The 72,089-nt window shown below is 35.9% G+C and overlaps 3 protein-coding genes across 7 annotated transcripts; 1 reads left to right on the top strand and 2 right to left on the bottom strand.

Moving 5' to 3' along the window:
* Nucleotides 1–17,846: 17,846 nt before the first annotated feature.
* Nucleotides 17,847–61,341, bottom strand: LOC149547595 (disease resistance protein RUN1-like). 5 transcript variants are annotated; one of them, XR_016353898.1, is made up of 6 exons: nt 60,544–61,338; nt 58,601–59,726; nt 58,252–58,518; nt 26,952–27,063; nt 19,805–19,903; nt 17,847–18,500 (listed from the first exon to the last, which is right to left on the bottom strand). XR_016353898.1 is itself a non-coding variant. In XM_089791713.1 (6 exons), exons 2-6 carry the CDS (start codon nt 59,609–59,611, stop codon nt 18,385–18,387), a joined length of 1,347 nt encoding a protein of 448 aa, XP_089647839.1. In that variant the 5' UTR covers nt 59,612–59,726; nt 60,544–61,336; the 3' UTR covers nt 17,963–18,384. The 5 variants fall into 5 exon arrangements, 3 of the variants coding, with proteins under 3 accessions (XP_089647839.1, XP_089647840.1, XP_089647838.1); XM_089791713.1 differs by lacking the exon at nt 19,805–19,903 and having other exon boundaries at nt 17,963–18,500; nt 58,601–59,346; nt 59,506–59,726; nt 60,544–61,336; XM_089791714.1 differs by lacking the exon at nt 19,805–19,903 and having other exon boundaries at nt 17,963–18,500; nt 58,601–59,160; nt 59,506–59,726; nt 60,544–61,335.
* On the bottom strand, nt 60,563–61,311 carry LOC149547596 (toll/interleukin-1 receptor-like protein). The gene is made up of 2 exons (XM_089794156.1): nt 61,253–61,311; nt 60,563–60,947 (listed from the first exon to the last, which is right to left on the bottom strand). The coding sequence occupies exons 1-2, from the start codon at nt 61,309–61,311 to the stop codon at nt 60,563–60,565; spliced, it is 444 nt and encodes a 147-aa protein (XP_089650282.1).
* A 954-nt stretch (nt 61,342–62,295) lies between the features above and the next one.
* LOC149547594 (uncharacterized) lies at nt 62,296–67,435 on the top strand. Its single transcript, XM_089791711.1, has 6 exons — nt 62,296–62,848; nt 63,079–64,171; nt 64,257–64,544; nt 64,631–66,106; nt 66,204–66,847; nt 66,990–67,435. Exons 1-6 carry the CDS (start codon nt 62,382–62,384, stop codon nt 67,039–67,041), a joined length of 4,020 nt encoding a protein of 1,339 aa, XP_089647837.1. The 5' UTR covers nt 62,296–62,381; the 3' UTR covers nt 67,042–67,435.
* The last annotated feature ends 4,654 nt before the right edge of the window (nt 67,436–72,089 follow it).

Genomic DNA, 72,089 nt, shown 5'->3' with positions numbered 1-72,089 from the left:
TATATATATATATATATATATATATATATATATATATATATATATATATATATATATATATATATATATATATATATATATAAAATTGTGTTTTTAGTATGTTATTTTTAGTTTTTGAGGCATGCTTTATTTTATATATATTAAAGCAACTAAAAACTAGGGGGGCTAGCCCTTAGTACAGAACAATGGTTTAATCATTCACAACAAAAGACCATAAACTAAAATACCAACACATTCACAACCATCGCCCTTAATATCAATAAACAAATTCCCCAAACCAATACTATCTATCATAAAGGTAGCTAACATAGTATCACAATTACTAGTAATCAAAGAAAAATTACTAGCAACCAACATGTGGTTCTTCCTTTTAAAATAATTATAAAAATACGTACCATATGTACTATAACTACTTAACAAAATAATAAAGTCTGTAAGGCCCATTGGCCAATCCAAATAGTTTAAAGTTGGAGTATACGAGCAACAACTCCAAAAATAGAACATAAAACATAACAAAACAAAGGCTTAAACTATAGCCTTTTCCTTTCCTTTTTTCACCAACAAAACTTTGACCTAACCATCAACAAGGAAACCATATAATTTCTTTGAACCCTTTGTGCCAAGACCTTCTTCACTTTCTTGGTGAACTAGGTGAAGTGTGGTGGCAACAACATGGGTCACCTTAAAAGAAGATTTAGAGTCCTAAAACTCTTGTCCAAAGTAGTGAATTGGGAATGGAGGGCCCTCATCTCACGTATAGTGTTTCCAAATGAATCACTCAACTCCTAGCAGCCAACATATTTTCCTATAGGCATCTCCAACCCCTATACCTGCATCTCATTAGGGTTAGTAGAAAATATTTCTTGATCTTTTTTCTTCATCCTCATATGGGAGGTAGCTATCATTGAAAAAGTGTCTTTGACATCTAGGTAAGAGGGGTGCCCACAAAAGTGAAGTCGACATTGTTCATTGCGAAATTGGTGGACACATGAGTGGTGCCTTAGCTGACCTTCTTCCTCTTCTTAATTTTATCATCATCTGAGTTAGAGGTATTTTCTTCTGTCTCCACCTCAGTGTCACAATTTTCTCTCCCAATATTCATCTTTTCACCCACCTCCTTCTCACTAGCCCCAAAACCTGACTCCTCTTTAGCATCCAAATTTATGTAAGCCTTCTATTTATGTCCAACCCTACCCTTAGCCAGCCTACCATACCTCCTACAACCACCATCATTTCCTTCATAATCAGCAAGGTCAATTTCTACCAATTTTTCCATTTTAGGTTTCTTAGTAATTTGGGACCCATCCAAAATCTTCTTGTGTTTTTTGGAATTACCCGAAGGGGTAGAAGAAGGGGTGCCTGAGGAGTGGGGGCTACAGAACATCACCCACCATCACTTCTAATAGGATTTTGTGGGCCCTAGTTGTCAATTAAGGCAATGCATAGAGATGGAGGATAAGACCTTGGTAAAGGATAGTGAATCTTTTACCTTTCTTCCTTCTATTCCTAACCTCCATTACAATGACTTCCAATCATGTAAAAAGAAAAATGAAATAGAGACTTTTTCATGATGCCTATAATGATTCAAAAGTGGGAATGGCTATATTAACACATACCAAATCTACCTTCAAGGGTAAGGTACTTCATAAGAACAAGACATACCTCTTAGGGCTTTGGGAGGTCTTCACGATTGAACCCACCCCTAAATCTCACAGGCTCTTCATCATTTTTTGAAAAATGTGTTTAGTCTCGTATCATCAGACAACTTCGTAACTTTCTGCCACTTTCTTTCTTCCATGGATAATCTTGATGCAATAGCAATAAATTCTTAATTCACTGAAAGTAGATACCATTGATTGTGACCCGTCTATTTGTCCAAGAATCAACAATCTAAGAAGAAACATTGTCTACATGACTTGCCATGGCTCCCATGAACAAAACCAAAGCCCCATCTCATACAAAGCAATCCAGATGTATAGTTTTCTATACAATCGTCAATCTTACATGGTTCAATTCACACCATATCACCACCCATGTTAGAATCCTGACTAAAGTTCTCTAAAAGCTTGAGATCGACAATGTTGGTCATACCCTTGCTCTTGCCTCTCTTCCATAGAAAAAAATTGCTCGTAGAAAGCTTATTAATGCAGTTAAAGAAATGATTAAAGATGCCATAATTATAACAAAGAGTGGTAATAAAAAATGTCCCTTCGGCAAAAGGTTAACATGTTTGTAAAACATGCATCCTGGTTGAGGTTGACATCTCCATGGGCTCCCTAGAAAGATTAAGTTGGACTCACTGCTTGGATCTTGGATCTAGCTTCTTGACTATGAGGGTATCCCCTTCTGATGCAGGATATGCCACAAGACCAGCCAGCTTATTGCACGATGCACTCCTCCAAAAAATCTCGACCGAAGAAGTCTCCTTCTTCGTGGAAGGGTGTTTCAGATGATCATTGCACTATTCATAAAGCCCCCTCTACTAGGGATGGTGACTCTTCGTAGGACACTTTGGTGGCGAGCACGACTGCTATCTCGGATGACACTTCTGCTGCCATGACTGCTGTCTCAGATGACACTTCTGCTGCCCCTACGTTGGTGACCTCCTCTGTTCACCCTCTTTTAGATTCTATCTCTAGCGCTACTGCCCATCCTGTAGCTCTGTTTCTAGATGTTACTGCCCCGTCTAAGGATGTTGCTGTCCCTACTTCTATCGTGATTCGTTCCTTGCCTACTAGTTGTGATGCTGGTTGTGGCGATGCTAGTTGTGGTGATGTTGTCATTGCACGACAGAAGGTTGCTGATTTGGTGGAGTATGGATGGACCACAATAAAAGGTAAAAAGGTCAAGCCCTCCACTCCTTTTGATATGGCATTATGTTCTCAAAAAAATGGGATCGAAAGGGAAAGTGTGAGTCCCTTTTGTGGCTGTCCCATTTTTATTTTTCCTGGCTCTTTTGGCCTGTTGTTCTTTGTTGTCTGTCATGGTATGTCTTACCATGGAGTTTCAAGAGCCCGTTATAAACCTATTTTTGGGCTGAAGAATAATGTGTTATTTGTGATGCCACCCTGGTCACATGTTCTTGGTTGTTGACCTGTTTCACCTTGGGGCTGTTGTTTTGATTGGTTTGGGCCTCTTTGAAGATTTTATGTTATGTATAGGGTTTCAAGGCCCTTCAATTCTTGTTTTCCTTAATCGAAAAACATTTTTGTAAAACCTTTCGTGTAATCAATCAAACAACTAGTAGATGTCCAAAGATTGTGCTTGTTATGACAAGTTGAAAGAATAATGAAAGGTAGTAAATGTAATTGTCAATTTATTTTTTTTGACAAGATCACTAATAATTTCCTCCATCATCCACTCATTAATTCTCATAATGACAATATAACATGGATTCCAATTCACCATATCATTATTTAAATTGCTCCAATCCTTCTTCATGTAATTTAAATTTGATTTCGAAGCCATATCCCGCTTAAAAATAAGCACTGCTAAAATTATCCAATAATAGAATTCCATTCTAAAGTTGTTCATCATTCCCTTTGTATGATAATTTGTTCCCCTTTGATAAGGTCTCAAACCTTTGCTGGTAGAGTGTCCATCTGTTGCCAACACCTTAATCCTTGGACATGCACCCCAAGCTTGTCACAAAATTGGCAACAACATTGCCTTCTCTATAGATGTGTTGCAGATCACAGCTTTTCAATTTGGCAAGGAGGTTCCATGTCTCCCATAATGCCATCTATTGACCAACTCGGGTCCCTACCACCTTTCACCATATTCACAATCGCCTTAGACGATCCTTCAATGATGATGTATTTCCATCCTAAGCTGACAGCTAGCTTTAATCCCCAAAAGAGCACCATGACCTCCACTACATTGTTAGAGGCATTACCCAAACTTCTCGCATAAGCCATCAACTGGTGACTAACTGAGTCCCTCACTATACCTTCTTCCACAACACATTTATTCCTCGTAGCTCCATCAAAGTTGAGTGGGAGGCATTCATTTAGTGTTCCTCCTTGCCAAGGACTTTGAACTATCATACATATGAAAGGACTCTAGGAGTTTCCAACTCATAACTATCTTATATTCACTAATTGACAAAGGCATCTAGGGTGTCTTCCACCTACTGTACTCTAAATTCTCCTTCAAAAAATTATATTTTGCACTGGCCACCACTTCCTCCAGGTTCTCAACTTCTCTAAAAATCCAAATTTTTTACTCCTAGATTCCCCAACAAACATGAGGGGGGTTCATTTTCCATAGCAGCTTGATCAATAGATGCTTAAAAGGGCAATTTGAATTTAAAATAAACTGTTATAAATTATTTTGGAAGACCCACTCCAAAGGAAACTTTTGAATGGTTAAGAGCCAGATTCTTAAACCAAAGGGGCATTGAAGGAAGATATATTGTATACTATCCTCCTATACCTTACAAAGATAGTATCTATTTGGAATTTGAAAGCATCTTCTCCTTAGATTATCAATTGTGAGTATTCTTCCATGTAATGAAGTCCACAAAAAAAAAAAAACTTTAGGGATAAGTTGGTTGTTCCAAACTTTCTTCTAGTAGGGGTCTTAATCTCTCTCAAACATGATGAGATAAGCAATCTTGATTGAGAAGTTTCCGCTAGTCATTTTGTTCCAAATAAACTTATCTTCCCCCAGGAACTTAATTCTATAGGAATCCAGGATCTCCACTGGTTCCCTAGCCAGAGCCTTAGGTAAATAGGGATTACCTCCTTCAAAATTCATTTCCTTTTCCTTTTCCTAGTGATATAATAACTAACCTTTTCCCCACAAGCTTGCCTAAAGATTTTCCTCTAGTTGGCCAAATTTACTTTAGGAAAAAGGTTTTCCTCCCAACCAGTTATCCTCCCAAAATCTTTTAGTAGTTCCTTTCTGAACCATCCAACACAACCGTTGTCTATGCTTTTTAAAAATTTATAATTAAGTTTTTCCATATTTTTGAACTTGTCGGCCAATTATTATCCTTAAGATAATAAATAAAGGGGGCATTGCTGAGGTACTTAGCTTTCATAATTCCACACCAACTCACTTGATTCTCAGCCAACCTCCACCCAACCTTAGTAAGAAGAGTTCTTTTGAGATCCAAGATTTTTTGAACTCTGAGCCCCCCCTTTTCCCTAAGTCTGCATACCACATCCTAGTTAACAAGGCTCTGTTCATTCCTCTCTTGATTCCAAGTCTACAAAAAGTTTGTTTGAAGCTTCCCCAGCTTGGGAGATTTTGAAGAGAGAGAGAAAGTACATTGGCACCCCTAAAGAGACAGTTAATAATTGAAGCTTCCCAATACTACATAGTAACTTACCCTTCCACCTTGCTGATATCTTATGCATTCTTTGTAAGACAGTCTTCCAAAATTGGTCGAAAAATTCCTTCACTCTCAAAGGGAGACCAATGTAGGTATATGGAAGACCAATTGACTGACAACCCAACATATTAGTTATATTGTTGGTGTAAATAAGTATTTACTATTTACACTTACTTAAGTTTACTTAGGTTAATGCATTATTTTTCATTTATTTATTAGTCACCTAGGAGATTGTGTACTCTTGTGAGTTGTCATATTGACAACACAGGAGTCCGCACCTCTTTTATGCACATGTTGTCTACAACAAAGGAGTTAGTACACTAATTAAGCACATGGTGTCTACAACCTTCTAATCTTATCCACTCATCTAGAATGTTGCATAAGGTGTGTACTTAGTTGTCAATGCTTGTCTTATCTCCTGGTTGTTTCTAGAGACATTCTAGGTGCTTCCTGAGAGGCCTTTATATATAGGAACTCCTAGTGTGTTTGTATACACTGAACATACTGAACAGAGCAATGTATTAGGACATACTCTGAGTAATTGATCATATCCATTTTTGGTCTACAATTGTGCTTGTGTTGAGTTCTACGATCTTTGGTGAATCTTGCCCTAAGGAAAATTCTTACACCTTTGAATATCTTGGTCTGTGTTGAAAAAATATATCCTACTCTTATTAAAGTCTATTTTTTGCCCTGAGTTAACCGCATAATCATCCAGAAGGTTGCGCCAAGCCTTTGCTTCAACCGTAGATGAGCAAGCATATAAGAATGTATCATCAACAATTGTTGAATAACTTTAGGAGATAAGGAGGTGGAATCTTTAATCCCTGATAAAGCCCTAGAATTGGCCAGTCTACAGAAGGATCTACCCATTACCTTAACAACCATAATATAAACATAAGAGAAGATAGGGTCCCCTTGCCTTAGACCTCTCCTAACCCCAAAGGAACCCTAAGGAGTACCATTTACCAGGTTCAAAAAATTGATAGTTTCAACTATGGTTTTGATCATCCTAATAACTTTGTTATTGAAACCAATCCTCTCATGGACTTCATAGAGGAAAGCCCAATCAACCTTATCATACGCTTCAAAAAATATCTAGCTTAAGGGCCATACTAGGATTTCTACTCTTGTCCATAGAGTGAATAACTTCATGGATGGTTATCACAACACCCAAATTTTGATGGCCCAACACATACCCCTTCTGGGCGAACTAGTGTAGTTTCCCAAGAAGAGTTTTATTCTATTCACAAGAATCTTAGAGAAAACTTTATAGACTGTTTTTGCACAAACTAATCAGTTTAAAATCAATTGGAGCCTTTAGGTCAGGGACCTTGGGCACAAGAACAATATATCCCACATAAAGTTGAGGAACCATAACACCTGCATCAATGGCAGCAATAGCTAGTACACATACCATCCCTGGTCACACCTATCACACAAAAACATCACTTCTTCGTGTTGCGTGCTCTTGCACAACTTGCATATCTGATCTGTCGCATTCTCAATACTGTAAGGCCATTTTCTTCCCTAGGATAGCTAGGATGCAAATAGCTTTTATCAAAATAATTAACATCCATGTGCTCTGATAAATTAGAGCATGCATTTTCAGTGACCAAAGAAACAAAATGAATGCCTTCATAGACACATGGATAAGTCTGCAATGAGGTATCTTTCTTCAAAGAGGTTCCTGTATACTCTATACTATTTCGGGGTGGTATTGATAAGCTTGATTTAATTGGTTTGACTGCAAAATACCAATTTCACTCTCCATGGTTCCTTTACAAAGTGATTCAATTACATTATAAATTTAATAAAACAAATTGGAACTGGTAATTTTGCACTGCTCTCTACAACCTTTGTAAGAGGGTGACTCCGATCATGTCCTTTGCAAAGCTCTCTTGCACAAGTCTCACTTCAGATTTTTTAATGACAAAGAAAAGTATTTACTCACAGGGCTCCATAACCTATGCTATGACCAATATAAGATGGACTACGGACAACATTCTCGGGAAGGATTACTTTGGAATACCTTCACATTCTAAGGCCGTCGCTCCACTGGTCTTTGTATTTCTGTTGGAGGCTTTGACACACCAACCCACTTGTGTTTAGCAGAAAGCGATATCGCTTACTGAATTGGTTGCACATACCGTAGATTCCATGCCTTCTACATATCTCCGTTGTAGACTTGGTTGCTTATAGGAGTTTCCAAACTTATCATCCTTTACTGACCCTTTGTTATCAAAAGCATGATACCTATATCCTCTACACTCTTTTCCCTATGTTTTCAGGATGTCATGAGTGAGATCATCATGGTGGATTGACAGAGCAATTACACATTGGCTACTCTGTCCAGCATGTTTTGAAAATAATACGCACTTCTCATCTGCTCTTCATATGTCATATTCTAGATATTTTGACATCTCCGACATTCCAAATTGGATCGAAGAGGAAACTAAATGGATTTGTTTTTAGAGGTAGATCCCATGCTCATAACAACATTCGATTCTTGTCCCAAAATTGTAGTCCGATCATGCTTTATGTTGAGATAATAGAATAATGCTCTTGATTAAAATGTCTGACCACTTTCGTCCATAGCCACGATACACGATAAAAAAATCATTTGTCTTTGAAGAACTCGAAGCATGATTCAATGAATCCACAGTATTTGAGCTTCATTCAAATTGATTGTAAGTCTAATTTCAGCGATCCCATATGTCTAAATTTTACAAAAACTACCTTTTCAAAGAACAGGAAGAACAATGCTCAAACTTGTTAAATTAAGACCGGAAGAAGCAAATGATACCTGGGCTTTCTGACGCAGGCTATGCAAGATTATAGGGGTGATTTTAACAAATCTTCATATTTTTCCATATATTTTGATCTGTCGTATGAGAGTGCTTGGTCTTAAAAATATCGGGCGGCTTAAACATCACACACTAAGCTTCATTCTAACACTAAAAGTGTTAAATAGTCAAAGTTGACTTATTTTTTCCAAGCTTAATTTTCTCCTTAATGTGTGATGTTTAAGGGTGGCCTTAAAATATGTAATCTGACTATCAAATCATTATAAATGAATGATTGAGAATTTATGCCAATCCAGCAATTCTCTAAGATTTTTTACTATATTTTATAACAATGTGAATGGCTCTTACAATATGAAATCTCCATAAGGATTGGGTACCTTCGATATAAACTAAAAAACCAGGAGTGACGCATGAATCATTCTTTCAAATTTCCTTCATTGACAAGCATGAACTAATGAATCCCCAAATTATTTTGTCCTATGGACCCTAATTCTGCACTTAGCTCCTAATTATTCCTCTAAAGTCCACTCCATGCCACTATAGCCGCTTTCAACAAAACTTAAATGTGGAATATATGGATTCTGCAATTCAAAAAGCTTTGAGGAATAGAAATTATTCAACAACTATCCAATAGTAAATACGAGAATTTGTTTCTACTTCAAACTTTAAAAATAATTAGTGTACTAGAGTGAATTCTGTGAAAGAAAAATTGAATCAATCACAAGTACCGATATATTTTGATGAAGAATTCTCTCTTGGCAAACTAAAATCTAGAACTTCGGCACTTACCCAAATCTAATGTTCCACTATTGTATGAAAACGGGGCAAATTGTGCACAAAAATCAAAACTAAATTTAAGCTACTACAAAAACTTTGAATTCCAAAGCACTTAAATGAAAAATCACCTTAGGGTCTTCCATAGATGTTTTCATTGAGCTCGTGTTTTGTGATTACAGTTTGGTAAGACATGAAAGACAAAAGTCTAGAGATCAAAGGATTAAACTATTAGAACACACAAAAAAGAAAGATTAATGGCATAATAGAAATATGTTTACATTTAAACGTGGGCATTGATTTTCTATTTTTCTGCATTTAAAGTCTTACGCCAACTGCACTGAATTTTTTAAGTCACTAATCCATTTTTCAAAACTTGCATCTAAAATTTAAGATACAAACAAAAGAGAAAGGAAAAAAATAGAAATTTGCTCCATAACGACCTCAGGAACAAGAAAGAAACGATGAGCGGAGTAGAGAGTTGAAAAAGGCATAGTTCTAGCAATGATTTAAGTCACTAATCCATTTTCCAAAATTTGCATCTAAAATTTAAGATACAAACAAAAGAAAAAGGAAAAAAAAAAAATCCGCTCCATAACGACCTCAAGAACAAAAAAGAAACGATGAGCGGAGAAGAGGGTTGAAAAAGACATACTTTTAGCAATGATATAATCGCTTCCCGTGTTGCTGTCGATTTCATAGGGAATGAATTTGAAGCAAATTATTTGAAAATACCCACTAAACAAAGACATTGAAAGACCCAGATTCAAATGCACTCAAACTCAACACTGATATATTTGATAACTTGCAAATAAACCCCCATGTTTAACTGGAAATTGTTACACCGATGCCAACAAATAGATTTCATCAAGATATTAAGGACAATAGGCTCATTCAACAATATTAAATGGTATTAATGATACAATTAAATGCAGTGACACGATGGCAAATTTTTTAATTTTCATGATAACAACGTATTTTTTTATTGTATTTTTAAGTTTAATAATATAAATTTGATACTTTTACCTATATTTTCACTAATGAAGCGATATTTTAAATTTCTATGAAACAATTAAGTTAAATTTAAAGAAAAATGTACAACGATTTGAAAATATGAGATTAGTGATTTTTTTTATATGACTGGATAAGTCTAATAACATGATTAAAATTTTGAATTATAAATAAATTGATAAATATTTGTAGATTTCAAAAGAAAATAATATTTATTATTATTTTTGATTTAATTATGTGATATATGAATAATACAAATAATAATCTATGAACTAAATTTCTAGTACGTAAATTCATATGAGTTCTTCATAAACTATCCTAAATAATAATGTGTTTAAAATAAGAAATATATTTAACTCTATATTTGATTAAAATATCTATATTTGAATAAGATTTTACAAATTACAAAAATAAACATCAATTAAAACTAATTGTCATTTTTAAAAAGTTTATCCACTTGTCACAAATGCGGAAAAGATAAAATTGAAATTAATGTCAAAGGGCCCTTGGTCTACTGGTGAAGTTGAATGGCTCACAAAGAGCCCGCTAGGGATCAAGTCTTGCTGAGTGCAAGGTCCAAAGACATCAAAAAGGGATGAGGTCGGGATCGTGCCTCGGGTGAATTTGGCAGTGTGGATGCTCTTTAGTCCTTGGCTCTTAGCTGAAGAAGTTTCAAGCACACATGGGCCCGTATTGGGTACCTAAAATGTCTTTGTGGATGACCTCCATAAATTTTTTTCTTTTGGAATTAATGCATTCATTAATAGAGGTGTTAGAAAAATGATTTAAAAAAAAAAAGTTTATCCACTTGTCACAAATGTGATTAAGATAAAGTTGCAATTAATGCATGCATTAATAAAGGTGTTGGAAAAAATAGTTGTATTTTTGTTGAAGAAAATTGAATTTTTTCATTGCCTTTTCATCATAAGCCAATACAATTTATTTTTCAATTCCAAAAAAACATGCAAATTAATAAACTTTTTGCAAACATTAATCTATCAATGAAATTTTTAGATTATGTGACTACTAGCAGTCGCATGCTTTTGTACATGCAACAGTGTTCCGATAGGAGAAAAAATCCATCAAAAAATTATTACGAAAAATTAATAAGACAAATAAAATAAAAAATATGAAAAATAGTGACATCTCTAACATTGACTAAATAAATTATAGAAACTTAAAAAACAATATTTAAAAGAAAAACTAAACTAATATAAAAATAATAATTTAAAGTAATTTTAAAACTAAAACCTAAATCAATTAAAAAAATTAAAAGTTTAATAAATAACAATAGTTAAAAGTGAACAAATTAGATTATTAATAATTATTAATTTAAATAACATAATATTTACTAAAATCTTTTAAATAGATTAATAAATATTATTTATTTAAATTAAATTTATCAAATATAAAAATAATAATCATTTAAAAAAATCCATAAAAAATTACTAAGAGACATATTAAAAAAGTAATGTGTAACAAATATTCTATTGACTAAATAAAGTATAAAAACTAAAAAATAATATTTAAAAAATAAATTAAACTAATATTGAAATAATTAAAATAATTGAAAAACTAAAATCTAAATCAATTTTAAAAATCAAAAGTTAAATGAATAGATCACAACATGAGTTTTGAGATCACAACTAATAAATAGAGATCACAATTACTAAAAAGAAAAAGAAAAACAAGAGTTAAAAGTGGAGGGAGATAAAAAAATGGCCGGTAAATAATTAACGTGAAGAATTTTCAATTTTCTGGCCAAACTGACAACTTTCTCGGCCAACTTGCAAATTTTTTGTCAAAAATTTAATTTCCGAGAACAAAATTTCCACAAATAGCCTATCGGCTGAAATATGGAACCTCATGATTCCATTAGTTTCTTGCCAAAGGCATGAACTAATAAATTAACATGCAGTGACTCCCTTCAAAAGACAAGGAAGACTCACAACTGAGGACGTTTTATCTCTTGTTCAAACGGATGGTAGCACATAGGACAAAATCACTATCCACGCCATGCACCCAAAAAAGAGTAAGATTGATACATACTAGCACTTGCACTGGAGGGAGGTGCAAGGGTGCAAGGGATACACTGATAGGTATTATTAGAAAGGTAAATTGAACATATTGTATAATTCAAAGAAATATTTATATTTGATAGCATAGGTTTAAATTTTTATTATTAAAAAGGTAAAATTGTAGAGATTGAGTTGAATAAGAATTACAATGCCATTTATATTAGAGCAAGACAGTCTTCAGTAGCATCGAGCATGTTTTATCACATTCCCTGACAACTCAAGCATAACTTAGAGTTTTATGACAGATACTTCTAACTTTGCAATTTTATGAAAACAATCTAAATTTACATAGAACTTCAAAAAATTAAAAACTGAACCGTTGTTCTATTCACTTAGCATTCAAACAAGCCTTTCTATTACTATAGTGTAAAAAAGTGTCACATTTCACTCTTTGATATTCATCCTATGGTCTAACACTTTTTTATAAATGGAACTCTCCATTGTTAAGACCTAGAAGATAACGATGCAGATGAATCAATCTCAACCAAAAAACTATGATTTAAAATTCAACTTATAGCTAGGATTCTCAATTATTAAAACAAGGTCTATCAGGATGTAGATAGGAAGGCAAAACAAAATAACCAGTAACTCTGTACTTCTAAACCTGGTAAGAAAAAATAAGCAACAAGTAGTTTTTTGGCTAAACTTAAATTACTACATCGAAATCTTCTCGTCAAAACCTGCTCAACAATGGTAACCTTTTAACATCTCAAGGCCATTGAATAGATAAGATATCTTATGTATAGCAAGCAAATTGAATGATCAAATACCAGGTATAGTCGAGCCTGCATATGCAATTCGATCAAAATTTACCATAATTCACTGCTTATAAGAGCCCTTAAAATATCAAAGCCATAGCAAAACAGATACTAGGTCGTTTAGGGTTCATTGATTTGCATCTGATGTTGTAGTTGTAAGCACACTAGAATACATGAATGTCTCCAAGAGCCAAACAGAGGGAGATGACAACTAAACAACCAAAGAAGCTGAAGCGGTGGATAGTTTAACAATTATGAAGTTGAATAACTATTAATTCCTCACCGATGGATGGGAAATTTCCATCTCTAAGAGTTCCCTACACTTTTCTCGAGCTCTACCCAATTCTCTCTCCATGTCGTTTGATTAGTCATCAAATGCAGAGTTGAAAAACGTTTTAAAACATTCCTTGGCATCTCTAGCTGCAGAATTTGTGTTTTCTTCATCTTCCTCAATGAGTGAAGAGAAGAATGGGAAACTGAAGAGGACACAGAGGAAGATGAAGAACACCCAATTACGTGGGTAGAAATGCAAGGGACGTTTAATATGTTTTTTTCCTGTCGTGCATTAGATCACTATTTGCAAGAGATGCAGAGCGAATTGTCAAAAGTTCAAAAAAAGTGTATAAAACTTGTTTTTCATTAGAGGAGCTTAGGAAAACTAGAAACAAGCTGCAGAGTTGGTCTACCACGTTGCAGGCAATAAAGGAGGAATATGATGAAGTTTGTGAAGGAGAAGCATCACAAGTTTTTAGAAAGAGAAGTATGTTAGTATGATTAGTAACAGGAAGAAGTGCCTTCTTTGCAAGAAACCATGGACTACATCTGGTAAGTTTTACATGAAAGGGAAAGATACTTTCATTCCATGTTAGTTTGATATAAAGAGTTCTCATATTCTACTTTGTGGAATCATAGTTCACTTTCATGTAGCCATTTCGTTGGAAAATCATGCATAACACTCTTAATTAAGAAAGATGAAAATTGCTGGGTAAGTTGAATTTATCTCTGATTCTTTTAACCTTTTTTCTTGATTGATTTAATTATATCTAGATATTAATGGTTCCAGTGTCCAAAATGCTCGAGAAAGGCAGCACTAAAAATATAAGAGATCATGACATATCTGAGATGGATGATGGCGAAGACAAGAATAAACCGGTTTTCAAAAAGGCCTAGCATAATAGGGCAGTCAGTAACCCTAAACGACGGGGCGTACCAATTTTGAGGTCAGGCCATGGATAACTTTGTCTATTCAATCCACCCACCATTCATCAACATATTTTCCTCATCTTGTCTTTGTTTCTTCATGTCCCTGCTGCTGCCTCTTCAGTATGTATTTCCAAGCTCGCCCATTCTTTTTTCTCTGAGAAATGCTGCCTTTTTGTCGCGTATCTTCCATGTGAGGATGGGCTTCTTCCATGACGATAAATATATTACAAAAGAATCGATGAAATGGATTTATTACCTAACCTGAATGTAACCAAAGTATGTTTTGCCACTTGTATTCCCCTTTTCTAACCTGAAGTTACTTTATAGAGAACTTTGATCCTTAAGCATGGTTGCAAAGTGGTATGAATGCTAAAATATCTCCCATCAGCTCCCACCAACTCAATCTCTCTTTGAACGGTGTATTCTAAAATGATGAAGTTTCATTAAAAAATCACCGCAAATCCTACCCATATTTATAGCACAATCAAATCAAGTTTTTTCTAACAACACAACTAAATAGCCCGTGGAGCCGTGAATTTAGGATTAGATACGATCTTCATAGACAAGATTTTGATGACATACAGATCAATCACCCCAAACTATGATCTGAAAACCATTTGCAGAAAGTTCATTAAAAAATCACCGCAAATCCTACCCATATTTATAGCACAATCAAATCAAGTTTTTTTTAACAACACAAATAAATAGCGCATGGAGCAATGAATTTAGGATCAGATACAATCTTCGTAGACAAGATTTTGATGACATACAGATCGATCACCCCAAACTATGATCTGAAAACCATTTGCAGAGAGTTGTTTACCGATGTGAGACAACTTCTAGTTACAAGTAACCTCACAAGGAAAGCCTATCAGCTAATAAAAATGAACAACTATTAATAGAAAACTCGATTAGTAGTAAAAATGTACACGACTCAGCTAAGGTAATGGTTCTACGTAGAACATAAAAAAATTGATTCCCCTTTGATACAAGACGCTAGTCCACATTTTGATCTGGAAAGGCCCACAAATGCCATAATAGTTGCATCTTTGCTAGATTTAACCCATCAAACAGATATTGCTTCTTTGAAAAAGCACAAAAAATGACAAGCTAAGAATTCAAACACGTCCAAAACATAAATAAATATAATATTAACAGAATTGAGACCACTATACTTTGAGCAGGAAAATAATCATAGAAGGTAAACATTCAACACTTTCATATTGCTGAAATCTAACTTGTTTCTAACATCATGTTAATGTTTTGCCTGGAAATAGAAAGATAAACAACAAAAGAAGAAGAAAAATGAGAACAAAAGATGCAAGACATTTATCTTGGGAAAACCCTTCTACTTGAAGGGAAAAACCCAACCACACCAAAAAAATCTCTCTTTTATTAATAGTTAAATGTTTGAATGCAATGCTTTCATTATATATATATATATATATGGAATTGAGAGACTCTTCATCTCACAATTATAGGTCTCTTCAATTTCTCAATCAAGTCTTCTCACATTTCCACATGCAACATGCATGCCTCTTTGCATGATACACATCTCTTCATTAAATGTCAAATATTAATATAAACATCTTCTTCAGCTGAAGATGACCTTAATGGTCATATTTCTATTTCATAAAACTAGAGAAAAGATCTCTATCGCAGCTACAATCTTCAACAGGTATAAGTATAATGTTCTGCAGAGTTTGCCTTCAAATGACATATTTAACAAAATTCAGAGGCATATGCATTATATAATAAACCAGATAATTACAAAGGTCCTATTTAGCCTAAACCTCAAATCCATGTAAGGGATAATTTTTATTGTGAGCTCTCAAATTAAGAAGAAAATAATCACTGGAACAACTGGCTTTAAATTCACTTATTTACTTTTTCTGGTTTGTACTATGCATCTTTATAAGATGAATAAATCCTATGGTGTGATTTAGCTTCAATAGCTAATTATTCTAAAGAGTGCGTATGTTTTCAACAGCAGAGTGTTTAGAGTGAATCATATGTAATGAAAATGCATGCGTAAGTAGCTCTCTCTGATCATGAATACCAATTGATCCCAATCCCTTATCTTTAAATGGTTTCTTCTTTAAGCCTAGCCTCAATCAAGAGGTCCTTTAAGTTGAGGATTCTTCACAATCCAAAGCCATTGACTTACTATTGGAGCCTAGATGGGTACAGCCAGGTGGGTAGGTACAAATAACTGGATCTGACGTTACTTTCATCATCTGCACACGTGATTTTTACTTCTAGCTATGCTCAAAGTAGCATGGAACTAATTTCAAGGCTACTAAATTTAGGGAAGTTTCACCAAAAATAACGATTTAGGAGATTGGCCGCCCTCAAAGATGGGAATAGCCTTAAGAAAAAAAGCTGAGATCAATTTTGTCCAATGAAATGTGTATGTTTAATTTATTGGCTAACACATACACAACACAAAAATCTAACGAAAGAAACTTTGTGTTCAGTGATTGAATAGCTTGCACAACAACCACAAGCTACATAGGACCTTTAAGGCATGGTTTGGGCAACTTGCACACAAAGCTTACTTTTGGATTGGAACAAAGAATAACATTGCAAGCAGAAACTAATCCCTACCACTTATTGAGCTCACTTTTGATGAAATACCAGTAAACAGGCAAGAGTCATGTTCATCAAATCACAATTGCAATCCAAACACATAGATTATAAACCTTTGCAATAGATGCAAGGCTTTAAGTTTATTAGCCTCTGCAATAGATTATGAATCCATGTTCAACTGTTGAAGAAACAGAAATGCCAAAGGAGCCTACTCTGCTTAGCATCCAATTTGTCTTTGTCGAATTTATTTTCCTTATTCTAATCTCTGCATGTTGACTTGAAAACATCTAATACCTGTTTGTTGGTAAACAGTTTTAGTATTATTTATGATCCTAGGACATATGATCAATATACACCTCAGAACATGGGAGAAGTTTAAAATTCCTATGTTTGTTAGCATGCTCTGTAATCTTTGTTTTTGATGAAATGATAGCTAAATTGTAGCTTTAATCTCAGAATTGTTAAAGAAATAGTAGCTACTCCACTTTTTTGAAAGTTTTCTTCAAGTATGGCATAGTAAAAAATGTTGTTAGAACTACTATACAAATGCAATAGTTTTCTATGAACATCTGCTGTGCGGATTGAAAAAAGAGTGAAATACAGGGCTATATACTTTGGCAGAAAAATGTGACTTTTGATGTAGTTCATTTTTTCCTCCATTGTCAGGAAAATAGAAGAAGAAAGAAAGAGCAGAAGGTTCTGTCAGTAGCTGTGAACCAAGGAGATGTACTCCTGGGACAGGGGAGCTTAATTCTGTGTGCATGATGTTGGGAGTAGGATATGGCCTAAATTGTAATGAGGATAAAAGACTGCGACTGTCAACAACAATTGAAATGGGGAGAAAATACTCTGTAATTAGAGCCCCTTATGTTTTAACTTGAATGTTCTGGAGTTAATCTTTGTTTGTTCTTACAATGACAAACAATTAAGGGCTTGAGTTGCTGCTTGGATTAGAGACCTGTTCACCTCAAGGACTTCTTACTCCATTGTCAGGAAAATAGAAGAAAGAAAGAGCAGAAGGTTCTGTCAGTAGCTGTGAACCAAGGAGATGTACTCCTGGGACAGGGGAACTTAATTCTGTGTGCATGATGTTGGGAGTAGGATATGGCATAAATTGTAATGAGGATAAAAGATTGCGACCGTCAACAGCAATTGTAATGGGGAGAAAATACAATGTAATTAGAGCCCCTTATGTCTTAATTTAAATGTTTTGGAGTTAATTTTTGTTTGTTCTTACAATGAAAAACAATAAGGGCTTGAGTTACTGGCTGCTTGGATTAGAGACCTCTTCATCTCAAGGACTTCTTACTCTATTATTATTCCATCTTTATTGTTGTAACAGCTGCAAAAGGGAAGACAACTGATGATTACAAATAGTACCACTAATTTCAGATGGGCAACATGAGCTGTAATTTGAATTTTATGTAAATTATATAAGAAGAAGAATGCAGTGTAGAGTGGGGTTGCCGTTGCACCAAAAGACCGATCTGTCAATGCCCGATACAACCACTCACCATATAGTACACAAGAGGTGGGTAAGCCCTTGTCACGAATCCTGAGGGGAGCGCTGAACAAATTTCCAGCAATCTCCCCCTCAGTGTTACCTGAGGGTCCGAGGATTCAAATCTATGACCAAGCTCTGATACCACTTGTTAGAGTGGGATTGCCGTTGCACCAAAAGACCAATCTGTCAATGTCCGATACATCCACTCAACTTATAGTACACAGGAGGCGGTTAAGCCCTTGTCACGAATCCCGTGGGGAGCGCTGGACAAATTTCCAACATACAGGTCAAAGAATATGTGCATGAAGCTTCTATCTGTTATCTATAAACAACAAATCTTGAGCTTCTCCACTATTATCTGTTCAAGTGTATGATCAGCTCTTCTGTGTGCAACGGCTTTGACAAGCTCCCCCATAAACTCTGCATAATCCCCCATCGCTGAGAAGCACAACATCATAACAAAAACAAAAAAGAAGATGAGAATTTCATGATGGAAGAAAATGTATTTAAGTCTGTGAGTAATAAAATAGGTAAGTGGAAATGTAAAAGTACAGCCAGATTGGAATAGATAAAAGGAACTCTGCAAGACTGCAATGAGAAATAAAACAGAAACAAAAGCAGATTGTTGAGATCAAAATTGATGAACATGGGAAAATTGCTTGCTACAAGATTATAATTCAATTTTAATCATTTAGAAGTATTGCCATAAGCATCAGATCATCAATACTAGGTCTAATGTTTATGATGATGAAAACTAATCTATAGCTCCTCTATATACCATACCACACTTGTTGCCTTGGATGTCACTTAGGTCGAATTAGATTCTTAAAGATATCTCTCAGAATGACCTGAATACATACATATGATTATGTAGGCTATTTAAGAGTTAAGGTGGCCATAAGATGACTACTCATAACACAATATATATTATATACTAGAAGTTTCAGAGCATTGGATATAATTCATTACCTGCATGGCTCGCCAATAGTATGGAAGAAAGGATACAACATATACTTGGTCTCTGTAATGTTTATCGTTTGTGTACTATATTGCTCCTCAAACTTCCAGTTCCATAATAGCATATTATATATTGGAAATTCCTATGATTCAGATTATCCAAGTCAAGGATAAAATGTATTTTGTTTTATTTTTTGTTTGGCAAGACATCATGGTACAAAGTCCAAGGTCTGGGATATTAACTGTCACTGTGTGTGCCAGAATTTTGAGGACTAAAAAAATAAAAATTCCTGGGATTTCTTCAGCACTGAGTACGGACATGGTTCACAGAGTTACATCTGTGCTTCAATTGTTTGGCAAGACACCATGCACAATGCCCGTGTTCTAGTACATAATAACTTTTATAATAGAAAACGTGTGTAAGAAAAGACAATTGAAATAGGAGGATAATTTAAATATACACGAAACAAATGTAAAAGAGTAATGTGTAACATTCCTGTGAAGAGTCAATTTATGCATTACAAATGCAATTAAACCATCATATTGTGAAACAAAGGAGAATTTATCAATGCAATGTTTTATACACATTCTTGTATTTATTGTTGGTTTACTTCTCTATAAAAATATTTATGGGAACAGGGAGTACAAAAAAATATGCTCAACAAAATGAACAAAAATATTCAATGCTTTCAGAAGTACTGGCTGTAAATGGAGTTCAAACCAAGATTTAAATTTAAACTGTCCTTGTCATATCAAGTCCTGAAACTCATGCAATACTCAAGCACCTTGAATCTACACAATCCTTTGAGCACTACTGTATACGTGTCTCTTCCACTTGGCTTCTCCATTCCTCGAGATGCATATAAAGCTCTAGCAGAAACTCCCTGTGATAGACGAGGTGAAGCATTTGAGTTGTAGCAATTTAAATATAATGGTTCCAAACTATTCATAGAATGTGCATTCCTTACTTGTCTTGATATACATAATTATTCTGTAGTGAATGTTCAAAATAATGTTAACATTAACAATAATGCTACAAAGATGACTTTCGAAGATGTTCATGGAGACCACAGGATAATCATTGATCCCAATAATATGTTTTTTGTGCAAAGATACAGGGGTTTGTTTCTTCTTCATTTTGCTTGATGAATTGTGCCTGGCTTCTTCTCATTAGACTTTTTCCTTTTGTTAAACTACTTTGATGCTCTTTATGCTTTCAGATTCTTCAAAAGTTGTTGTTTTGCAAACCTTCTAATGTTATAACTTGACTTTATATTTTGATTATTGCAGACCTATTTTGGTTGTTTTGTGACATTAATATACTCTTCTTTTTCTGGTTATTAAGCTTCCAGCTCTTGATGCTCAAGTTGGTGATATTCCAATAGCCCTATGTCAGGTGGTGTTGGCTGCAAGATGATGGGCTGTAACAGCAAAGTTTGAGGCCTGTGATGCCAAGTTTGATAGTCATGGTGGTACGGTGGATGCCTGTGATGCTCATAGGTAAAGCCCTTCTAGGGACCCTTGAGTTTGTGTGTTGGCTTTATTTTCTGTGTCATGATCTAGATATATTAAATGGTTGCCCATGTGTGGGTTTGTTGATGTTCATTTTAGTTAGGCATTTTTATGTTTGTTTTGGCTAAGGATCTGTAATCATTAAGCAGAGGGGGCTATAGAACCCCCTCTACTATTATCTTAGAAAACGTGCTCTCTTTTTTGTTTTTTAATGGAAGCTCCCCCATTAGATCAGAGGATGCACTCAAGTGCTGCTTTGCTCGCAGGAGATTGATAATTGTAGATAATAAGCCAGTGGACCAAGCCGACAGCTCAGACTAGAACAAGGTTAAGGAAGTCACTATGGATAATCACCTTCTGTCATGAACTCCAACTGTTGTCAAACATCTTCTGGCCATTCATTACAAAGGGAAATTAGAATGCCTATCACACTCCCCAGGTTACAGAGAGGGAAATTGATGATGACAGCTATGATATCTAAAATTTTGCATGGTATCTGTCAAGGGAATGCAAAATGCTATGGGCCATGGCTCTGTTGAACTCAAATCTGGGGTCTTTTAGCTGCTGGGAGATGATAAGGGTGTGCATCCAGGGGAATGTAGGGTGTGGTGTTGGATCTTGGCCCTCCCTAGATTTTTTTATTTTTGCTGGTTGTTAATGTCAGCTGTTGTTGTCTTGTTTCTTGGTGTTTTACCGCTATTAATTTCTTGGATTGGGGGCCCTTATTAGATCCTCATACTATTATCTTTATAAAACAAATAATTCAATTATTAGAAATGCTGCAATAAGTATATATCATATTCTTGTCCGGTAACACTTCATGTCTTGATAAGTAGGGGACATTTTTCCACAGCAAGTCAAGTTGTGATATTGCTATCAAGATTTAACTGTGTAGTATTTGAGTCAAACTCATTGACTCATGTTTCATGAATAGTGATTCACATGAATCCATCTCTCCTGACAATAAATGGAGCACTTAGCACTCATTGGATCAAGGTGATGCTCACAAGGGTGAAGCACCAGGACTTCCCGGGAGGTCACCCATCCCAGTACTACTCCAGCTTGAGCATGCTTAACTACAGAGTTTCCTCCATGGTTAAAGCCATTCAGCTTGCAACCCCATTTGCAAAACCTTCACCAAGTGTTGTACCTTATGAACCATTCATTAGAAAGCCCCTTAATGAGTGCTAAGTGAGCATCACCTAGATCCAATGAGTGCTAAGTGTTCCATTTAGTGTTATGAGAGATGGATTCATGTGAATCACTACTCATGAAACATGAGTCAATGAGCTTGACTCAAATACTACATAGTTAAATCCTAATAGCAATATCACAATTTGACTTGCTGTGGAAAAATGTCTCCTACTTATCAATTGATGAGCTTAAGGGGCTTTCTAATGAATGGTTCATAATGCACAACACTTGGTGAAGGGTTTGCAAATGGGGTTGTTAGATGAGTGGGTTTAACCATGGAGGAAATTCCATAGTTAAGCACACTCAAGCTGAAGTAGTACTGGGATGGGTGACCTCTCGGGAAGTCTTAGTGTTTCACCCCTGTGAGCATCACTTAGATCCAATGAGTGCTAAGTGTTCCATATATTGTCATGACAGATGGATTCATGTGAGTTACTACTCATGAAACACGAGTCAATGAGTTTGACTCAAATACTACACAGTTAAATCCTGATAGCAATATCACATCATGTCTTTTCATGGAGTCATTTTAAAGTAGGCACTTTGCATCATTATTATCAAATATACCTAGCTGTCTTGAAATAGGAGGTCAAAATATTGTTTTAGTTTTCTTCCTTGGGTTGTAGAAGATCAAGGGTCCCATAGAGGTTTGACTATGCATGTTTCAAGAACTTGGTGAGCTTACATATCCTTTCAAAGAACTACTTTCTCTTAGGAGGCAAGGTTGTTCGTTTTGCTTAAAAATGTAATCTTTACTCCCATGTCTTGGTTAGGTTTTTAGAATCACCAAGCTTTTTTAAAGAAAAATTCAATTATTGAAGCTAAAAAGTCTAAAACTAAATGTATCGAACAATTATTTTATCTACATAAAGATTATATGAATCAGATGCACATTCCATGCTGCCTACAAACTTTGGTTTCTGAAACAATGCAGTGTGTTCTCATTCCCCTATTTATTTGTCTCTTAGTAAACTTTCATTGCATCGAGTCAATCACATTTTAATAATGGTCCATTTCATTCACTAATTTACAGTGCATTGATCAATTAAACAATGATTGATCTTAGGCCTAGACTCTCAAACTAAACTTTTTAACTATTCTAATAGTAATTCATCTTACTTTAAAGTCGAATTTAACCATTGCAATGATTGGCAGACACCGATATAATTTGTTGTTTTCTTTCAATAAAGAATGTGAAACAAACCTCTTATGCCACTGAAGATGGTCTTATGGCGACTTATTACCATCAGACAAACTATTCAAATATCCTTTACTATTTCTCTCTCCCATATTTGTAATGTGACCTTAGTCATGGCACTACTATCAACATTATTGTTATCTCCAAAATCTGCACCCTAATTGCTTTAAGTCCTGAAACCCTTGGTGATTTTGGAAAAACACTGGATCAACCGGAGGTTGTGGGTAACCTATGCCCTGATTAAACCTCCAGATTCTAGGCCGGTTCTTATACGATATATCTGATATCTCACCTATGCTAATGAAGACGTAAAACTTGTATGGAAAAGGGTAAAGAGGTAAACTTGAAAATATAAAACCTAAATGATAAAAACTAAGGTGATATACTAGAATTGATAATGTGAAATACTGTTATAACACAATGAACGATTTCAACAGATAATCATGAAAACATAGCTTGAAAGCGCCGTTAATCCACATAAATATTTTAAGAGAAGGTCAAAATATGAACATATGAAAGGAAAAAAATCACAATCGAATATATCACCAAGGAAACACAACTCAAAATCTATGAATCACAGAGATCAAACATTGAAGATGCAAAATGAGATATTACCCAAAAGGTTTATCAATAAAAAACAACTAAATAACATTAATCACCATAAAGCATACAACCAAATCCTTTACTCCAAAAGCTGAATCCAATGCAAACTATATTACGATCAAAGGCCCAAATAACAATATCTCTATATAATAGCTCAGAAAAATCAAGAAAAAGATGCCAAGGACGAATATCACATGCACATCTGTCTCCTCTCAAAATTTGAACCCCTTCTCTATAAACAAGAGGGGTATATAACAATAACGAACTCAACACCACCTTTCCACAAAATCAAGAAGTAAGGGTCGAAATTATAAGTTAACCATTTATAAATATAGGCTAACAATTCCAAAAATATGCCTCATGCACTCCAAACTGTACCTTGACTACACACGCATGTAAACAAGTCCAAGAAGACTCTAAAAATGCCAAAAAATAGCTCCATAATTGACACCAAAGTCGTGAGTCTGATCTGTGAGTCCAAAAATAGCAACTCCTCGAATTTAGACATTAAACATGCAAATTCCCTCTTGACAACACTTAAGTCTAATTTTAACTCTGCCTTTTAACATCATTTATTATTTATTGCATTTTTAGTTATTATTATTAACTAGTTGATTAATAATCTATCAACTACTAATAATAATTTTACAATTTCTTCAAAATACAATAAGAATAAATACATTATTAACCAAAACAAATAATATGGATTTTCAAAATTAAATCCTATACCATTAGTCTTAATTAATAATTTACCATCTCCTTATAATGTTGCGGACCCGAAATTTTATAAAACATAAGAAAGGAATGTTAAAAAGTAACAAAATCATATTTTTGGCATTCGAATGCTCATTTGTAAGAATAGAGGAAACATAGGGTTAAAACCCTAGCCGAAAATGGAAAAGAACTAGTTTTTTCTTGCTATCCGTGGACTTCTTTGTTGTTGCAGCCGTCATTCTCCATGCCTAGTTCGACTGGTTATTCTCCTTTCTTGCCGTGAGTGTAGTTGCATTCTCTATTTCTTGTTGTGAGCTTCTCCTTTTTGTTGTTTGATGCGTGAGCCATTGGGTCTTTATTCTCCGCTATTATGGTCTTGGATGCCATTATATCTCCTGCTATTTTGTGGCTCCTTGTAGCTGTGAGTGTTGCTCGACTAGGTCTTCTCTTTCATACAGTGAGTGTAGTTACTATTGTTTATTGTGAGTCATGGTGGTAGACGTTTGTGCTGTGGCTGCTATATCTCCATTTCGTTTTGTGGCTTTGCTTCTTGTCTATGCCGGAGTAGCTTCTCCATTTCATGACTCTTTCTTTACCGTTTCTTGGTTCTGGTTATAGCCACGAGTGCTCTGGTTTTTGTGGAGTTTTGTTGGCTCATTTCCTTGTTGGTTTATTGTTTGTTGTGACTCTGGTTTCTCCTTTTCATGGCTTCTTCTTTGTCACTCCATTTCATGGCTCATGTACTTGCTGGGCTTTTGTTGTGAGACACTTATTACTTCAGATGCCGTGGCTTCTTCTGATTCCGTATCTCTCCTCTATGCCATGAATTATTCTTTTACCAAATTTTCTATGGTATTTGTTTGGATTTGCACATATCAAGAATCAAGAATCATTGTTTTGGTAGCTGTTTTATCCATACAACCCTTGGTAAAATACCGTTGTAGAAGTTCAGTTGAATTAGTTATGTGACATAACTTATGTCTTTCACAGCCATAAATCCCTATCTGTTGCTCATAACTAGTATTTGGATATGAGACTTCATGGCCTTGAGTGCTGTTATGATCTAGATCACATAGTGTTGTGTATGCAGTCTTTTACTCCATGCTAAGATTTTGTTGTAGCTATGCTTTTCTTCAGTATTTGCTGGAGTTACTCCATTTATGGGTCTTTGCTATCTCCTGCTGTTTGCCATCAGTATTTGCTAAATATGGGACTTGTAATTTCTGATAATTGTTGGTGCTAAGAAATTTATGGGTTATCTTAATTCTTGCCATCATAAAAGAATATTTTTGAAGTTTTTTCTGATGTAAATCCATTTGGGTTTTCTGCTATAACCGATCTTATTTTCCTAAGATCTATTTGTTGTATAAACCTCATTTGTGACTCTGAATTCATTCCTTCAGTGAGGCAATGTTCTATCTCAATTATATGGCAACTCTCTTTCATTTGTATGGATTTCCAGCATATAAATTTCCTCTATTGGATTTCTGGTAGGCCAAATAGCTATATGACATAACAACCACTTGAATGAAAAAACTAAATATAAAAAATAGGATTATCGTTCCTTCCGATTTCCTTCTCCTCAATACTATTTGCCACTGGTTTTTTTCTTTATAGTAATTGGTCTTGATTGGAAGGATTGTTCCCACCGCTGCACCTTTGGTATTTTGCATGTCTTCTTTAAATTCTTAGCTGGAATCTCCTTGTCTGCTATTTAATTTCAGCCCTTGATAATACATTGCTTTGTCCTAAATAGTGATTGTTGTTTATAGCTCCATTCTTTAAAACATATTGCGTAGGTTTTGAAGATAATGCTTCCAGCTGGCTGTAGCTTTCCCTCTTAGCACACTTGTATTGCTCTTTGCTGCAACTTGATATTTTCAGCCCTATTACTCCATCTGAAACAAAAGGTTTCAAGCCTATTCGATTCGTCCCTTTAATGTTTTGAATCTTTTTTTTTTTTATATTAAAAACAAAAGGTTTCAAATCAAATATGACTCGTCCCTTTAATGCTTTTGTCTATCTGCTATGAATCTGTCATCAATATTAATTCAATCTATTATGATCTGCTGTACAGGAAATGAATATGTTAATACTGAAGCATTTATTGTAAGTCATCTTTCTCTGCTGATGTATGTCTTTATTTTGTTGAGATGAGTAGCATGTTAGGACCATGAATGTGAGGTGAAGCGAGGTACTAGCATGCTTAGATCCATTGGATCTAACCTAATTTCTTCATGAATGCAAGGATCAGATGCATGGAAGGGACGCGGTTCGGGGCAGCGAACGGATGGATGCGGATGAATGCAACTCAACCAGTCATTACAGGCAATGATTGGTGCCCATGACCTTTCCTCTCTTTATACTTCTTTCATGTTATTTATTTCAGTAGAGTAGGAATATATATCAGTAGATAGAGACTACTCTTATGGTCAAATGTGTGAGAGAAATTCACTTTCTACATCTTTATTTCATGCTTGTTAATATCAATTGTACCATCATGGTGAATAATACAAAAAAAAATCTATTATTTCAGTATGAATGAAAAGATACTTCTTTTTTGCAATTTTGAATATAAATTGAAAGTGACAAACATGTATGCTTTACTCCATTTGAACATGTGTGAAAATTGAGTAACAATCATCAACAACAAAACTACCAAATTCAATACCATACCTACTCATACTAATACATAAAAATAAAGTATGTACCTGGTGATAAGGTAGGAAAAGTAGGGACACCCTTTGCAACCTGTGTATCTCTAACAAAAAGAATCCCGATCAAACCTTTCTCCTCCTTTGCCCACAATTCTTGCTCCACTAACTTCACAGTGCGATCAGAAAAACAACCAAAACACAAGCACAGGTAGAATTCAGTAAAAGATGTATAAGACCCTAATTATTCGCATTGAATAGGCAAATCAACCACCAAACGGAAATAGCCTCACTAAAACAGCATCAAATATGCCTAAGATACATTTTTTGAGTGCATGTGCCTAAACTTAAAAAAGAACGAATTTTACTTATCAATAGTAGAACGCAAAATCCGTAAACATGTAATTTCATGCCAATAAAGCTAAATATAACCTTTTCATCTAGATTAACTTGCAGTTGAAGTTTAGCGGATTCTAACAATGGCAATGGGCAGGAAAACCTTGTTCCATAATGGAAAAATTGCCAATTTGCTCAACAAATACCAATACCATCATTTTTCATAATTTTACAATTCTAATCCTAGACCCTGTATGCCAACAATCTACTGCATGATATTTGTTTAGCAATACAAACCAAACTGAAAATAACCCATCAAACAAATGTCATACAATATCAAAGTGTTCCATTCCATCCTCCACATTCTGAAAATGCAAGAAAACCACCAAACTGAGCTCTAACCAGCAAAAATGACAGGGAAAAAGAGACTGACCACAATAAGAAAAGGAAAATGGAATATGAAGAAGCTGTTCTTGACATTTGCCTTTTGGAAGTCTTGCTACTTGTTGAAGCTTTTCACCTATCATGATATGTTTCCAGCACCCCTCATATTTTTCTTGCAAGTTTTCTAAAAAGGAAAAGAAAAATACACCGGAAATAAAACACACAGCCAATGGAAGTTCACTTTAATAGGAAAATTTACTCATGATATAAGATAAACGGAGGATGCACAATGTCTTAGGAGCAAAGTAATGTAGAAATGCTATTGAAAACATTAGTATCCTGCATTAACAACAAGGATTACAAAGCATCTACTAGTAATGCTCATAAGATATAATAAATGTTTATGAGATTCAGCTTTGAAATTTTTCAAATATGACAGTACCTTAATGTTTTTAGAACATTATGGGCACTAACGAGCATAGTCTACTTTAATGCAAATTATTCATAGATTCATAGCTTTTTGAAATACTTTAAAACAGTGTTACTCAAGTGCGCACTTGAGGTAAAACCAGCTTGCACCTAGTATGCATATGTCCTGGGTGCAAGTACATTGTGCACCCGCGCTCCACAACCACCACCAAATCATAACCACACCAATCGATGCACCAGAGAGGATGAAGGTTCTTCTTGGGTGTGGGGGTGCGAGGGTGTGTCCAGGGTGCATCTAACACCATGGTCAAAAAGTAAAAAAAAAGAGAGTTTTTGGTGTTATTTTTTTATTTTTATTTTTAACATGGGAACCCTAATTGGGTGTGGGAACCATGAGGTCTCTTTTAAGGTTTAATTAAGGCCAATATTGTTGGCAATTTAGTAGGGTAAATGATATAAGGTTGTCATTTATGTCAACATATAGTCAAGATTGAGCGAGCAAATAATTGTTTAAGTATCACAAAGTTTATCTATTAGCATAGGCATAGTTTTGGTCAGCGTAGTTCACGAAAGTATTTCTGGCACATGGACACTAAGGTACAGACAGAACAAAGTATGAGGATACTACATATGAGAGTGTGAGGTTGTACAAACAATATGAACAAAGATATTCCAGTTTTACAGTGACAGTGTTGAACAAACATAATAGGGTAAAGATAAGAAAATAGATATTCTAAGTTAAGGAATTATGTTTTTTAACAAAATAATTACTTGACTAATTAGGGACAACATTCTAGATGTTATCCCTAAGTCAACAAGAGTTAATTTTGTATTTTGGAAAATGTATAAAGTAATGAAGGCTAACAGTATAAAGAACATAACTTGAAATGCGAAGTTGTGTGATGTCTATGACATTGAAATGCCATTCTTTTGATATGTGAATTCTGATGTTAGATTAGAGTGGTAAGGATATATGATCATTTTTTGTGAAAATTAAAAAAGGCAAATCAGTTATTGAAGACATCAGCAGCAGTAAGAGGTTTTGTACTTACCCCTTGTATTTAAGAACATTATTATTTATTGCATGTTTGGGCAGTGGGCTCATCTTCCATACTTTGTATATTGTAATAACAACTCCTAATAGGGTTGATGCTTCTAACAAAGCCTAATTGTCTAATAAGGACCGAGACACTATATGGATGTAATAAACTCTTAATAAGGTCAATATCTTTCTTTTGATTGTGGATCATTTTGTGGGTACCATCCCCACTAAGGTTTTCCCTAGGCCAGGTTTCCCTAGTTAACAAAATATGGTGTTATGTGTTGCATTACTTTATGGTTGTGTTTATTGTTTAGTATAATCAATTTACTTTCATATGCAAGTTATAAGATTGTTAACGATATCCATAATTGGAAAGAAGTTTGTGGAATACTGATCCACCCCCCTCTCAGTATTTCCTATTTCAAACAATTGGTATTAGAGAACAGTTACTCAGAGAAGTCCTAATAGCTTGAGTAAGATCTATATGGATATGGATAAGTTACAAAATAACCTAGAAAAAGCTCTTGAGCAATGTGATGTACTTACAGAAAAGAGAGATACTTTGAAAGACAAGTATGAAGATGCCAAAGACTACATTGTAAAATTGAAGGACAAGATTGAATATGTTAGATTTAAGAAAGAGTCTAAAGACTAGACCAAGGAATGCAATGAAGTTTCAAGGCTTAAGAAAGAGAATGAGATCCTAAAACATGAGCTAGAGATTACCAATCTAAAGTTGAGCTTCAAGGATGATGATAAGAAGATTGAATCAGATTTGAGACCTAAGAATGCAGATATGAGATCTAAACTTGTGAAGATGACATCTGAACTTGAATCATTGAAGTTGCAGTATGCAGAACTTGATAAGTATAATGCAATTGTGAAAGGAGAGTTAACACAGTTTAAGCTACATCTTGAGAAGTTATACTCCAACACTGAGAAGCTTGATGAGCAGATCTATATACAAAGACCTTATGACAAGACTGGTCTTGGATATTATGAAGGAGGATCATCTAAGAAAAATGGGGTTACAAAAGAATTAGATATTGTGATCCAAAAACTTGAGCATAAAAATCTGAACAAGGTTGAGTCAAATCAATCTGAAGATTTACCTAGGCAATCTGAACAAGTTGAATCACCTAAGTGTAATGACCCTCTCTATAAAGGCCACTGAAACCCTCAAACTGAACTTAGGAATTTTGTCAAACACTTGGCATGTAATGAATAATAACAGTAACAATATTCAGAATATGGCAATTTCAGATTTGATACTTTCAGAATATAATCGCAGAATTACAATATATATAAAGCCTTTGAACGATATTTCAATTACAATGCAATAAATTCTGAAATTATTTTATTACCAATTCTGGTCTGATTATTACAATGACTGTATGACAGCAAATTTACCCAAAAATTGACATATTTCAGAATGCAAGAACCTGGTTTGAAGAACTATGGAAGAACACCACGTTTTGCTGCAGATCGTTGATGAAGACCTCCAACCGCACCCCCAAACTATCCTTAATTTGCTGCTGCTGCCCAAACTAGCAGGGTCGTACCAGGCCGTACCTGTACGGCTGCTGAAATAAAATAATATTAGGGTTTTGGGACCCCCAAATGCAAGGAAAATGGGCGCCTAGGGTTAGGTAGTAACCCTGTAAAACCATAAAAAATAACTCCAAGGGGTTGAGGAGATATGAGCAATTATGTGGTTCCGAACCCTGCTTTGCCAATTCTGAAAATGCACTTATTCTGTCTTCAAACTCTTGTCAAATGCTTCTCCAATGATAGGGCAAATCTGAAATCCTTATTCCAACCAAAAACAAACCCTAACAACGAATTCTCAATAAGCTCCAATGAGATGGCTGAATACCAACTCCAATTATGCAACAATTCAGGTGATATTTCACACCCTCAAAGTCGCCAATCCAAGGGAGTGATTCGTTCCCAAAGATCGAATAATTTGCAGATCCAAAGTCCACAAATGTCTTCACAATGAAGAAGTAGAAGAGTTCTCCAATCCAAGCATGTCCAAATGAGAGGCCCAGCCCTCTATTTATTCACTTTTCTAAGAAGTTGCTAGAACTTCTAGAAACATCCTTTATAAATTCCCATTATAATGCACTTTTTTATAATAAAGTAATTTTATAAAATAAAAAGTGCAACTCAAATTAAAATTATAACATGTGGGCCCCAATATCACATAATGATAAAATATAACCTCTTAACACTTCTTCAAGAGCAAGATATGACTATCTGATCCGCAGAATTGACTCTCTTTCCACACCATTTGCCTACGAGAGTCTGGAATAGGCAAATCCATGATCAATGCCATGTCGAACTAAAGAGGGGACATTACAGTCCGCCCCTCCTGAAATTGCTTGGCCTCAAGCAATCTCAACGCCGGGTGCTGCAAAATAGCCTCCCCCTCCCAAGTAGCATCCTCAACAGGTAAATCTTTCCACTTAACCAAGTATTCTCTGATCACCCTTCTACGAAGCTGCTTTTCTCTGCTCTCCAGGATGGATTGTGGTACTAAAATCAATTTTCCCTCATCGTCTAAAGGAGGTAATACTGCAGAAGGCACCACATTCTGACCCAACGCCTTCTTGAGGCGTGACACATGAAACACATTGTGCACTCTGCTGTCTGCGGGAAGCTCCAACTCATAAGCCACTTCACCAACTCGCCTGATAATCCTGAATGGTCCATAATAGCGTGGCTTAAGTTTCTCTGCCCCACTCTTCTTAAGAGTAAATTGCCTGTATGGCTGCAACATGAGGTAAACCATATCATCTACCTCAAAACTACGCTCAGTTCTCTTCTGGTCTACATACTGCTTCTGCTGGTTCTGAGCTCTTGCAATATTGTCTTTGAGGGTAGCAACTATATCCTTACTCTCCTGTAATAATTCACCTGCACTGGGTACCCGGCTGTCGCTCAACAACAAATCCAAGAAACTAGGTGCTTCATAACCGTAAAGTGCCATGAAGGGTGTCATCTGTATAGTCATATGATATGTAGTATTGTAACAATACTCGCAGAGATATATCCATCTGACCCAAGCTCGCTGCTGAGCTGCCACATAATTCCTTAAATATCCTTCCACCCATTTGTTCACAATTTCTGTCTGACTATCGGTTTGTGGGTGATAGCTTGTGCTGGGTGTAAGCTCCGTGCCACATAACCGGAATACCTCCTGCCAAAAGTGACTCATGAAACGGCTATCCCTATCACTCACAATGTTCTGAGGCAAGCCGTGCAATCTGAAAACCTCCCGAAAGAAAACCTCTGCCACCTGAGCTGCTGAATGTGTAGTAGTGATAGGAAAGAAATGAGCATATTTCGTTAATCTATCTACCACCACATAAATACAATCTCGTCCTTGTACCTTGGGCAAACCTGTGATAAAGTCCATGGAGATGCATTCCCACTTCCTGTCGGGAATTGGAAGTGGCTGTAGGAGCCCTGCCGGATAGCTGTGTTCTTGTTTGTTTTGCTGGCAAACATGACACTCTCGAACATACTGCAAAACATCAGCTTTCAGCCCCTTCCAAGTGAACCGCTCTCGAACCGACTTGTAAGTCTTGAAGTACCCGGGATGGCCTGCTGTCGGTGAGTCGTGAAGTGCTCTCATAATCAGTTGCTTAACCTTCGATCCTGGGACTAGGTAAATCCGGTTCTTGTAAATGATCAAATCATCTACAAGTGTGTATCTGGTATCAATCACTGTTCCCTCTACTATATCGGAGGCCCATGTATCCCTGACATACTCTGCTATAATCAAGTGTCGCAAATCCTCTGATATCTGAACCATAAGAGTGAGGTGTGGCCTTCGAGATAGAGCATCTGCAACAACATTCTGAGTTCCCTTGACATATGAGATGTCAAAATCATATGCCTGCAACTTACTTACCCACTTTTGTTGGCGATCATTCAGGTCCTGCTGTCCCAAGAAATGCCTCAGACTGTTATGATCAGTTTTAATACAAAACTTGCTACCCACAAGATATTGTCTGAATTTGGCCAAAGCATGCATGATGGCCAACATCTCCTTATCATATATACTGAATGAATGCTCAGGGCCTCTGAGCTTCCTGCTCTCATAAGCTATGGGGTGCTTATTCTGCATAAGTACAGCACCTACTCCCTCTCCAGATGCATCACATTGAAGCTCAAATGGCTTCGTGAAATCAGGTAATGCTAGAACTGGGCACGTAGTCATTATCTCCTTAAATCTCATAAAACAGTCCTGTGCCTTCTGAGTCCACACAAATTCCCCTTTTTTCAGTAAATCTGTCATGGGAGCTGCATGTCGTGAGTAGCCACTGACAAACCTACGATAAAAACCACATAAACCAAGGAACCCCCTCAACTGTGTAAGGTTCTCTGGTGGAGGCCAATCAACAATAGCGCGAATCTTTTCAGGATCCATCCGCACTCCCTCTGCACTAATGATGTGTCCTAAATATAACAGCTTGGTCATCCCTAAGTCACATTTGGACTCCTTTGCATACAAGGACTCCTTCTGTAGAATGCTCAACACCGTCTCCAAATGCTCTAGATGCTCCTGCCATGATCGGCTATAGATCAGAATGTCATCAAAAAACACCAGCACGAATTTCCTCAACTGATGGTGGAAAACTCTGTTCATAGTGGACTGGAAAGTGGCAGGTGCATTGGTCAGGCCGAAAGGCATGACTACAAACTCAAAGTGCCCACAATGACATCTGAAAGTAGTTTTCTCAATATCCTGTTCACGGACTCTGATCTGGTGATATCCTGATCTCAAATCAATTTTCGTGAAATAACAGGCCCCATGCAATTCATCTATCAACTCATCAATGCGAGGAATAGGATACCTGTTCTTAATGGTTCTCTTATTTAATGCACTGTAATCAATACACATCCGAAGCGTTCCATCCTTCTTTTTTACCAAAACAACAGAAGATGCAAAAGGTGACTTACTGGGTCGGATGTGCCCCATCGCTAGCAACTCCTCAATGGTCCTTTCGATCTCGTCCTTGAGTCGCTTTGGATGTCGATATGGTGTGACCATGATATGTTTAGCACCTTCCTCCAGCTCAATAATATGCTCAATGCCTCTGTCCGGTGGCCTGCCTGGTGGAATCTCACTGAATACCTTTTCGTACTTAATCCTCAACTTCTGAATATCAGGATGATATTCCGCCTTATGTTGCTCCTCCTGTGTAGGTATCAAAGTACAAACTGCTGCCCACTCTATATCATTATGCCTAGTTAATCTCTCCAGCCGCCTAAATGAGATAGTCCTGATGTCTCCATTACGGATAGCCTTTAGCACATGAGTCCTACCATTCATTTCGAATTGTATCTCCATATCCTCTAATCTTAGGGTAACCACCTTCAATGAATGTAGCCACTGCATTCCAAGTACTATGTCCATGTCACCCATGTTGACCACATGATAGTCCGCCTTAAACTCATAGTTGTTCAAGCGCAAAGGTAAGTCTCGTACCATCCTGTCACAACGAAGAGTGTATCCATCAGCTACCTTGACTCTTAGTCCCTCGAATTCCTCAGTAATGAGTCCACGCTTCTCTACGAATCGTGCATCAATGAAATTATGCGTGGCACCTGTGTCCAACAATGTAATAACCTTCTGCCTAGCCAAGACCCCCCGAAGTCTGAAAGATCCCTCTCTCTGGATACTAGACAGTCGTGCTTCCTGTAAATGTAGCTCTGTTTCCTGCTTTTGCCCTGCACTGTCTATCTCCTGCTCTCCCTCTGCTTCATCAGGATCCTCATCATGATGTTCTGAACCATCTGAATCTGAGCCTTCGTAATAAGCCCACATTGCCCGGTTGGCCTTCCCTTTTGGCCTCATAGGACAGTCATGGCCGTACTCATACGGGCCTTTGCAATAGAAGCATAGCTTCTTCCTACGCAAGTCATTAAGTGTCTCCTTGTCCAGCCTCTTACTTTCTTCCTTAGGTAGCTGTGACTCTCTATGAAAGGGTTTCCTGTCCTTATCTTTTCCTGAAGGGAAACTCTTTGCCTGAAATTTGTTTTTTGAAGTTGAAGAGGAATCCATGTCACGAGCTTTCTTAATGGCTTCCTGCAAAGTGGGAGGGTTGAGAGCTTTAATCCACCCTCTCAACGGATCAACTAACCCATCCATAAATAAAACCAATAGCCTTCGTTCAGATACATCTGTTACTAACACTGCAAGTTTCTGAAATTCTGAAATGTATGTTTCCAATGATCCCCACTGTTTAAGCTGGGCTAATTCCTTGAAATGGAGTTCTGGATCTCTCTTATCAAAACGTTCAATCAGTCTCTCCGTAAACTCCACATATGAGGTAATGTGTGCATGACCCATAGTGATCATACCATGATGCCACCATTCGTGTGCTAACCCATCCAGGTGAATTGCTGCATACTTAATAGCTTCTTCCTCAGACATAGGGTTCAATTGAAAGTATGTGTCAAGCTTTTGAACCCAAGCTCTTGCTGTAGACTTTCCCGAGCCATCATAATATGGTAACTGTAGTTTGCCTACTTTCTTTCGTAGCTCATAGTTCTGAGTCCTGTCTTGTCCACGGGGCATATGCTTCATCCGCACATCCATTTACTCTCTAAAGGTGATTGCAGCTGTAAAATCTGGACCCCCTGCTTCCCAATCTCTCCTTAGCTGATCCTGTATGTCAGTGATCTGGGGTTCTGGTACCGGCTGCTCTGGAGCTCTAGGAAGGAACGTAGGAATCATAGGCCTCGAACTCACTGTCCTAGCTTGCTGGGGGGCATGACCGAAATTGTTCCCAATTTGTTCGCCTCCATTATGTATCTCATCCTGATTATTCCCATTCTGATTGTGACCATTCTGATTATTTCCTCCACCTATGTTAGCGTTCAACCCCATTTGTCGAGCCATCATCTGCATCATAAGCTCCATTCTCTGGTTCTGTTCCTGTGCTCTCTGTTCTGCTAATCGCTGTCCCTGTGCCAAAGTGTCTAATAACTGTAAAAATCTCTCCTCTCGCTGATCTGGACCAATATTCCCACCTCTATCCATATTGTAGTCGTAGTCTTGATCAAAAAATACCTCCCCTGTGTCTGTATGACTGGATTCTATGTCCACCTGGATAGATGAGCTAGACTGTTCGCTCTGCAGGTCAAAAATCCTATCTTGTCTTGCTTTGGTATTGCGGAAATTATAAGGCCTTTGTCGCATGCTCTGATTTTAGTATTTTGACATTTCATCAAACACTTTCCCTCCTATCCAGCTGTTCCAAATTCCCTATAAGACCTCCACAGGATGGCAGGACTTATAGCTCTGATACCACTGTAATGACCCTCTCTATAAAGGCCACTGAAACCCTCAAACTGAACTTAGGAATTTTGTCAAACACTTGGCATGTAATGAATAATAACAGTAACAATATTCAGAATATGGCAATTTCAGATTTGATACTTTCAGAATATAATCGTAGAATTACAATATATATAAAGCCTTTGAACGATATTTCAATTACAATGCAATAAATTCTGAAATTATTTTATTACCAATTCTGGTCTGATTATTACAATGACTGTATGACAGCAAATTTACCCACAAATTGACATATATTTCAGAATGCAAGAACCTGGTTTGAAGAACTATGGAAGAACACCACGTTTTGCTGCAGATCGTTGATGAAGACCTCCAACCGCACCCCCAAACTATCCTTAATTTGCTGCTGCTGCCCAAACTAGCAGGGTCGTACCAGGCCGTACCTATACGGCTGCTGAAATAAAATAATATTAGGGTTTTGGGACCCCCAAATGCAAGGAAAATGGGCGCCTAGGGTTAGGTAGTAACCGTGTAAAACCATAAAAAATAACTCCAAGGGGTTGAGGAGATATGAGCAATTATGTGGTTCCGAACCCTGCTTTGCCAATTCTGAAAATGCACTTATTTTGTCTTCAAACTCTTGTCAAATGCTTCTCCAATGATAGGGCAAATCTGAAATCCTTATTCCAACCAAAAACAAACCCTAACAATGAATTCTCAATAAGCTCCAATGAGATGGCTGAATACCAACTCCAATTATGCAACAATTCAGGTGATATTTCACACCCTCAAAGTCGCCAATCCAAGGGAGTGATTCGTTCCCAAAGATCGAATAATTTGCAGATCCAAAGTCCACAAATGTCTTCACAATGAAGAAGTAGAAGAGTTCTCCAATCCAAGCATGTCCAAATGAGAGGCCCAGCCCTCTATTTATTCACTTTTCTAAGAAGTTGCTAGAACTTCTAGAAACATCCTTTATAAATTCCCATTATAATGCACTTTTTTATAATAAAGTAATTTTATAAAATAAAAAGTGCAACTCAAATTAAAATTATAACATGTGGGCCCCAATATCACATAATGATAAAATATAACCTCTTAACACTTCTTCAAGAGCAAGATATGACTATCTGATCCGCAGAATTGACTCTCTTTCCACACCATTTGCCTACGAGAGTCTGGAATAGGCAAATCCATGATCAATGCCATGTCGAACTAAAGAGGGGACATTACACTAAGGAAGTAAGGAACCAATTCAGAGGAAGATGCTATGCATGCAATGAATTGGGTCACATGAAGAAGGACTATACAGGTAGTCATTTAATATCTTTTTGGTTATTGTTATAATTGTCATGGTTTTGGTCATAGAATTATTGAATGTAAGAAACCTAAATTCAATTATAATAATAGTAGAATGTTTAGAGGTACTAACCCTGCAGCTAATAGACATATTGGAGATACCAATTTTATAAGGAATGGCATTGTGTGTTATAAGTGCAACAACTTTGGGCATATAGCTAGAGATAGAAGAGAATAGATCAATCGGTCAAGACTTAGATATGGGAAAAATGTTATAGTTTGTCATATTTGTAACAACTTGGGTCATACAACAAGATTCTGTAGGATGAACAATATGAGAATGCCTAACAATACGAGGAGTAACATGAGAAACCCAAATCCTAGAAGGAATATGAACAAAAATAGAAGGAATGAAAATAACATCAACAGTCAAAAAGAGAATGTGAAAGATCTTGTAGGAAATCTTGATGAATCATTAGTTAAAGCTAAAGAACCAACAAGTCCAAGTGTTGTGTTGGAAATTCAGTCAAGTGAAGTACCTGGGGAAAGATTAAAGTCAGTGATAGTCATCAACCAATCACAATTTGATTGAGTAGTTCATTTCATCAATTAATATAGCTGAATTAGCATCAAAACAATATAGAAAACCTTACGGAAGGAGTTGAGACTTGCAAAGTTAGTATGAGGTAGAGAAGGATGTAAGGAAGCTATGGTTAGAGCGCATGAGATTAAGAGCTTATATGTAAGGGCACAAAGTAAGAGAAGTTCACTGGTAAACAAAAACAACTTTTTGTTACCTACGTACTTGCACAATTAATGCAAAGGTTAATAGAAAGTGATTTAAGGATCAGAATTGAATTTTTGAGTACCATTTGATTGTGCAAGAAATTAAGGAGTCCTTGGAGTGAATTTAAGAGCAAAATTGAAGTGTTTTGAAGCATAATTGAAAGCGAATTCAGCAAGCTCTAAGTTTCACAAATTAAATGTATTTATTGCTTGCACAGTCGTAATTTGAAGTTTAATTTGAAAATAATGGCAACCCAACTGTTTTTGATGTGAGTGAGAGACCTAGAAACAAGTTGAAGGAGCACCCATACATTTCATTAGAAGATGACCAATTAGGAGCATTTTCACAGGTGCTTAATAGGGTTTTGCAGGTAGAAGACATCCGTGCCTACATTCACTACAAATTCGAGTCGATAGGAGAAAGTGACATTCATAAAGACATGAACTTAGTGTACAAAAACGACCTAACAGTGGAACAAGGGTTTGAACATTTGGAAAACCTAAACATCACAAGGCATGTGTTCTTTACAAAATTTGATAACCATGAGTGGACAAGGATTATTCTGAGCCGTGTGCATGAAGATTTTTTTTGGGTAGGAGACATACGTGTTATGATTGACAATGACATGATTCAAAAGTTAACTGGATTGAGCAATGAGGGCAGTAATCCTGCAAATGTTAAGAATGTTAAGAAGTTAGTGGAAACTAACCTGAAAACAATATCAGATAGGAGGAACATGAAACTAGATATGATCAAGGAAGTTGATGTTAGACTTGTAAGAAAAATAATTGGATACAAGATGAATTATAGTTCGAGACTCAACTCTATACTTGCAAGATTTATCCAAGCAACATACATGATAGTTGAAAAAGAAAAAGTCATTATGTGTGAGATCTCGAAGCAACAAATACTACACAAAAATGATAGAATAAAGAAGACCAAGAGTACAGTATTCAGATTTGAATCCTTATTGACACATTTGTTTTTCCAAGTAATAGGGAAGTTCCCTGGTATGCCAAGTTTTCAATGAAATTCTAACAGATTAAGAATGGAGCTGATCACACATTATTACAAAAAGAAACTAGAGGATAGAATGACAGAAGATATCACCAGGATGATGAAGAATTTTCAAGCATAAATGAGACAAAGATTTAGAACACCACCATCCCTAGTTGAGAAGTATAAAGATGATTTTTTTTATGGTTGAAACTGATGTTAGTTGCATGAAAGCAGGAGAATCAAGAGTGAAGTTCATTGATCCTATGGGATATGTGACGACAGAGGAATTAATTTAGATTTATGCGAAGATCATTCTAGAACTAGAGAAGGATAAGGAGTGTCTTAGATGGGGCACCTATGAAGAAAAGGTCAAAGAAGTTGACATTGAACTATATAGTAAGGACATAAAGAAGAGAGTTGACAAGAAAATTGATAACATCTTGAAGAAATCAGGTATGAACAAAGAAGAATTTAGAGAAGCCAGGGGAATTGCGATGGAGATGAAAGCAAGTGGGCAATCAAACATTCTTATTGCCAAGCCATTGGCTATTGATAATGGTTTTATAGAAGGAGTAACAATGGCACTACCACCTGTGCAAACACCTATAGCACCCTACGCAGCACTAACCAGTTGAATTACCTAAGCACAAGAGAGTAAAAGAAATTTCCAGTGGTCCAAGGAAGAGAGAAAGACATTAGTCACATACATGGGTAAGAAAAGAAAAGGTGCACTAAACAAGAGACAGAGAGTGCTAAAGAACCTAAGAGAGAAACAAAGAAAGGTAAATCAGAAATAACTACTAGAGAAAGGAAGAAGGGGAAACCAAAAGCTGAAAGACTAAATTCTATGATAATTAATGATGGAGATTTTGCACAATTGAACATTATGACTTATACAGCAATTTGAGAAGTTTGATTTAGAGAATGTGGTTATTAGACATATGATATTGTCTAACAAGAAATTTGGAGACATACAAGGACAAATCCCGAAAGATCTATATGAGAGGTTAGTTAACATAAAGAAGAGAGTTGTTGAGGAGGATAAGACAATAAGGGAAAAATTAATAAGGAAATTATGCGAAGTAGAAGATGATGAGCATCTTGCAAGAATAATGAAGAGCATTGAACCTTTACTGAGAAATAAGACAAGAGCCATATTAATAATGGGAGGAAACTATGAAGAGATTAACAAAGAAACAAAAGAGGCTATTGTGAAAGTTATGACTTCTATGGAGCCAAGCACAAGAAAGGAAAGCAAAATGATAGGGGGAGCAATCCCTACAACAGAGGAACAAGATGAATCAGTACCCATACCAGCAGCAATAAAAAAGATTAAAAAATGAAGGAGGCAATAGAGACATTAGAAATGCCACAAGTCACAACTGGCACATATACAATGCATGTGGATAGCACAAGTATTACATTGGACACAGTTGAAGATCCTTTTAAGGATTATGGCCCTGCTATTGGTGACAATTTGGTGGGGTATAGAAGTTCACAGAATGAAGAGGAGGAGAAAGGAGAGGAAGAAAAAGAAAGAAAGGATGAGGAAGGTGAGAAGTAAAAGGACAAGAAAGATGAAGAAAAGAAAGATGAGGCAGAGGAAAGGAAGGATGAGGCAACAAAAGATAACGAAGATGAAAAACAAAACGAGGAAGGCCAAACAGAGGCAGAAGAAGAAAGTCAGACAAAGGAAAATGAAGAGAGTCAAAATTAGCAAATTCAATTGGTCGCACCTGTTCAGCCACAAAGTTCTGAGATTGCAGGCACAAGCACACCTAAGACCCCTATGGAGGTACTATTTGCAAGCATGTCAGCAAGCACACCATTAGCATCTACTAGTGACCCAGAGATTGACACATTCAATCAGATCATAGCATTAGCCACCAGCAAAATAGTGGAAAGGACAAAGAGCATTAAGAGGACGCAAGACGTCCTTGGCAGAGTAGCCAGTAAACTGGAAGATATTGGACAGATAAAGGTTATAGAAGCTGAACTAGAGTTGAAAGCAGAAGAAGTAACGAAAGTGTTTGATAACAAGTTCAAAACTTTAAAAGAAGTTGCAACCACTAATGCACAAGTGAAGCATGATGCACAGTTATTTGACATCGTGTGCAAGAACATTAGGAATGATTTAGTAAGTCTTGACTCTCGTATCAAAGAGTTAAGAAGATGTCTAGTGGTCGGAAGAAGTTTGAATGGACAATGCACTTTGTCATACAATCTTATCAAGGGCATCAATGAGGAGCTGAAAGAGAAACATGCAGAGCTACAGAACCTGGTAAATGAATTGCAGCTACCTAATATGAAGATTGAAAACTTAGTGAGAAGAATTGTGAAGACTTATGATGACTTATGTTTGATAGAGTTGAAAAGGAGAAAGAGAAATAAGAAGATTCTCACTATTGAGAGAGCACCTAACTTTGAAAATCAGTAATGTTCAGAAGCAGTTAGATGACTCCCTTAAGGCTAAGTAATCATATGAAAAGTTTGTGTACTCAGATTTGAATGCAGTAGAATTAGCATCATATGGACTATGCGCTATCATCAATATATCTGAAGCAGTCAAAGACACTTGGAAGAAAGATTTTAAGAATCTGAAGACAAGTTTTTCTGATTGTATTTCACGAATGTCAATCAGCAGCATAAAGAATGGCGGTAACAATGTTTTTGACTTGTATATAGTTTTTGACACCACCTTTATCATCGATGTCAAAGGGGAAGTATAGTATGAAAAAATATATAAGGGAGTTACAAGTAAGAGCATAGTCAAAGGGGGAGTATCCTTATGTAAAGATGGTAACAATAAGATAATGATCCACAAGTTTTTTGCAAATTTTGTAATGGCCATGTGAAGATTCACAAATTTTGTAATTTTGTTTTTGGGACTTAGCCAATTTTCCCATATGCTGTCATCAATGACAAAGGGGGAGATTGTTGGCAATTTGGTAGGATAGATGATATAAGGTTATCATTATGGCAACATATAGTCAACATTGAGTGAGCAAATCATGGAGATAAAGATTTAATAGAAGTACTTAAAAAATTAAATAAGTATCACATAGCTTATCTGCCAACACAGGCACGATTTTGGTCAGCACAATCCACAAAAGTATTTCTAGCACGTGCGTACTAAGGTACGAACATAACAGAGAATGAGGATACTATGTTTGAGAGCACGAGGTTGTATGAACAATACGGACAAAGATATTCCAATTTTATAGTGATAGTGTTGAACATATGGAACATGGTAAAGATAAGGAAATGGATATTTTAAGTTAAGGAATTATTTTGTTTATCAAAATAATTACTTGACTGATTAGGGACGACATCCTAGATGTTAACCCTAAGTCAACAAGAGTTAATTTTGTATTTTGGCAAACGTGTAAAGTAATGAAGACCGACAGTACAACGAACATAACTTGAAATGCGAAGTTGTGTGATGTCTATGACATTGAAATGCTATTGTTTTGATATGCGAATTCTAATGTTAGATCAGAGCAGTACAGATATATGATCAGTTTTTGTGAAGAGCTAAAAAGCCAAATTAGATTTTGAAGGTATCAGCAGCAATAAGAGGTTTTGTACTTTTCTCTTTTATTGAAGAACATTATTGTATATTGCATGTTTGGCCAGTGGGCTCATCTTGCATACTTTGTATAATTGTAATAACAACTCCTAATAGGGTTGAGGCTTTTAACAAGGCCTAGTCCTCTAACAAGGACCGAGACACTATACAAATGTAATAGACTCCTAATAGGGTTAATATCTTTCATCAGATACTTTTGATTAGTGAATCATTTTGTGAGTACCATCCCCACCCGAGTTTTCCCTTGGCCAAGGTTTCCCTAGTTAATAAAATATGGTGTTATGTGTTGCATTATTTTATGGTTGCATTTACTGTTTAGTTTAATTAGTTTACTTTCATATGCAAGTTATAAGATTGTGAATGATATCCATAATTGGGCAAAAGTTTGTGGAATACTGATTACCCCTCTCAGTATTTCCTATTTCTAATAAATACACTTCTTTTTCATTTCACATTTCCATTTCATTGTTTTGAAGCCACAAGGTGCAAAGTGAGAAAAAGAAATTGGAGGAGTTCATGACAATTTAGTGAGTGATTTTGCAAGGGATTGCAATATCAAGAAGAGAAAGACGATTTGATTTCGCAAGTGATTCATCAAGTTCAATGCGGGTTTTTTTAATTTTACTATTTTTTGTTTTAGAAATAAATTTATATTTAGTATTTACTTTCAGCTTTGCATTTAAAAATTATTTGAGAATGTTTCACTGTTGAATCTTGTTGATACTAGATAATTCTAAATTTCAATGTTATTATTATTATTATTTTTTATTAAAAATATTGTTCTATGATTTTTATTTTTATTTCTTCTTATTAAAATAGGCTGTAACTTATTTAGCTTACTATTTTTTTAATTTATGAAGTTTTCAGTAGTCTGAAATTAGTTTGTTTAATGTTTTTAAAAATAATTATTAATTACTTAGGCTGAAATGGATCATTATTCATAATCATTTTTATTTTGTGAAACACAGTTTTCTAAATGACATCTAGTCAAAGTGTAGAAGACATGGAAATTAATGAGGAAAGTGCATCAGAATACGAGCCTAAGCTTGAGGGAAGTGATCATGGGGCTGATGTAAAGCCTCATTATGTTGCACTAGGGGTGCCTTCTATTGATTGCCCTTCACATATTTTGGCCGAGTTTTCTAGGGGTCCTTATGATCCAAAGTCCCCTCTAAAACAATTTGCTATAAGAATTACATGCCCTATAGCTACAGGTGGTGGCACATGGAAATGGATGTGTAATATGTGTGGTGCAGAATGGTTTGGCAACATTACAAGAGTTAATGCACACCATTTTTGGATTGGTTGTGGTGTGAGCTAATGCCTATTCTTCGCAAATTCTGAGAATGTGAAATACAAAATTGAAGTGAACAAATTATGCGGTATTCCTAATGATACTGCAGTCTCAGTGTCTAAATCTTTGGCTACTAGGCAATATGTACAAAATATACAATAGTTACAGGGGTGGTGAGATACATCTACATGTATCTTGCATCAGAGAGCAGGGACTATCTCACCTGCACCATCCTTTTCTTCACCTACATACAGTTAGTAGGGGATAGCAATAGGGGGAAACGGAAAGCAAGTGGTAGTAATCCCATTGCTCAGTTATTTAACATGCACACAAGGGAGTAATTAGATGATGTTGTTGGTGATTTCTTCTTTGCCAATGACATCCCAACACATGTGGCTCGATCTCCCTATTTTATGAGGATGATATGCATGGTAGCGAAAGAGGGAGGGTAATCATATTTGCCACTAGGTGACCACAAGTTGAGGACCACGGTGTTGGATAGGGCCGATGACAAGGTTGGGATCTTGATCGAGAAAATGAAGGCACGTTGGATGGAGTCAGGCTGCAACATTATTATGGATGAGTGGATGGACATTAGTCATCGTCCACTCATCAACATTATGGTCACATGCACTGAGGGCCCATACTTTTTGACAACAGTTGATTATTTAGAGCATTGTAAAGATGCTGATTTCAATTTCATGTGCTTAGAGATGTTATTAAGGAGGTTGGGCCACAAAATGTGGTCCAAGTTGTGGCAGATGCAACACATGTGTGCAGAGCTGCAGGGAGGCTTGTTGAGGCAGCCTAAAGGAATATATGGTGGACTTCATGTTGTGTGCTTGCCATGAACAATGCACTCAAAGACATGGGAAAAATTGACTAGATTAGATGGGTGGTTAATGTCTGGGAGAGACGTGCAGATGTTTATCTGCAGTCACCATATATCACATGCACTTTTCAGGGGCTTTGTAAAGAAGCAGTTTCTGAAAGCAGTTGAGACCAGATACGCCTCATATTATATTCTCTTGGAGAGAATGATTGAATTGCAAGAGCCATTGCAACTCATGGTTATGACACAAGAATGAAATTGATGGCCTAAGTCAAGAACAAAGCATGGGAAGAGGGTGGAGGAGACAATGAAGAGTGATCAATTTTGGAGTGATGCAAAATACATAGTCTCCATCATTACTCCAGTGTTCTAGGCGATTAGATATAGAGATACAAATTCACATAGCCTCGAAAAGGTTTATGAGTGAATTGATTCCATACTTGGGCAGATGAGGGCCGCTGTGCATGAGAGACCCACTCTAGCATTCTATACAGAGCACATTCAACCTATCATTAATCTTAGGTGGGAGAAGCTGAACACTCCTTTGCATATGGGTGCCTATGCATTAAACCCGAAGTGGTACATGCCTAAGCCTAGTAGAGTCACACCACTTCAGGATGATGAGGTGAAGAATGGGTTCTTCCAATGCATTGCCAAGATGTATGATATTGGGACTGCTAGTGAGATACGCACCGAGCAGTCAGAACTTTCCAGTCTTACAAGTAATCCTTAATTCTTGATTCAGTGTTCTAAGTTCTTTATAACTATAACTTCTTTTAATTATTACTTATAAATTATAACTTATTTTAATATTATGTTGTAAACTTGTAACTTGTAGGATACTCAGATATTGCAAAGGTGGATCTCAAAACTATGGCACAAAAGAATCCCACATTGTGGCGGAAATGTCATGGATCAAAGAAGTCAAAGATCATCTCACTAGTCATCTGATTTCTTTCTGAGGTTTGTAGTTCCACCCCTTTATAATCTTAACTTTAAAAGTTTTACTTTATTAGTTTATGATTCATTGATTTATCACTTATCATTTGTCACAAATTGTATGAACGTTCGTTTGTAAGTTGTAACTTTATACTTTGTTATCTTAGGTTTCTAGCTCCTCTGCTGCCAAGAGGAACTGGTCCACCTATAACTTCATCCACTCTGTTAAGTGTTAAGAGGTACATAATTACCACTATGAGAGTAGAGAAGTTTGTTGCTATATGTAAAGTTTCTACAAATTTTGTAATAAATTAGACTTAGTTTATACCTTCTTCTTGTAATTGCAAAGTATAATCTTCAATGTTCCAACTGGAGTTAAATAATAAGTATAATTCTGGAGATGTTTTATTATCTGCGAATTGTTTTGAGGGCAGTGTTGATCAAGGAGCAGACTTCTAATAATTGTGCTCTTAACCTTCAACCACACCCTACATAAATATAGAACCAAGGAGCATGTCCTTACAAAGGACATGTCCCTTCCAAAGTCGTCTTTGACTCATCTCCTGAAATCGTCGACTTTCCAAGCAATAAAATAGTTTAGTACTTAAACTAACCAAGGAGATTAGTTAGTTCTAAAACTAGTTTGTTCAAGATAGGTGCCAATACCTATTAAGAGGATAAGACAATTTAAATAATGACTTCAAAAAGGATTAATGCAAGAATAGGTTAGTACGATCTGTAATAAGATCAATATGATTTAAATTTATGGAATTAATACTCCCTTTTAACTTGATAATCATACTAAGAGATATCATATCTAGCATCATCAATTGAGATAAACAAGCAAGAATTGATACTCTATATCTATCTAAATCTTCTTAGCACTCCCTCTTAACTTGATAATCATACTGAGAGATATCATATCTAGCAACATCAATTAAGATGAACAAGCAAGAATTGATACTCTATATATCTATTTGAATCTTCTTAGCATGTGGTATCATTAAACACATGATACAATGTCATATTACTAAACTTGTGATATGACATATCATTGATACTAGTGATAACAATATTGCAAAGAATACAATATACAGGATAAATCCTAAGAATAATTAAATTCTTCATTTATCCAAGTTGTGACACATAGGTACTGGTATTCCTATATCACAACATGATCCGGAGTTAAGATCTAACAAAGCAAAGGATAAACTCTGGAGAATAATAAAATTCTTCCTTTATCCACATTGTGACTTATAGGCATAACAATGTTTATATTACAATGTGATCTTGAACTCGTCTAAATCTTAGAGTAGATCTCTACTATTTAGCACATTATTTAAGAGATCGTTATCTCTCATAATGTCTTTTATACAAGTGTTCATTATCTCAGAGATCATCACCTCTAAAATAATGAATACAAATGGTAGAGCCCATAACAGTCAATAGCTTGACAATAAAATTATTTTATTAATAATTTAAAGAATACAAATGAACTACAATTCAACCATACCAAGTTTTTTCCTAAAGTGATCTATCTTCACTCGAGAGAGGGGTTTGGTGAGAATATTTGTTGTTTGATCTGCAATGCAAATGTATTCTTGTCTACCATATCTCTTACATAATGGTAAGGAATTTCGATATGTTTAGACCTATCATGAAAAATTGGACTCATAGAAAGCTTGATTGAACTTTGATTATCACAATGAATAATCGTAGGATTTGTGGCTTGACCAAATAACCCCACAAGTAACTTTCTAAGCCAAACTGCTTCCCGAGAGGTCATTGTTACTACAATGTATTCGGCTTCTGTAGAACTTTGTGCTACTAAAGACTACTTTCTGCATATCCATGATATCATCGTTGAGCCTAAACTGAAACAACATCTTGAAGTGCTTTTCCTGTGAGTAACACTTCCAACCCAATCTAAGTTTGTTTATCCATGTAGATCCAATTCAACCTTCTCCTACTTGAGCCCAAGGTTAAGAGTGCCTTGTAAGTATCTCAAGACGTGTTTGACTGCAACTAGGTGAATCTCCTTTGCCTCACACATAAATTGACTTAATGCATTAACAACATAACAAATGTCAAGTCTTGTATTTACCAAGTACATAAGGGACCATCATCTAATTGTTGAGAGTAGAACTATGGAAGGTGATTTTGCTACTGCTTCCTTAAGTTTATGTAAATTAGTCTCCATGGGAGAAGACATAGGTCTGTAGTTCCACATTCCAAATCTCTTCAAGATGTCTAATGTATACCTTGATGAGTATGATGTCAAAATTTTTCCATACTTCCAGTCCTAGGAAGTAATGAAGGAGTCCTAAATCTTTCATCTCATATTCTCTGATTAGATCTTTCTTGCATTGATCTATGAGATGATCATCACTTGTTATTAGTAAATCATCAACATATAGTATCAAAATTACCATATCATCTTTATCCCTTTTATAATATAGATTTAGATCAGCTTCATTCTTAGAGAATCCTAAGATGGTGAGATACTTATCAATTCATTCATACCATGCCCTTGGAGCTTGTTTAAGCCCATAGAGAGCTTTCTTGAGCCTACAAACAAAATTTTTAAGGTTATGAGTTTCAAATCCTTCAGCTGCTCCAAATATAGCTCTTCTGTAATCTTTCCACTTAGAAATGTTGTTTTTCCATCCATCTGATGTACTTTCCATCCCTTCGATGTTGCAATAACTAGTACTGCTCTTATAGAGGTGTATCTAGCAACAAGAGCAAAGGTTTCTTCATAATCAATCCGCTCTTTCTAAGAGGATCCCTAGGCTACAAATCTGGCTTTATATTTTTCACTGCTACCATTAGCAACACGCTTGATTTTAAATATCCACTTGGAAGAAACAATAGATTTTCCTTCAGGTCTTCGAACAATTTCCCAAACATCATTCTTCATAATGGATTGGTATTCTTCTGTCATGGCATCCTTCCAAGATGTGCGTTTAATAGCATCTGAAACATTGGTTGGTTTTGATTTAGATAAATCATTCATGTTCGCTGCATAACTAGAAAATCTTTTGGGTCTTTTGCTTTCTTTGAATGTTCTAGATGGTGCAGCAAAGTCTTGTGCTTCCTCTACTGTCTTTGTTGGCCCAAAGTGGTATTTTCTTAGAATTTTTGGTTTTTCCAAGATAGAGGTTTTGAATTTAATCTTCAATTTCTTCAATGATCTCACTTTGAGACTCAAATTTAGCATTTCCTTCAGAACTAGGTAAGGGAGAGGGTTCTTTAGAACTTAGAGCTCTTTTTAATGCTAAATATTCTTCAAAAATTACATCCCTACTAAATTCAATATTTTTCTGACTAAGTATGAAAATCCTATATGTTTTAGATGTTTCACTATACCCAACAAAAATATGTTTCCTTCCGAAGGTTTCTAACTTAGTTCTCTTTTCTTTTGGAATATGTGTATATACTGGACACCCAAAAATCCTAAGATGACCTATATTAGGTTTAACCTTTGTAAAGTTTTCTTCAAGAGTTTTATCTCTAAGGTAGGAGTGAAGACTTCTATTTTGAATATAGACAACAGTACAAGAGGCTTCTGCTCAAAGATAATATTCTAGATTTTGATCAAAAATCATAATTCTTGTAATCTCTATAATTGTCCTATTCTTCCTTTTTGCTACCCCATTTTGTTGTGAGTTATAAGGAACGATATACTCCCTCTTAATTCCTGTTTCTTTACAAAACTCTTTAAACAAATCTGAGGTATATTCACCTCCATTATCATTCCTAAGAGTTTTAATTTTTTTATTTGATTAGTTTTCAGTTAAGGTTCTAAGTTCTTTAAATCTCTTAAGGATTTCTTTTGATTCTTTACATTTTAAGAAGTAAAACCAAGTTTTCCTAGAGAAGTCCTCTATAAAAAGTATATACTACCAAAATCCTTCAAGAGAAGGAACAAACATAGGTCCACAAAAATCTGAGTGGATTAATTCCAAAACATTGTTAGTTTTTCTAGTGCTATCATGAAATGGACTTTTGGTGTTCTTACCCAGACCGCATCCTTTGCATATGCTTGTATGATCTTTATTTAACTTAGGTAAACCAGTAACCATCTTCTCCATAATAGATAAGGTTTTGAAAATAAGATGTCCTAATCTTTTGTGCCATATTTCATTTATATCAATAGCTTCATGAATTAAGGCTTGAATGGGTTGACTAAGCTCTGAATTTAATTCATACAAGTACCCCTTTCTTTGACCAATCAATTTTTCTTTCTTAAATGAGGAGTTCTTAGCCCAAGTCATTACTTTACCGTCCATGAATGCAATATTATGTCCATCATCTTCAAGTGTTATAACCAAGATTAGATTCCTTTTTATTCTTGGTTGACGCAGTGCAAGGCAGGAGTATCCCCAAAGGAGATGTCCCAGCTCCCAGTTATGTAACCACACACCGAAAACATAACAACAAGAAACAATAATGCAAGACCTGATACCAACTCACAATAATTTGTTCATAAATATAACTGATTACATGCAATATGCTCGGTTGTAAGGCCTTCATGGTTAGAGCCAAATACAAACAGCAAATACAAAATCATTTCTGCAAGATCCAACAAAATCCAACTTACAACCAATCTCAGCTAGTCCAGATACACAACTGGATAAGAACATTAAGAAGAATCCACACTTGTACCCTCAGGTCCATCAACAGATCCTCTAGTTCCTAAGCCGTAGCTCTAGCTCTTCAAATTCTCATTTATCCTTCATTCCATCTCCAATTCAATCCCTCCAATCTCTATGCAATCATGAGGAAAGATTCCTCAATATGTCTCCAACACATCCCTAACCATGAAAAGCATAACTCTACCAGAATCTAAGCTCGATGCTCTTGCATCAGACTCCCCAGGTAAATAGAAAAGTATGTCCTATACTTTGATGCCCAAAGAAAGATCTGCAACCAACTTCATCTTTACCAAAGGCTTCCACTTCATCAAAGTCAAAAGAACAAATTTGAAAATCAACCATCTATGCTTCATCCACTAAAACATCAGAATCAAATCAATCTCAACAACCAAATTAGCATGCTCATACTTAACAAAAAAACTATAAATAATGCTTCAACAACAATCCCTTATTTACATTAGCAACTAGTGAATCCACACCAGCAACAACAAATCCCACATCAGCAGCAACAAACTCCACATCAGTAGCAATATGTAGATCTTTATGAACACATGCCAAACTCACAACACCAGTAATCTCATTTCTCACAACAAGATGCTCTGCAACACACAACTCATCACCAACAGCAAGCGGATCATCCATGACCTAGTGCTCTGTAATTTCCATGTCAGACCCAACCAACTGATGAAAACCAATCTCCATCCTAGATCTGAAATCTGCTTTAACCTTCTCTGAGATCCGTTCTTCTACAACATCACTAAAATCACCAATTGCCCAAAGGTCCAATCTTCTTGGAGGCATCTTCCAAAATTTAGCAAACCCTAAGCAACAAATCCACCAATCCAGAAGATCAATTAGCCACAAGATCAACCTTCTTTGCAAATGCTGGTATAAACTGCCTTAGCTTTGGCGATCTGTCAACACACTCAAGAACAACCTTTATTCTGATACCATCTGACACAGTGCAAGGTAGGAGTATCCCCAAAGGAGATGTCCTAGCCCCCAGCTATATAACTGTACAACGGAAACACAACAACAAGAAACAATAATGCAAGATTTGATACCAACTCACAATAATTTGCTCATAAATATAACTGATTACATGCAATATACCCGGCTATAAGGCCTTCTAATTTAGAGCCAAATACAAACAACAAATACAAAATCAGTTCTGCAAGATCCAACAAGATCCATCTTACAACCAATCTCAACTAGTCTAGATACAAAACTGGATAAGAACATCAAGAAGAATCCACACTTGTACCCTCAGGTCCATCAAGAGATCCTCTGGTTCCTATGTTGCAGCTCTAGCTCTTAAAATTTGCATCTATCCTTCATTCCATCTCCAACTCAATCCCTCCAATCTCTATGCAATCATGAGGAAAGGTTCCCCAATGTGTCTCCAACATCTCTAACCATGAAAAACATAACTCCACCAAAATCCAAGCTCGATGTGCTCTTGCATCACTGGTACATAGAGTACTCCTTTGAGAAGAAGAGAACTACCTAACTTTAGTTTCAAGGAGCAATTTTCAATTCTTTTGACGGAATGTGTTGAATTATCACCGATGGTGACTTCGCCATTAATTTTTTCTAATATAGAGCCTAGTGCTTCTCTGTATCCTGTAATATGTCGAGATGATCCACTATCAATCACCATGCCTTACTTGAGACTTCATTTGATAGTGTCGAATAAAATACATGATTCTTAGCATCATAGTTATCTTCTTCCCTAGTAATGTTTGTACAGTTCACTTGCTATTTAGAATTCTAAGGGCAATTAGATATGTAGTGTCCAAACTTTTCACATCTGAAGCATTTTATTTTGGATAGATCTTTCTTAGGTTTGTCATTCTTTTGATTACCCTTTTTCTTCTTGAAGTTCTTCTTCTTGCCTTTATAGGAATTTGTGTTAAGAACATAAAGTTCTTCATCTTCAGTTTTCAACTTTCGCCCTTTCTTAAGTTTTTTGGATTCTTCCTTAAGACAATCTCCCTTAAGTCTATTAAAGTCAGGAAGATTGTCTCTGGCACTTACTCCTTGTGCGAATGTTTCCCATGAATCTAATAATCCATCTATACCCATCAGTGTTAGTTCCGTGTCATTAATGATGGTTCCTATACTCACAAGTTCATATCTTAGACTAGCAACCCTTAGGAAGTAAGAATTCATCAATTCTCCTTTCTTTATTTGTATATGATTTAGTTGTCTTTTTTAGTGCGAGAACTCTAGTTGCATTGTTAACCTCATATGCATTCATCATATCAAATGTTGTTTGATGTTTTGTTATCATGGGTACTATTTCATTTTTCACTCCATCTAATATTATTTGTATGGCTTTCCTATTTCCTTTACTCCAGATAGTTTTATGAGGTTCAACAACAGGTTGTCTAGATGCTGAATCAACAAATTGTTTTACATAATTTTCTTCAAGAATCATCATGATTCTGAATTTTCAAGCATCAAAGTATTCTTTCCCATCAAGTCTGTCCTTGGGTTTGATTGTGTATGCCATTGAAGATACGAAAATGATGCTAGATATATATCACGTCTGATTATTTAATGTGCAGAGCCTAGGTTCGACTACCAGAGCTTTGATACCATGTAAAGTTTCTACAAATTCTGTAATAAATCAGACTTAGTTTATACCTTCTTATACTTGCAATGTATAATCTTCAATGTTCAGACTTGAGTGAATTAATAAGTATAATTTTGGAGATGTTTAATTATCTGCGAATTATCTTGAGGGCAGTATTGATCAAGCAGCAAACTTCCACTAATTGTGTGTCCTTAACCTTCAACCACACCTTACATAAATATAGAAAAAAGGGGCATGTCCTTACAAAGGACATGTCCCTTCCAAAGTCAGCTTTGATTCATCTCCTAAAATCGGTGACTTTTCCAAGCAATAAAATAGTTTAGTACCCAAACTAACCAAGGATATAGTTAGTTCTAAAACTAGTTTGTTCAAGATATGCACTACTACCTATTAAGAGGATAAGACAATTTAAATAATGACTTCAAAAATGATTAATGCAAGAACAGATCAGTATGATTTTAAGTTATGGAATTAACACTATACATGGTTTCTTGTGGCTCAAAGATTGTAAGACACGCGAGTACAAGGAGAGCCCAACAACACGATGGGATGTAGAGCTAGAGGATCCGGCTCACATTGATGAGGATGAAGATGCAACAGAAGTCGATGTAGGGCAAGTTGGTGTTCCTTTCGAGGATTAGGATCTTCTTACCCATGAGGAGTCTAGATAGGGGACGATTAAAGAGCTCCCACCCTTACATTCTCATTATTGCAATTTTGTTGATTGTACTCACTTTGATATGGCCATGATACATTATTTCATGTCACTGTTTCATGCTACTCTGCTCATTGTCATCATGTGTTACATCCCAATTTTTAACCTAATTTTAAATTTGCTCATAGCCATTAGATTGAATGGATTTTTCTTTCATGATCATGTGGAGTAGGTAGTTATTTATATTCATTGTATTAACTGTTAATGAAGATGGTTGTTATCTATTTCTGTTATATGATGTTTTAGCAGTTGCTTGATCTTGGGATTTATGGTTAATAATCAAATTCTTTAAATGTTTATATGAAAATTATTATGGAATTTGTTATTATGGTGGAAGTGTTTCATGGGTGATTCCAGGGGAAGATGAAGGGGGGAAGTATTGCTAAACGAGATCAACAGAACCGGATACTAGCTTGGTCCAATCAACAGGATTGACAAGTATGACCTTAAACTTCTTTGGTGAGGACCTAGCGACTTGAACTTCAGGATACATTTGTAGGACCGCATGAGCTATTAAATAAATAATTTAAGAAACATAAAATAAATAAATTAAAATATAAGTACGTACATCAAAGTATTTTAAATGATCTTTCACCATATTATTATAATATATACTTATGTACGTACACATAGACATAAAAATGAAGTGACACCATAATATTATTTTCTTATAATAAAATGATGCCACCTCACCAATATATCTACGTGTACGTAGATAAATATAAACCATAATATTTTTTGAATCATAACCTTCAAATCTTCTTCCACCCTTTTAATTCTTCTTTTGTTTAAAAACCAATTGAACACTTGGCATTTAGTTGGCGTTCAAAGAGCCAAGATAATTCTTTAAGTTACGGAGGCCAAAGAGTCCTATTTAGTCCTTTTTATATCATGGGTCGGGAGAGACGAAAATACTCAAGAGAACACATTCCCAATTTCCTTATCTATTATTGCATTTTCCTTGCTCATTCCGACTCCCTTTATCATCTTCGACTTCATTATTTTCGTCTTCCTTTGCTCATATTTTGGGCTACCATTTACCATTCGAACCCCTACTAACTCCAAGCAAGATCTTTGCAGATTATAGCGCTGCCATTCTTGTTACTGTTGGAGTTGATGAAATCCAACTCCGAAGATGCCCAAGATCACCTGCATGCGAAAACCTGTCGAAGAGAAGCCAAGGAAGGAAGAGCGTGGAGCTAGGGAAAAACCCTAAACGGACATGAGAGAGAAAATATGCAAACACAAGAAAATATGTATTTACAATATGCAAGAATGAGAGATTTTAATACAATGAGCGAGCCTGAATATAAAGAGCTCCAGGAATCTTCCAGAACAAGCTAGAAGATGCTAGGAGATAAGTGTGACAACTAAGCATACATCCACATTAGGTGGAAAGTCCTCGAACAATGTGAGAGGATAAGTATGACTTAGGAGAGAACAAACTCCCGTATTGTCAACAACTTATAACTAACTCCTAGACTACAACTAATAAATGAAATGCATTTACCTAAGTAAGCTTAAGTAAATAGAATAAATAATTAGTAAATTAATTATTTACTCTAACAGTTACAAGTTGTCGTATATTATTCCACCTTGCTGAAGTTGAGGTTGCCTTTACATATTGCGGTTACACCAAGTAATGAATTTGAAGAAGAACAAATATACAAGCATCTAGCAAGGCTCAGGCATTTCCAAAATTTATACCAGGTCATGTGGTTGAATCATTCTCCAAATATTGCTATATTTCCTTTAATAACCATTAATGCATTTCAATTTTCATAGCAATAAATTGCAGATTATACTCATTCATACTTGGATAACCTTAGGAAGTTGTTACTATAAAGCATAGCAAAGTATCCAAGATATGGAATCATAAATTATTTTTACCATTGGAAGTCAGAATACAATGATTTTATTTCTGCAAGTCTTAAAGAGTATAATCTCTCAAATCACAAAATGTGAAATGTTGGAAGCATCTGATTGTCATGAATTAATAAAAGAGGGCCAATTCTCTGAGAATCCAAACACCTAGGACTCCCCAGCTGTATAGCCATGGAAAGGTGAAGAGGTGAGATGAAATCTGCAAGAACACAGAAATGGAATCAGAAATGATTAAATAAATTAAATAATCTTACCTATTAATGTTACCTATTCTCAAGTTGAGCGGTGGTGATCGAGTTGTTGAAACCATTAGAAAACCTTGGCCAAGGTAGTTTAAAGGCATGTTTGCCATCTATTGATCACTTGATGTCCATGGTGTCAGTTATGTAGACATGTCTGTCCATAATTGTGAGGACATTCTAAACACCAAAATGCTCAGGTGGCTGGACTAATAGTATCCCAAGCCCGATCCCAGGGTAGGGAGCGTCTTTCTAATTCAATAGATTGTGTGGGGATAAGTATGGTCCGAAGTTGGGAGGTTAAGCTTAAGTCAATGTTTATCCTCTTACCGAAAGCCGAGGCTTGCACAACCAACTAAAAACCCACCGGTTGATACTTGTATGTTTCTTTTCTTCTTTCCATGATAAGCATTTACTTACTTGTATGTAGAAAAGATAGATAATCGTTAATCTAGTTATTCCAGTTGATCATTGATATAGTTATCTTCAATTAATCATTAACCTAGTTATTTTAGTTAATTATGGATACAATTATTTTCAATTAATCGTTAATCTAGTTATTTCAGTTAATTATGGATACAGTTATTTTCAATTAATCGTTAATCTAGTTATTTCAGTTGATCATGGATATAGTTATTTTGGGTTAATCGATAATCTAGGTTCTTCAATTGAACATTAATATGGTTATCTCAATTGAACATGGTTATTTCAGTTTATAGTTGATAGTTAAAACAGTTAATGTCATATGAAAAGGAATTCAGTTATCTATTCAATGAATGTTGGGAAAAACTCTTTATAAACTGTCTTTGTTTTTGTTATGAAAAACCGTTTGTTACAATGTGCATCTTTATGATATATTATATTTGAACAATGAATTTTGAATCTTTCATCTTTGTCATTTGATAGTCAATGTTTGCTTACATGGTACTATGTATAATTTATCATTTATCATTATCATTATTATGTATAATAGTTTTATTATGAGTATGTTACTAAGTTCAATGGTCATTGGTAATGGTTATGAAGTTTCAGGTTTGAATTTATGGTTCGTGAATCGCATTTCAATTTTCTATATTCAACTATATTTGGTATGTTATATTGAAGTATCATTTCATAATTAGCATTCCCATTCATATATGTATACTATGCAACCTCTCCACTCTCCCCCCAACCCTCTGCAACCCTACTGCAGCACCCCCACCATCCCCCGCCGTCCCCAAATTGAGAGGCCTTTTTCTTCCTGCACCTGAAACTCATTCCGAGATCCCCCCGCACCGCTGCACCCCCACGACAGTGTAACACTGCTTTATAATATGCACCCTGAATTGCTGAATCTATTGCTTCGGAATTTTTTTAAAATCACACACTTATAAAAGAATGTGTGAGAAGTGCTAAGTTGCCAACACCACTACTTCAGCTATGTTTTATTATCCTCCCATTAAGAAAATGTGTCAGAAATGCCATCTACTAAAAGTTAGTGTTCTCATACATATATGACAAAGAGAATTATATAAAAAGACTAGATAGACAGATGTGAACTGACCTAACAAATAAATAGAATTCTGCCATGTAATATAATACTCTACAAGCATAAATAAGAAGAAAGAAGTATTGAAATATTACCTTCAGCTTATGAATGTGATTTTGTGTAGCGCATTGCCACAATAACAACTTGATAACTAAGGACTTAATAATAGTCCCCTATATAGTGTCATTGAAGTTAGCTCCTCTTTTAATTCATAAAGATCCTAATGAAGATCAAATATCCTTTTGTGTATCCTCAAGGTGTCAACTATCTCTTCCATTTTATCATTACTTCTTCCACATTATTTATTTTTAGCTCTTCCACAAATGTTTGATGAAGGTGCAATTCTTTCAAATGAGAGGGTGCTTGATTACAAAAGAAACTTATTTGATTCCTTGATTGTACCCAAAAGTCAAGAAACTACCATAACTAATACAAATCTATGTATACCATTAATGAAGTCTCACTTTTTGATGGAGAAGAACACATTACCTGAACATCGCTCTGCCACAACCTTTGGAAACACCCATGTCTGATTGTTAAACACTGCAAGTTTTGAATAGGAATCCATGAAGGAATGCTTGGCTGTTTGGTGGAATTACCCTCAAGCTCGAGCCATAGTACGGATCCCGATGATTCAAAATGATAATTTGACTGGCCTAAAAAGAATGTAACTTGAAAAGCTATGGATTCATTGAAGATGGAACGAAAACACCTGATATTGGTTTTGGCCAGTATATTTCTGAAACCCCTCAATTCCTGCATGGACAGAAGCAGCTTAGGTATCTATCTAAGCAATATTATGACACTAAGAATAAATCTTAAGGTGTAACAAGAATACCACAAATTTCAGATCTTGTGAACGCCATAAATGATGAGGAGGGCTGAGCTCAAGTGCCATATCTCTTCCCAAGTCCCTTAGATGGTCATGCATTCTTAATACAGGTTCCTTGTCATCTGGATTGAGTGTTTCTTCCCTTTCTAGAAGACATTTATTTTTGAGTCTTTCCACTGCATGGTGAGCATTCCATCCAGATCCCTCCAATACTCTTTTGGCTACAGTGATGGGCTTGCCCACAAAAAAACAAGCAACATCCATGAAGACCTGTTTTTCTTCATCATCCAATGACTCAAAACTTACTTTTAGTCTTTCCTTTACATCCCAATGCAGCATTTTTGCAACTTTAATCAATTCTGCCTCCCAAAAACTGTAATATCTACTATAGAGGTGACTACCAAGAACCTGAAGAGACAGAGGTAAGCCTCCACACATGTCTACAAAGGATTCAACCAGCACTTCATACCTGCTACATGGATGGGCTTGGTGGAAGGCATGCCGACAGAAAAGCTCTCTCCCAAAATTTCTATTCCTTCCTTTCAAATGATAACCAAAGGTTATCCCTGCTTTTATAAGCACACCAACATCACAGGTTGTGACAATAACCAGACTATAGTCAGATTTTTCTAATAAATCTTTGACAAGTAGAGCATTTGACTGGTCCACATTATCAACGTCATCTAAAACAATTAGAAAGTTTAAAAGGGGGCTTCTTTGTAGACGATCTTTGAGAAAGTGCGTTCCTTCCTCTGCACTTGTAAAGTTGCGATCACCATCGCCAAAGAGATCTTTGAGAATTTTATTTAATTGGCTTCTCACAGATTTTTCTTGCACATGAAACAAAAAACTTGATCTAGAGTAATTCCATCGCTCTTGTTTAAACAATTCTTTGGCTAGAGTTGTTTTACCTGATCCACCAATGCTGAAAATGCCCACTACCTCAGCCTCATGCGCCCCTTCTTCCCAGCTACAATAATTCTTAAAATCTTTTACAAGTTCATCGAGACAACGCATCTCAAACTCTTCCACGAGATTGTTAAGCTCCACTCCATATTCAGCAACATCTAAAGATGTTTTCTTCTTAACTTCTTTTTGCACGGTCGCCACTATTTTTTGAAAATCCCATGCACTGAAACATTGCATAGTAAATGGAGGATATTGTGAGAAAAAAAGAATTTTGAAGAACAAGTACGGTTTCTGAAATTAATTGTGTAAATTTTTTTCATCAACATTTCATGATGGATCATGGAGCGCGACTTACAATTTTGATGAAAAAAATCTAACACAAAATGATGGATCATAGAATGCAATTCAGTGAACATTGATGTACAAAAATCTCACATAAAATAATAGATCATAGAGTGTGATCTGAACGGCTGATAAAAAAAAGACAATGCCATGGAAAACAGTGATACAAAACAATCTCAGATAAGAAACTGAAACATTTATGTACAATTTTGAAGCAAGATGATGGATCATTGAATGTGATCTGAAACATTAATGTAAAAAATATCACACAAGATGATGGGTTGTGGAATGTGATACGGAATATTTATATAAAAAACTTTCACCAAGATGATGGATCATGGAGCGTGGTTTAAAACATTAATGCAAAAGTTCTCACATAAGATGATAGATCATGGAGTGTGATATGAAACTTTGAAAAAAATATCTCACATAAATAATAGATTATGAAGTGCAATTGAAATATTGATGTAAAAAAATCTCACTCAAAATCTGATAGATCATAGAGAGTGAGTGTGTGATCAGAAACATTGATTTAAAAAAATCTCATACAAAGTTATAGATTATAATTCATAATATTAATTAAAAAAATATCACACAAAAAACCATATTTATTCAATATAGACTGTAAGAAATTGATGTTTTGATCGAATCCAAATGAACTTTAACGTACATGACCTACCAAAATTCAAAATTATTACCTGTTAAATTCTTCCCCTGCTACAAGAGAAAGAGACCGAAGGGCTTCCTTCCACTCATTAAGCTTGTGCAAGTATCTGCCATCTCTTTATGTTTAATGAATGCTTCAGCGTATGCTCCCGTTTCTATGAAGCGGAGATCAGAAGGTTTCACCTGATAAAACACGGGGATGATTTTGACCTGACTTTGTAACATGAGAACCAGCTCGTCTAAACACCAAGCTGACTCTGCATATCTTTTGGAAACGATGGCTATGTGTACCTTAGCAAAGCGGATGACCCTCTGGATGGTTGAAGGAAACGAATTTCCTAGTTCCTTCTCTTTGCAGTCAAGAAACACCCGTATTCCCAACTGCGGGAGAGACTCGTAAACCTGAGCAGCAAGAGTTTGTTTGACGTCGGGACCTCTGTGGTTGATGAAAACATCAAACAAAGTGGAAGGTTCACAATCATTAAATTCCTAAATTTTTTGGTGAGATAGAGAGGTAGATGCCATGAATTCCAATTAAGACACCAAAAACTCCTCAACAAAGGCAAGAAAGGAGAAACGAGTAGGATTCGATTGCAGACCGTTTAAGGCAAGAAGAAACCATAAGAAAATATTAACGAAAGATGGGGAGTAATGACCTAGAAATTTGGGTTCAACATTTGCATTGAAACATTCACGGCAAAAGATGAGGAATTCTGTGAGTAGACAAATGCGTACAATTACGGGAATGACATTGCACTTGATTTGGCCGAATTTGCTGCAGGAGCAAGTGCTGGGCACATAATAAATTTTTTGTTTGCGATTGTGATGGTGTTTAGATGTTTTTTGGTTATTATTAAATTTTAGGGTTTGCATTGCATTCGAGTGGTGTTTAGTTTTTAATTTAATATTTTGTTATAATTTTAGTAAAAGTTTAAACAAAACTTTTACGGGTCTGGTGGTTGCCAAAACCAGTTTTTAATTGTTTGGCTTTGTTTATAAATTCTCTCCGAAATCTTTTAGGAGAGTATGATTTGAGATTTTTTTTTTTTATGTGAAGACGGACTCAATGAACAGATGAAATAAATAAAATTGTAGTGCTTTCTTGCTATTAGAGTTTTGATTTTATTTTATTCACACTGCAAATTGATTAGGGATGCATATCATATCTGTTGTTTTCTGAATAAAATAGTAGTAGTAGCATTGTTTTCTTTTTGTAGAAGTTATCATTGCAGGAAGCCAGACTCACACTAGAATCTCTGGAAATTAAATTGGGCAGTAATGCCTCTTGCTTGCATAATCACCATGTGAAGTGGCCTGAGTGTGGTGGAGAGCGGGTAGGAGGAATGTACGTTACTTTCTTCATGACCATTTGCAGGAATGAGCTACAGTTTGAAGTAACATGTGTTTGGTAAGGCAGCATCCCTATGTGCTTGCCATGAATGAACACATGTAACTTGTAAGGTGTTGTTCATATTTGGTGTTTCAGTGTAAATTTTTCTTTTAATTTCTTCTTTCCAGCCAATATTGAACCTATTATAAACTTTGTTCTTGTTATCTCCTCATCAGAATTCAAGGCGTAGTTGAGGTTGTCCGTCTTGTGTAGAGGGACATGAGGATTATTAAGAATTTCGGGAGAGCTTGAGTGAAAGGGTAGACATATATTCAAAGTTATCAACGATTTAATTTGCAATTTAATATTTAAGAATTAAAACGATAATGTGAATGTGTTTGTTAAGTAACCAAATTGTGACATATTCTCTAAAGTCCACTAATACCGAGATGGAATTATATTACCATATTCGATAACATTTTGGACCTGCTTCACCACGTTTTCCCATATTGTGAATCTTCTCCTGTTTCAGCAGCTGCGATGATGGCTTCATCCGTTTCTAACCAAAGATATGATGTTTTTCTGAGTTTCAGAGTTCGAGACGTAAGAAAAGGTTTTGTAGACCATTTACACTGTTCACTCATAAGTGCAAAATTGAATGTTTTTCTAGATACAGAGGAAATCCAGCCGGGCGATGACATCGCTTATGATATAAAAAGGGCCATTCAGTGCAGTAGTATTCGGATCCCGATTTTCTCTGCCAACTACGCAGAGTCTGCTTGGTGTCTCAAGGAGCTCGCCCTTATGTGTAGTTCTCCAGAGTTAATCATCATTCCTTTGTTTTATGATGTCAGTCCCTCAGATGTTCGATATCCTGATAAAGGTCTATTTGCTGAGGCCTTTCAGAAGCACAAAGGTAGGTATCTGGAAGATACAATTGCAGAGTGGAAAAGTGCTCTGTTCACAGTCTCCTCTTTCTCTGGTTGGTCCCTGGACATGACTCAAAGGTATTTAATTTCGTACTTTCTAGATTTTTTAATATTTTATGTGGGATAATAAACTGCCTACAACTTTTAATGTTCTACTCGTCCTTTAATTTTCCGAGTAGTCACATCTTCCATTATTTTCATGTGCATCGGCAATACCCACAAGTTAAGGAAGCCCTCATATCACACAGCACCTTATGCTCACAGGAATTAATTTAAATCCATGACAGAATGTGAGGATATATATGCAGATATGAAGGAAAGCTAGTGAAGCTTGTGGTCCAAGACATTGTTAATAAGCTAAACAATGTGCCATTAGATGTTGCAGAATTCGTTGTTGGAATGGAAGAGCGAAAGGCCGATGTGATCAAAATTATCGGAGTTGATTCGGAAGAGAGATTGAAAACAGTAGGAATCTGTGGTATGGGAGGTGTGGGGAAAACCAGTCTTGCAAAGGCGGTATACAATAGTATTTTTCTCAAATTCGAAGCTGCCTGTTTTGTGTCTGATGTTCGCCTCAAATCGCAGCAAATCAATGGTATAAGTCAATTACAAGGTCAGCTACTTAAGGATCTCTTAAAAGTAGAGTACCAAGTAAACGATGATGCTCAAGGAAAAGCTCTTATCAAAGATCGTTTGAGATTTCTCCGTTCTCTTGTTGTTCTTGATGATGTTGATAATTCTACACAGTTGGACGCAATTAGAGGAGATTGGTTTGGACCAGGTAGTAGAATTATCGTCACAACTCGTGATAAGAGTATTTTGAGTAATAAAAAAGCCGATGAAATCTATGATTTGAAGGGCGTTCCTGACGATCAAGCTCTTCAATTATTCAGTTGGCATGCTTTTCTCCAGACATGTCCTGACAAAGAATTTGAAGATCTTTCTCTCATGGTTGTAAAGTATTGTGGCGGGTTACCACTTTCACTAGAGGTTCTGGGGGCCTTCCTTTATGATAAGCGCGAGAGAAGCCTTTGGCTTGAAGCCCTGAAGCAGCTGGAGAGTGCCTTGTATGATAACATTCATGGAAGGCTCAAAATAAGCTATGAAGGTCTTAATTCTAATGAAAAGGAAATATTCCTGGATATAGCCTGTATATTTATTGGTAAAGAGGCTGAAACGGCAATCACATTTTGGGAAGCTTCAGATTTGGCTCCAAACATAAATGTGATGAATTTGGTACTCAAGTCCCTAGTCAGAATAAGTGATGATGGAAAATTATTGATGCACGATCACCTTAGGGACATGGGAAGGGCTATAGTTGCGAATGAATCCAAAGAGCCTGCCAAACGCAGCCGCCTGTGGAAGCCGAATGAAGTGCAACAAGTGCTGAAGAGCCGTCAGGTAAATTCACTATTCTTTATGTATTTGGAGAACACGATCAAGTATAACTTTTCTTATGCTAAATTCTAGTTGGATACTTGGTCAGGAAATCAAAAGTGTCAGATATCTTATATTAGATGAACTGGATGTGGAAGATCTTGTCTTGGATACAGAATGTTTGGAATCAATGCAGAACCTGCAACTGCTATGGTTAACTGGCATGACAATTCTTGGTGGCTTCGAAAAATTATCTCCTCATTTAAGATGGTTAAAAATGGAATTGTGCACTGGCTTAGATTGCCTGGGCCCAAACTGGAATATGGAACATCTAGCTATATTAGATTTGAGTGGAAGTGATATTAAAGGACTATGGAGACAAGGTTTACACCGAAAGGTAATTTTTGGAACTTTGAACTATGCTTTGCAGTTTTCTTGCCAGTTCCCTTGCAAAAAATTTATGCATCTTAATTGCCTCTACAGGTTCCCAAGAATCTCAAGGTACTAAACCTTAATCGCTGCCAACATCTCAAGGAATTTCCCAATCTATCACACCACACCTCTCTCATTGCTGTCCACCTAAATGACTGCACAAATTTGTCAAGGATACCAACCTATTTTGAATTACTACAACAGCTGAAATACCTAGATCTGTCCAGTTCAGAGAACTTACAGCTTTTGCACAGCGTAACAAAGCTCATTTCGCTTAAGCATCTTTATTTGTCTTGCTGTTATAGTATAACAGTCTTGCCTAGACATCTTGGAGAGCTCAAACTCCTTGAGACACTTGATCTATCATCAACTGAAATACAAGAACTGCCCGATCTTCCTTCTGCAAATTTGAAAAAATTGGTTTTACTGAGATGCTTTAGGTTAAAATATCTACCTGAGTCTATAAGGCACCTGAAACATCTAATCTATTTGGACATCAGTGAATGCCACAGCTTAACTACTTTGCCCCCATCAATAGGTGAACTTAGAAGCCTTTCTAGTTTTCTTATGAAAGAGTGCACAAGGATAGCTCATTTGCCAGCAGAAATTAGAAACCTGGTCTGTCTGAAAGAAATAGTGATGAACAACTGTTGGGGACTGATGGAACTTCCCCAAATTGGAAGCCTTGTAAACTTGGAATGTCTACTTCTGAATGGATGCACCGAGTTAAAGGCTTTGCCATCGGATATTGGTGAGCTCAAATCATTAATCTTTTTGGACTTGGGCTATTGCAGTAGTTTGACAAGTTTGCCTAGGTCAATAGGTGAGTTGAAGTCTTTACTCTCTCTGGACATGCATTACTGCACAAGCATTCAGAAACTGCCAGAAGAGCTAGGCAATGTTGCAAGTCTAGAGAACCTTAGACTTAAAAAATGCTATGAACTAGTTGAACTTCCAAATTTAGGTAATCTTTTACACTTGCGAATTCTAGATCTCTTCAAATGCTTTTGCATATCTAATCTTCGGGAAAAATTCTCAGGACTTAAATCATTAGTAAGCTTAGAAGCAGGGAAATGCATAATTCAGGAAGGTGATCTCACTGAAAATATTGGAGATTTGCAGTCACTGGAATACCTGAATTTGGAACATAATATGTTCTACTCACTGCCATCAAGTGTCCGTTTGCTTGTTAGGCTGACAAAGTTGATGCTGCATCACTGTCAAAATTTACGGGAACTGCCAATTCTTCCACAAGGGTTGGTAGAGGTGGATATTGGCGACTGTCCTCAATTAAGAAAAGTCGGAAATTTGTCCAATTTGGAAAAGCTGGAGATCCTGGTCATATGCAACTGTGGGCAGTTATTTGAGTTGCCAGGACTGGGCTGTTTGAAATCATTAAAAGAACTGAATTTAGCTGGCTGTAGCAATCTCAAATGCCTGGAAAAAGCTGAACAGTTGCAATCCTTGGAAAAGTTGTATCTGAATGGTTGTCCTGCATCTGTAATCAATTTTGATTGCTGGACCAAGGTATGCAATTGTCTGCTCTTTCTTAAAGTTTTTTTTCTAATGACGACTTTTAAACTACTATTCAAATATTTTCACTTGGATACATTCTGGAATACAGGAAATTCGCAACTTGCAGGAAATTAGTCTTGGTGGAAACAAAGTTCCAAAGTGCTTCAAATATAAAATGGAGCCCAAAATGATAGGACATAGTGAAGAAGCAGAATATGTTCAGATTTCCCTTCCTCCAAATAAGTATGGAATCAGATACACAGGAATTTTATTATGCCTGCACCTCGAGTTTATCAAGCGTATGTTTGATTTCTTGGCCGATGATGGATCATTGGTAATTAGCATAATAAGAGATGGTGGGGAGATTTGTCACCGTGTGAACATTTTTGGCAACAGGCAAAATAGTTTAGGTGATCGACTGTGTGTGTTTATCTATAGAGAAAACCATCCATTTATGATAAATCTTAGAGATGGTGACAGGATACTTGTGAAGTCAGCATTCATGAGGTGGATTGTAGTAAAAGATGGTGCCATACAACTTCTATGTGAAAATGAAATGAATGGGGACAAGAATGAGAGCATGGTTTTGGAATCATTGTCCTTGGAATTGAATTCCATCTTATTTACCCATGCAAATGATGACGCTGACAAATGTGATTCAGATGCAGATAACAACATCGATCCAGTCCAGCATAATGAAATTGGTGGGGAACATGACATGCATAATACAACTACTTCAAAAATCAGCTCATGGTAAGGTTATTTAGGTGATTGATGATCATGATGTTTATACTGGGCCTTAAAATTTTAAATAAATTAGATCTTTAGTGCATTATGATCGAGAAATTAGATCTTTGGTGCATTATGATTTAGATACTAAGATAAACATGTGCAGGTTGAAGAAGAGATCAAGAAAACTTAGTTGCATTTCCAACACTACTATTTAAATGTCTCCTACCTACCTCCACTTATGAAAGAAAATGAAGCACACATTGTTTTCCACCTCCTATACAGATAGAATATGCTCAAGCAAGATCATCAGTTGACCAGATTCGGCAGACAGCTGGAGTACATAGATGTTAAGAAGATTAGTTGATGAGTTTTGACTCAAAAAATTAAGTTGAATCTTGATAGCAATATCACAGATTATATCTTGTTAAAAAATGTGGGATGAGAAAGCCTTATTTGAAGTTGCATCTATTGTCACACCTGTTTTCCAGCAACAATACTAGATTATAATTGTAAACAGGAGCATTGGATAATTCCCAATAAAACTGTAACTCAAGCCAAACAATATTATCTGAGTTCAAGTCTAAGAGCAACGTATGATTTTTCTTTTCATCTCCTATGTCAACTTTTCATAAGAAAGTTTCATGGTTGATTGGAATCGTCATAAACATTAATCAATGGTTGATTGAAAATCTGATAATCAGGTTTCTACCAATGAGTGGAGACCAAAATATTCCCTCATGAACAATGTCTTTTCATCTCCTATGTCAACTTTTCATAAGAAAGTTTCATGGTTGATTGGAATCGTCATAAACATTAATCAATGGTTGATTGAAAATCTGATAATCAGGTTTCTACCAATGAGTGGAGACCAAAATATTCCCTCATGAACAATGACACTGCACAAAAACAGTTCTATGCTTCTTGACTCACCTTAACACACACAACCATATATAGATAATCTATTAGCTAAACATATACTATATAACAACGATACAACACACTAATATGATGGGTGAACATTTAGTGGTCACACAAAAGAATATCACCAATATCATATGAATTGTGGCCAAGGAATTCGGAAACTGTTAAGTTTTTGCAGCCTGGACAGGTACCTTTGCATAGGAGTGGTGTCTACGCATGTGGAAGTCATCCAATTAATTTTCCATGCACCCAGTTCATGTAAAAGTGAAGAATTCGTAATCTTGTGAAAAAGCACATTAAATATATTTTTAGTTTAGACTTATTTTTATCTCTAAGAGCTAATTTTAGTTTGGAGATCTTGGGTTGCTGGAGACTTGGAGTTTTGAGCAAGAGTTGGACACGTGGAGAGGAAGAGAATTTCCAAGAGAAGCTGAGGAAGAAAGGGAAGGAAAAATTTATTAAGGAAAAGCAAAGACAATTATTCTTACAGATATAAATTGCTATACTTTCTGCTATAATTTATCAGATTCTTCCATAGCCATAGTTTTTTATTAACTCTAGTTGGAAATTTAGTGAGAGGGTGTGTTTAAGCAAAGAAAGAGGATCGTGAGATGGAAATTATCCATGTATAATTGTTGCAGCAATCTTGTAATCTGATCTATGGATATTTGCTCACAAAGTTGAATAAATGTATGTTTGCAGGACATCCCCACACTAGGGTTTCCTGGGTATATCATTCGTTATCAATTTCATTTGAGTTTTCTACCGTTATTCACAGTTGTTCATTGTTGTTAAATAGCTTAGAGTATTAGCTTTTACAAATCAGATAAATAAGCATTTTTCTTGTTACTATTCTATGAAATTTGTTGGGCACTTAATCTGTAACTGGGTTATAGAAATTAACATGGTACCAGAGCTCTAAACTATGAATAAGAAGCCAAGTTGTGTAACAAAGATTTAAATTAATAATAAGATTTTAGTTTTCAATTTCTTTGAGAGCTTTTTCTATAATGGTAGCTAGTGTTTGATATGAGGATGGGCTTTAGGGTGCTTCAAAATACTAGTAGTAGAAGGTTCAGATTCTGTTGATTCTCAAGGAAAACACGTTATGGACCCATGCTAGTATAGAATTGGTTCCACCAATGAATGATCCCATGCCCTAGATGCACATGAAGGCAAGGAGACTAAGGCTTTGATGAAAGGCAAGTTTATATTCTTTAGGGATAAGTTGTGGGTTGTACAAAATTCCTTTCTTGCTAAGAGGGAGTGTTGAGTTTTTGTAGCTTGGATGAGTACTTTTGAATAGGTGTGGTGTTTTTACATGCAAAAGTCATCCAATTATTTTTTCATGCACTTAGTTTATCCAAAAAGTGAGGAATTTGTAATTTTTAATGAAAAAGAACATTAACAATATCTGGAGTTAATGTAGGCTATTTTATATCTAAGAGCTAGTTTTAATTTGGAGCTAAATTTCGTCTAGAGATCTTGGGTTACTAGAAGACTATAAATTGGAGTTTGGAGGAAGAGCTATACACATCAAGTGTGATGCACACCCCAATGACACTATTATATGAATTGATATTTGCATTTAGTTGTTTAGACATTCATTTAGTATCATGTTAAGAATCATATTTCATACTATGCTTTCAACATACGGTTTAATTTAATCAATTACATGGATATTATGGATTGATTTTCTTTGTCTATGATATGATTTTTGTTAACCTTGCTAATCCATCATACACATGTACTTTGTTTAGCGTGTTTTCCAGAAGAGGGGAGGCATTCATAGTCACTTGTATAGGATTTCAACATGATGTCGACTCCACCTGGTTGCACAGGTATGAGAATGCCTTAAAATCCTCAAATAAGTCGTTGGTCTAGAGATGACACTGTGATCCACACTGGTGTAGGAGCACCTAGGGTAAGGTAAAACCCTAGTTCAAGTTTTGGTTTTTAAATGGTCTAACTAACCATTTAGAGAATAAGGACTACATTTAAAGTCCCAATATAGGTTTAGGAGGCGTGGTTAGGTAAGTGTGGAGTATGAGTCAAGTTTTGACCAACTAGGTCCTGACAAGCCTAAAACTTGCTCAAGGTAGCTCTATGAGGCAAAAATTGGAAAATGCCTAAAATGGGGAAAGAAAGGTTCAAAGGAGGTCATTAGAGGTCCTAGGTTCATTTTATGAGGTTTGAATACAAATTGGTCAAGTTTGAAGGCTTTGTTTGCAAAATTGCAAAAGTTGTTAAAAAATTGTTCATTGACAACTTTGCAATTTTTGCACAGTTTGGAAGAAAGGGAAACAAGGGTAGTTATTTCTCGAACCAAAGGACAAGGTGGTTAGGAGAGCCTATAAGAACACCTTCCAACTCATTTGTAGGGGTTGGACTTATAGTTGTACGAACAACATATGCAAGAAGGAGAGTTTTTGCTTGACAGGAAACGTGATTTGAAGGATTGAAGAAAGAAATTGGATTGAATAGCTTACTATTTTGAATGGAGTAGTGCCTTAAGATTATGTGTTGATTCTGTGCATACTTGTTTTGGTCTTGAGCATTCATTTTATAGGGGTTCAAAAATTAGTTAAGTTTTGTGTTCTTGCTATCTAGTTTTGAATAACCAATACTAGAATGGCTATAGCTTGAATTTCCATGGTCAAAACACCATGGCCTTTGGAAATCAAGCAATAGCCCCTATATACTATGTAAATAATGATTTTGGGTTTTGTGGAAGTCAAGTAGCTAGTTTTACAAGCGAGCCCTAGGAAAGTAAGAAAGGCTTGGCAAGGTGTAATAAAAGCTTATAATGGAGTTTGGTGAGCACAGAGGATTGGCATGTGCCAATCTTGCTTAGGTAATGATGGGGTAGGATACCACGGGTCCATAACTCAGAAGAGGAGGTTGGATGTGGAGTTTGGAGCAATTTGTGAAAGTTTCATTATCATTGCCTTTGAAACCTTGAAAACAAGGGTTTTATGGAGTCGTACTATACGAACACCCTAGGGGCCTAAGACCTGGAAAATATTCAAGCTTAGGTCATTAGGAATCAAAGTCCCGAAGGCATAAAGTGGCCTTGTTAATAGTTCTTGGGAGTTATTAACAATTCCTTGCTTTTAGGAGGGCTAATAGGGGCTCTTAGGGCTACAAGGGCAAACATGGAAAGATAGGCTTGTGGGTGTGTGAAACTTAATAGGATGACACATAATGGTATGTAATGTGTCAAGAACCTCACAAGGGTAGTCCAAATTTTCTTTTGACCTACTGGTGGCACTTGGGGAAGATTTGGCATGTTGAGCCAAAAGATGCACAGTTGGTGACTTGGAGTTAGAGGATGGAAATTTGAATTGATTGAAGAGTTTCTTGGTGAAAGGGGATCGGAAAGAGTCCTCTAGGTTGGGGTTTGGGATAGCAACCATAGGTAGGCTAGGAGTAGCCTTGGTAGAGTAAGAAAGCTTTAGAATAAAGAAGCTCCCCATCACACACAAGTATGTTGAACCTAGAATTCTGTTAGGGAGTCAAACACTTGGCTTTGGGAAAGATGTATGGTCTTTTGAGTTTTGTGATTTATGTGTCTTGTGGATTTTACTCTTAATCACTATCAGATTTAAACATTTAATTCACAACTCTTGCTTTAGTGTTTATAAAAAGTATAATTATACAAGCATATATGGGTGCACACATATATGCTTGAATAAATACAACTAAAATAATTGTAATAAATCAATTAAGCTTTTGTGTGAAAATTGATTAATCATATTAACGTGAAAGTTATGTGTGAGTATACTAGCACTTAATTAAAAGATTATACATAAATGTTGATAAACAAAATAAAAATAGTAAATAAATAACTAGTAAAATATTAACCTAATTTGTAAGGATTTGAACCTAGGACCTTCTAAGAATGAGGTTAGTAAGTTACCATTATGGTACTAGTACTCTTTACAAAATAAGAGTGGGGGATTTACCCTTGCTAAGTAAAATGAGATAATTAGTTAAAATGAAAGAGAATAAGTTAGTTTAACCTAGAAATTTGAACTTATGACCTTACGGATAGTAGTGGTTTCTCTTAGCCATTAGATTAGTCACATTCCTCGGGACTTGGGCATTAAGAAGTTGAAGCTAAGGGAGGAAATATAATCAAAACTATATATATGTATATACACACACACACCTCATCCCATGTAAATCTCTTTATCTTTTTAAGATTTTAATTTACTACTATTTCTCCCTATTATCCTTATTATTAATCATTAAATATCCAAAATCATAATGAAAAATCATATATCTAACCTTATTATAACGATAACTTATATTATATGTCTCTTTATTGGTTGCCTTGTAA

This window comes from Cupressus sempervirens, chromosome 7 (genome assembly GCF_028749045.1).
Source record: "Cupressus sempervirens isolate cs-2001-9-10 chromosome 7, ASM2874904v1, whole genome shotgun sequence".
NCBI classification, from domain to species: Eukaryota; Viridiplantae; Streptophyta; class Pinopsida; order Cupressales; family Cupressaceae; genus Cupressus; species Cupressus sempervirens.
This window is presented reverse-complemented; position numbering and strand designations above follow the sequence as displayed.

Excerpts from the sequence above, each read along its gene's own strand:
- LOC149547595 (XM_089791712.1), bottom strand. The coding sequence starts at position 59,611 with ATGCGTTGTCTCGATGAACTTGTAAAAGATTTTAAGAATTATTGTAGC. Across the intron at positions 27,064-58,251 it reads TGTGGCAGAGCGATGTTCAG|TTAGTGGAGCAAGAATTGTG; the intron begins GTAATGTGTTCT and ends CGCACTGTGAAG. Across the intron at positions 18,501-26,951 it reads TTTTCCTACCTTATCACCAG|CGATGGGGGATTATGCAGAG; the intron begins GTACATACTTTA and ends TGTGCTTCTCAG.
- LOC149547596 (XM_089794156.1), bottom strand. The coding sequence starts at position 61,311 with ATGTGCCCAGCACTTGCTCCTGCAGCAAATTCGGCCAAATCAAGTGCA. Across the intron at positions 60,948-61,252 it reads TCAAGTGCAATGTCATTCCC|AGGTCCCGACGTCAAACAAA; the intron begins GTAATTGTACGC and ends CATCAACCACAG.
- LOC149547594 (XM_089791711.1), top strand. The coding sequence starts at position 62,382 with ATGATGGCTTCATCCGTTTCTAACCAAAGATATGATGTTTTTCTGAGT. Across the intron at positions 62,849-63,078 it reads TCCCTGGACATGACTCAAAG|ATATGAAGGAAAGCTAGTGA; the intron begins GTATTTAATTTC and ends ATATATATGCAG. Across the intron at positions 64,545-64,630 it reads GACAAGGTTTACACCGAAAG|GTTCCCAAGAATCTCAAGGT; the intron begins GTAATTTTTGGA and ends TTGCCTCTACAG.